This window comes from Peromyscus maniculatus, chromosome 5 (genome assembly GCF_049852395.1).
Source record: "Peromyscus maniculatus bairdii isolate BWxNUB_F1_BW_parent chromosome 5, HU_Pman_BW_mat_3.1, whole genome shotgun sequence".
In the NCBI taxonomy this organism is placed as follows: Eukaryota; Metazoa; Chordata; class Mammalia; order Rodentia; family Cricetidae; genus Peromyscus; species Peromyscus maniculatus.
In genome coordinates, this window is record NC_134856.1 from 44,816,865 (window position 1) to 44,887,092 (window position 70,228).

At 46.7% G+C, this 70,228-nt stretch overlaps 2 protein-coding genes across 4 annotated transcripts; one reads left to right on the top strand and one right to left on the bottom strand.

Annotated features, from left to right (window-relative positions):
- Positions 1-276: 276 nt before the first annotated feature.
- On the bottom strand, positions 277-7,064 carry Ldhd (lactate dehydrogenase D). Its single transcript, XM_006974087.4, has 11 exons — positions 6,908-7,064; positions 6,619-6,731; positions 6,265-6,406; positions 5,940-6,081; positions 5,654-5,813; positions 5,207-5,406; positions 4,978-5,106; positions 4,746-4,873; positions 4,060-4,150; positions 3,850-3,961; positions 277-3,762 (listed from the first exon to the last, which is right to left on the bottom strand). Exons 1-11 carry the CDS (start codon positions 6,977-6,979, stop codon positions 3,597-3,599), a joined length of 1,455 nt encoding a protein of 484 aa, XP_006974149.1. The 5' UTR covers positions 6,980-7,064; the 3' UTR covers positions 277-3,596.
- An 11,239-nt stretch (positions 7,065-18,303) lies between these two features.
- Positions 18,304-47,116, top strand: Zfp1 (ZFP1 zinc finger protein). 3 transcript variants are annotated; one of them, XM_076572174.1, is made up of 4 exons: positions 18,304-18,456; positions 34,221-34,276; positions 40,880-41,006; positions 43,508-47,116. In XM_076572174.1, exons 2-4 carry the CDS (start codon positions 34,262-34,264, stop codon positions 44,572-44,574), a joined length of 1,209 nt encoding a protein of 402 aa, XP_076428289.1. In that variant the 5' UTR covers positions 18,304-18,456; positions 34,221-34,261; the 3' UTR covers positions 44,575-47,116. The 3 variants fall into 3 exon arrangements, with proteins under 3 accessions (XP_076428289.1, XP_006974146.1, XP_076428288.1); XM_006974084.4 differs by having other exon boundaries at positions 18,305-18,456; positions 43,505-47,116; XM_076572173.1 differs by lacking the exon at positions 18,304-18,456 and adding an exon at positions 20,535-21,070 and having other exon boundaries at positions 43,505-47,116.
- Positions 47,117-70,228: the final 23,112 nt, after the last annotated feature.

The window sequence follows — 70,228 nt, forward strand, 5'->3', positions numbered from 1 at the left end:
TGGTTGGGTTTTGTTTTTTTCTGAGAAAACTTAGACTAACTAAAGGAACATGTACTGCTACCCCTGTTTTCAGGCACACTGAGAACATTTTAGCCATTGATGTTCACACGTGGCATCAGCCCATGCAGGATAGGTTTCTGTATTTATATATTAAAATACAAAAAAACAAAAAAAACTCACAAAATGTTTTAAAATGTTCAAAGCTCGGGAGAAAAGCTTTTCTTCATCAGTCAAGGTGTTTTGATATGGTATTAAAATAATGTCTAATAAAAGATGCACCGTGTGATCTTATTTTAATGAAGTGTTGTTACACAGTCAGGAAGTGGAGGGCAAAGGCCAGTTCCCTCTGTCCGCCTCCCCAGCCCAGCGCTCCTTTAGTACCTGTAGTGGCTCGGCCACGCCTGGGCAGAGGCTAGGCAATGGTGGCTCAGGTGTGTCTTTCAAGTTTATGAATTCTTAAGCATCATGGAGTAATTGTCAGTCTGCTGTCATTGCTGGTTGTGATGGAATGTTTCTGGGAAGATATTCGGGGGCAAAGATCTTGCGGTCGTCAGGTGCTGCAAGGATGTGGGCACCTCCAGGTCCCAGCCCAGCCCGTCTCTCACACAGCCTGTGTCTGCTCCCCGTCCTGCATTCTGCTTGCCTGATGCTCCATCACAGCTCAGTGCTGACTCATGGGCCTGCTTCACTGAGGCCCAGAAAGAGGCCCTGGTTTGGAGCTGTGCCAACTCACAGTCCCTGAACCAGAACCAGGCACTTGGTCTCATAAAAGTTGGCAAATTGCAGGCTGGGCAGGAAACTCAGGGCAGGGGGCGGCAGTGCATGCCTGCCCCATCTCCTAGCCAGGCTCCAGGAGTTGCATTTCAGAGCCTCCTGCCAAGCCAGCTAAGGAAAGCTCTGGAGGGAGATGGCTACATATCTCTGCCATGACCGTTTCCAGGCCTGCCCCTTGTACTGCTGCCTTGGGGCCCAGTCCCAACAGGCCCTCAAGTTTGGACTGTGCTACCATACTTGCTCTGAGGTCACCTTTCCTCAGATGCTTCCTGAAGCAACTACTCTGTGCACGGACATTTGTTGGAGGCCAGTGGACACGTGTGAGCCGAGGCAGGCAGGCGAGCTGAGAGAACTGAGTGCTTTAGAGCCCGAGTGTTGAGACCTCGGGACCTGAACTGGGAGCGCTGTTAATACCAGGAACTGGAATGTCTGTACTGGGGCACTTATTTCCTGGGAGACGGTGAGGAAACAACTCCATCCGACCTTGACTCCTTGCATGTGAAGTGGGGACAGTCATGCAGCTCTGTCGAGTGAGGGTCAGGGGTCTGCCCCCAAAGGCCTGGCACACGCACAGCAGGCTTCCCTGTCGCTTTGTCACTGCAAAGGGCACTGTTCTATTCCCAGCACCTCCAGCTTCTGCCTGGCAACTGTGTCTCCCTGTTCTATATATAATCCTACCAGCAGAGCTGGCGGGCCGGGCCCAGCCCCGAAAGACATCTCCTTGCCTGACCCCTGGGCCTGGAGACAGGCTTTGTGTGCCCACCTTGGCTGTGTGAGCCCGGCCGCTTTGGCAGCGCTGTGGCTGAGTCCGGCGGTTGAGTTGGTTGGGCCAACGCTGGGCCCCACACCGGGTGCTATTCTCGGCTCTCCAGGCGGTGCTCATCTCATCCCCAGTGACTTCCGCCCCCGCCCGGCACACCAAAGCCCTCTGTCGGCTGTCATGTCCTCCGAATTTGGACCCAGATTGCCGGTGCCTGGTGTGAGGGTGGAATAGGCTTGTCTGGGCTTCCCAGGTGGCACTTGGGTCTGTCACCTGCCATCCAGACAGCTCTCTAGAATCCTATGTTGCTCCTGCTCTGCCTTTCTGAGAGGGAAGAAGATCTAGAAGAGCCAAGGGATGGGTTCTTCCCCTTTGCGCTCAGAGCTCAGAAAGTCTGAGTGCTCCAGGAGCCCCTTTTGAAAACCCCATCTACTAGCCATTTAATAGTATTGAAGCTCATAGGAGAATGTCCTTCTTAGGAGATAGATGCTGAATTACATAGTGGAGTGATTTCAGGAAATGTATACTCTAACCCCATGTGGTTCCCCCCAAAATACACAAAGCAAATAAGGCAAAAATGTCCATTGTTGAATCCTCAACGACTGATATTTCAGTGACTAGTGTACTTGTTCTTTCAACTTTTCTGTATGTTTCGAAGTTTCTTTAATAAAAGAAATTGTGGGGAAATGGCTGTTTATTGAGTTCGTACTAGTCGCCTGTTACTGGAGGGTGTGTGGGAGCCCTGCCAGCAGAACTCAATTGGAGGGATTGTGGGAGGGGCAAGCATTTGTCTGGGGGAGAGTTCACTAAAACTCTTTCCCTGGTTGATTGAGTGATGTTTGGGTTTTTACATCCTGAAGTGGTTTGGGAGAGAACCATGAGACAGACATCACAGAGAAGGGGTCCTCAGAACTGAATTTGGACCGACAAAGTACCCGTGGCGGCCTCTGCCCTGGAGCATGGTGGGAGAAGTGGTTAGGAGCCAGGGGTACAAGAGGCTGCTGCTTCCTCTGCCCGTGGTGGCTCCTTCCCGTTTTCTTTGTTTTGTTTTTGTTTTTTTCAACCCAAAAACCTCTAAGTAGGGGAGATGGTGCTCTACAGTTGGCTGGGGCCCACAAGGGGTAAAAAGGTCTAGAAACTGGCCACCTGGCCCTGGAAGGTGGGTGGCCCAAGGCTGGGAACTGCAGGTACCAGTACAAGAGACTGCAGCTGTCCCTAAAATGCTGCTTTGGATTTGTGGTGTCACGCGCCCTCTTGTGGACTTTTGGGGAACAACTGCCACATACCTCCAGACAAGCACTCTGGCCAGGGAATCTCAAAACTGTCAGGCCCCAAAGTGGGTAAGACCCTGACTTTGAAGGTAAGAGTTAGTGGATACTGCATTATACCATGGAGAGGGGTGGTACACAGGGTTATCTCATCTCCATTTCTAATGGCCTACGTAGCAGCAGCTTGAAGAGAGTGTTCCAGCCCAATCCTGATGGGGAAGCTGTCATAAGTGACCTCCACCACAGGTGGGTCTTCTGCCTCAAGTATGCAAAAGCAGAGAGGTTGGGCCTGGCTTTCTTCCAAAGCCTGAACTCCATCCACCTCCGTCCATAGCTGCAAATAGAGTTCATATTCATGGGTGATGGGGCACAAGGAGAAGGCCTAACGATGTGGAATGGAAGGCTCCTTCCCAATGCAGAAAAGGGTTGTGCCTGTCCCTGTGTATAGGATGAATCGCAATGATGCTGGACACCAGCAGGAGAGGCCTCCACAGAGGGATCTGATCTTAGTCTTGGAGTAGACCCACACCATCTCTGCCAGCCAGGAAGAAACTCCACTGGGAAATACCCTGGGTTTTCTACTGGAGCAAAAAGCTAAGGACATCAAGGAAAGTCTCTCTCTCTCTCTGTAAGTCCATCTTCTTCACCCTCACCTTGAGCCCCAGCGACAGAGAGATACCTGGTAGGCAGAGATAGCATCAATCATTCTGTCTTGCAAAGTCAGTGGCAGGAAGGGAAGGTCCAGGACAGGGGCTCTGCATTCTGGGGACTGGGGGCCAAGTGTTTGAAGTTCCTCATAGCACTTTGCCTGGGTTCATGAGACCTCGGGGATCCAGTGTGTCTTTGAGCTGCCGCATAGTCTCCACACCCACGGAGCCCACTTCTTCTTGCAGCAGCCGCCGCTTGCCCATCCCGATGCCATGCTCTCCGGTGCATGTCCCGTGGAGAGCCAGGGCACGCCTAGGAGGTCAATTGAAGGAATTCCTCAGCGGCTCATCTCTGCCTCTGCCCTCCCCAACCCCCACCTTTCCCTGGCTCAGTCCTTACCTGCCCAGGTTTTCTGCAAAGGCCTTGACCTTTCTCTGCTCTTCCACATCATCTGGGTTGACCAGCATGATGCAGTGGAAATTACCATCACCCACATGCCCAACAATGGCTCCTGGGAACCCAGAGAACAAAGCTGATCATCTCTGGCCTCCTTGCTCAGGCCATGGCCAATCCCAATGCCTCCCAGACAGCAAATACATAGAACAGAACCTGTGAGTTGTGAGGCCTTAATCTCCTCCTTGGCCTCTACCAGGATCTCTGGCAACCGGGAGATTGGCACACACACGTCCGTAGAATAAGCCTGAATCAGAAGGCAAGCTTGTGTGGTTCTCCCTATCACCCATTACCTACCCAAAGGTAAGGGATCACTGTGGCTCAGGCTTAGGACCACCAGTCAGGGGATCTTGATGCCATAGAATGAAACATCTGTCCTCTAGCCCACTAGCCTTGGTGTGTTCATTAGCCCAGGTCTCCACTACTCCCCTAGATCCAAGCCTGGACCACATGCAGGTTCCTAGTACCCCACACTACTGAGCTGCATAATCTGCCCAGAGCCCAGCCTTCCCTTCTGGGTAGACTGCTGCCTTCCTTTCCATTTTCCTCCCAGGAGGCCTTTCCTTCATGTTTAAAATTCCTCAGCGTTCAACACTGCACCTGGAGCTAGCTCACATGAAGAATTCCCAGGTTTTGGACCTAGAATTGTTCTCCCTCTAGACTGGTCGGGAGTGCAGGGTTCAAGTGCGAGGAGCGGGGGTCTATAGTCCTGGTCTTCACGCCCACTCAGCCAGCCCTTGGTGAGCCTCAGCCTCCTCCATGCAGTCAAGTAGTGGGGTGAGGAAAGGCATTATGTATGGGCTGAACTGCAGATCCCACCTCCCCCCGAGCCCCCAGCTCACCTTCCGTCCAGGAGACAGCGCCAAGGCTGCGTACCAAGCATTGTGCCTCGCCGCCCACAGCTCGCTGCGCTTCTCAGCTTCCTTGGCCCAGGAGAAGTGAGAGCCCCCATTATCCTGAGTGATTGCCTCTGTAGTAGGAGCAGAAAGGCTGGTCCTTAGTCCTGTACCAGCACAGCCCAAGCCCTACTGCACTACCCTCCCGCTCCCCCCGACCCCCGACCCCCCAGCACACCTGTGCGCTGCAGCTGTTCGGCTAATGCCTGCTGGGAGCCATGGAACTCCAGGAAAAGGGTGGGTGCCACAGGGCAGTCCAGTTTGCTGTACCTGTTGCAGGCATCCATCATGACGTCATCCAGGAACTCTGGGACCAGGGAGAGGGCTGGTTAGGTGACGCCTTGGCGTTCTGTGCGGGCCTTTTCTGTAGAACCCACCCCCTACTGACCCAGTCGCTGCTAGCTCACCAATGCGGGCCACAGGCACTGCAGACTGGAGGATCTGAACTGTGCTGTCCACTGCAGCTTGAACACTGGGAAATGCACAGGTGGCTGCCACTGTGGCCTCAGGTGCAGGGTGCAGGCGCAGGGTGGCGGATGTAATAATGCCCAGAGTCCCCTCGGAACCCACAAAGAGTCCTGTGAGATTGTAGCCAGCCGAACTCTTCCTGGGCGCAGGGACACATAAGGTAGGTGAGTGCCCAAGACATGTGGGTGATTTCTGTCTAGAAGCCTAAAGCTAGAAGACGGGCGTGATCTCCCACAGCCCATCGTTATCAGTGTTTGGGATTTAATGGTCCAGGTAGGCCTTGCACAGGGGAGTCACTCACTGGGCCTCCAGACAGAGTTCCAGGGCCTTCGCGAGTATCCCTCACCCATCCAGGAGGCCCTGCGGCAAGGTCAGGCAGTGCTCACCTATAATGGCGACCGCGGCCTGCAGTATGAAGCAGCCTGCCGTCGGGGAGCACCACCTCCAGGTTGATGACGTTGTGGCGCATGGTCCCATAGCGCACAGCATTGGTGCCCGAGGCGCCAGTGGCCGCCATGCCACACAGAGAAGCATCGGCACCTGGGTCTAAAGGATAAAGTGCTGGAGAGGGCAACTCGGGGAAACTTTCCCTGTGGGAAAGATGTGGTCCTCTGAAATCCCCCAAACAGCCCTCCAAAGCCCTCCGGACCCTGAGGTTAGTCCCAGGCCTACCAACAGGAAACCAAAGGCCACTGTCTCGCAGGTGGGTATTGAGGGCTTTTCGGGTGACGCCAGGCTCCACCACCACAGAGAAATCTTCTGTATTCAGCTCCATGATTCGGTCCATATGGGTCAGGTTGATGCACACGCCACCCTGGTAGCAGGGATGCCGAGAAAGCTGCCCAACCTAGGTCTCTCTAGGTCAGGAGCAGCCCCTGGAACCCCATTCTGTGGCTGAGGCCCCTGGCAGTCATACCAGAGCTCTAGGATGACAGGTGGAGATAGCCATAAATGTGCTTTGTGTAATGGGACTAGACCCAGGACACCCCACTTATACCTGCACAGCACAGACTCCCCCTTCAACACCAGTGCCGGTGCCAAATGGGATGATGGGAACACCTTGGTTGTAGCACAGGGCTGCCAGTCGGCTGACCTGGTCCACATTCTGAGGCCACACCACAGCATCAGGAGGTTGACACCTGGAAGCAGGCAAGCCTCAGAAGTTTGGAAAGGTGTGGCATCCCCTCGCCCTCTCATTTCCAGGAACCTGGAGTTTTCCAAGGACCTGAGGACAGGGCCTCAGCAGATCGGGACAGAGACCATCTAAGGAGAATGCCACCGCATTCCAAACAGGTGGCAAGAGACAAGGACAGCCCAGGACCCTGGTCGCAGCAGCAGCAGCTCCTGATACCTGTGCATCGACTCATCATGCCCGTGATGCTCTCTGACGGCGGGAGCAGTGGACACATGGGGGCTCCCTACAACTGCCTTCAGAGACTCCACAAAGTCCTGGCTGAGTCCACCCTGCAGGGAAGAAACGGTACAAGGGTCATAGGAACGATAACGGGAGCCACAGCCCTGCCCTGTGGCAGGAGGCAAGAATGGGAGCTAGTCGGAGTGCAAAATGATGTCACAGAGCCTCGAGAACTTCACACCAGGCTCCCCGCCCTCCAGGACCCTGTCCACACATAGACATATACCTGTGACCCCCTGGAGCAGTAGCCCCTCCAGGGAGACAGCCTCTGGGTTGCCGCCCGAAGGAGCGTGGCCATAGTCAGACCGCAGCTAAGGTGAGAGTACTAGGAAGGGGAGGAGGCAGTGCCAGCCAGCCTCTCGCTGAGCCCAATGGCCGCACGGGGTGGAGCCTGCTTAATTAAGGTGGAGCTAGCTTAAGGTGGCCCATGCAGATCTGGAAAAAAAACAACAAAGAAACCCAGGACAGCAGCCGCTTTGGTGCCTTAAAAGTCCACCACTTCCTCTAGCCCTTCAAAAGCAAACTCTTTGTGTGGAGGCTTTAAAAGTCCCGCTGACTCCTCGGACTTCTCCATCCACACTTCCAACCTCCTCTTTGACCTCTAGGCTCTCTCTAGTTTCCCTTTTCATTCCAGAGCTCCGGCCGGGCTCATGACCTTGGCACATATACTGTACCCTGAGGAATAATGTGCCTGTGTCTGAAACAGGTATCACAAACAGGGATCAAGGTCCGAAGGCATTCAGTTAATATCAGACAACTGAGGATATGAGCCATTTCTCCATGTCTCTTGGCCTTGGTTACTTTAGAAGGGCTGGCATGGTGATTTTGTTTTTTGTTTGGTTTTGTTTTTCGAGACAGGGTTTCTCTGTCCTGGATCTCGCTCTGTAGACCAGGTGATTCCATTTTTTTGTAGGCTTTGACAGGGTGTCTTGCTACAAAGTCCAGGCTGGCCTTAAAGTCACAATCTTCCAGCCTCAGGCTCCCAAGTGCTAGGGTTAGGTTACAGGCAAGCACTTACATGTCCAATGTGACTTCAATTTTGACATTTCTCCCATCTCTGAACAGTGTTTCCCTGAAGACATCACCGATTTTCTGATGGTTTGATCTCAACACAAGGATGAGATCTGTTCTGTTTGGTCTGACCGGATCCATGTTTTGGGCAAAGGGAGCAAGGTGTTGTGGTGATTTGAATGAGCCCCATAGGCTCATGTATTTAAATTCTTCATCCCCAGTTGGTGGAACTGCTTGAGAAGGATTAGAAGGTGTGGCCTTTTTTGAGGAGGTGAGTCACACATTCCCAGTTAGTTCTCTCTACGTCTCCTTGCCTCGTGCTTGTGGATGAGATGTAAGCTCTCTGCTGCTGCACCAGTGACAAGGCTGCTGCCTGGCAACTGCCACACTCCCTGCCATTATGGTCATGGTCTTAGCCTCAGAACTATAAACCCCCAATAAACTCGTTCTTCTATGAATTGCCTGGTTGTGGCATCTCATCACAGCAATAGAAAAGTAACTAAGACAGATGCCAAGGAGTTAATGCCAATAAAAGCCTTGATGATCAATTTCAAACAACTGATGGGTATGGAAGAAGTGCCTCTTAGGTCAGGCATGCCTGGAACCCACCCTGTGGTTTGTCCTGTGGTAAGATCTTGGGATTTCAAAAATTGAGCTCAGGTGAAATTTGGTGGCTTGTACCTTTAATCCCAGCACTTAGGAAGCAGAGGCAGGAGGGTCTCTGTGAGTTCAAGGCCAGTCTGGTCTACATAGTGAGTTCCTGGACAGTCAGGTCTATGGAGAGAGAGAGAGAGAGAGAGAGAGAGAGAGAGAGAGAGAGAGAGAGAGAGAGAGAGAGAGAGAAGAGTTTCAGGCAAGCCAGGGTTACATAATGAGATCATGTCTTAAAAAAAGAGGTGGTGGGTGATGAGGGTGTGGGGAAATACCGGTTTTTAAAAAAATGCAGTCAACAAGAGCTGAAAATTAAGTGCTTATTTAAATATGTACTCCATAGGTGACCAGTGTCTGATGCTTTTTTTAATTGTTAAGAAGCACTGCTCGGAGTACACAGTAGCAGTGAACATCTTAGCTTAAAGAGGATAGCCAGGAGAGCTGGGGAATGGCTCAGCTTGATGCTGGCACCAAGCCTAGCAACCTGGGTTCCATCCCCAGGACCCACAGGGCGGAAGAAGAGGATGGACTCCCCCAAGCTGTCCTCTGACCTCCATAAGCATGCTATAGCACATACACATGCACGAGCATGCATGGGTGTGCACATGCACGCGATCTCTCTCTCTCTCTCTCTCTCTCTCTCTCAAGATTTTTTCTTTGCCTCAGTTCCCAGAATTAACATTTGAAAGTACCAGGATTTCATTTAGTTAACATCCCAGCTAGACCTAACATGTAAAAAGTTCTGTATGAGCCGGGCGGTGGTGGCGCATGCCTTTAATCCCAGCACTCGGGAGGCAGAGGCAGGCGGATCTCTGTGAGTTCGAGGCCAGCCTGGTCTACAAAGCGAGATCCAGGACAGGTTCCAAAGCTACACAGAGAAACCCTGTCTCGAAAAACCAAAAAAAAAAAAAAAAAAAGTTCTGTATGGCCGCTTGTTTCCAGTCTCAAATTCTCCAATTGACTAGAAAGTTTCCTGTGTTTTAACTAATCTTTTTTTCAAAGGAATAGAGGGAAAAATATAGACAGGGCAACAGCCACTAATACTGACATGATCCAAAAATGGTCTCCCAAATACAATCATACAAACATACAGTTTAAATTAGGCACAATGAGAATAATAATTTTAGCACACAAACTTGAAGACAGAAATGCAAAAATGAGGGACTGGAGAGCTGGCTCAGCAGTGAAGGACCCCGGTTTATTTCCCAGCACCCACATAACGGGTCACAATCAGCTTCAATTCCAGTTCCAGGGGACACAGCGCCCTCTTCTGGCCTCCACAGGCACCAGCATGCTCGTGGTGCACAACCATACATGCAAGCAAAAAAATTCATACACAGAAAATAAAAATAAATCTTTTTTTTTTTTTTAAAGAAATGCGCCCAGCGGTGGTGGCGCATGCCTTTAATCCCAGCACTTCGGGGGTGGAGGCAGGTGGATCTCTATGAGTTCGAGGCCAGCCTGGTCTACAGAGTGAGTTCCAGCACAGCCAGGACTACACAGAGAAACTCTGTCTGGAAAAAAAAAAAAAGAAAAGGAAAGAAGGAAAGGAAGGAAGGAAGGAAGGAAGGAAGGAAGGAAGGAAGGAAGGAAGGAAGGAAGGAAGGAAGGAAGGAAGGAAGGAAGGAAGGAAGGAAAAGAAAGAAAGAAAAAAGAAAGAAAGAAAGAAAGAAAGAAAGAAAGAAAGAAAGAAAGAAAGAAAGAAAGAAAGAAAGAAAGAAAGAAAGAAAAAGGAAGGAAGGAAAGAAGGAAGGAAGGAAGGAAGGAAGGAAGGAAGGAAGGAAGGAAGGAAGGAAGGAAGGAAGGAAGGAAGAAAAAAGAAAAGGAAATGCAAGATGAAGTGTCAGGAGGTTTAAAACTCAGTGATTTTCAGTAAGTCTAGAAACAGATTAAGTTTTGACTCACATACCTTAAAACCATCATGAGGGAGCAGAGCATGGTGGCACACCTTTGATACCAGCACTCCAGAGGCAGAGGCAGGCAGATGTTTGAGTTCAAGACCAGCCTGGTCTACAAAGTGGGTTTCAGGACAGCCAGGGCTACACAGAGAAACCTGGTCTCGAGAAAAACAAAAACGAACATCATGAGCATGCAAAAAGCTGATAAAAATTCCCCCGGGGGCACCAAGACAGTAGAAAACAACCTTCCGTATGGTTACACAAGTCACAGTGAAGAGCTCCCTAACACCCTCATTACTCCGTCTCAAGTGGTTGAACAGAACCCCAATTAACTCAATAGAGCCCCCCCCCCAAATTTCCAAATGGACAAGGCCTGTCATACAATGGTACAATCTCCCAAATGGTTCAACAGAACTCAAACAGTCCAGGGTTCCACAAGACAAAGCTAGTCACCAAATAGCAGTTACCAAAATGGTTCAAAATGAACCTAACTAGTTCAAAAGAGTCCCAAACCAAAAGGAAGTCAAAGCCTGGGGTGCACTGACGGGGAAGAAATTCACTAAGGGTCAATTTTTTTTTAATCCAAAACAAGTCCAAATACTCATGTCTCTGCTTTATCCAATAGAAGTAAAAAGCAGCTGAGCAGTGGTGGCACACACCTTTAATCCCGGCACTCTCGAGGCAGAGGCAGGCGGATCTCTGCGAGTTCAAGGCCAGCCTGGGCTACAGAGCTTGGCCAGGACAGCCAGTGCTACATAGAGAAATCCTGTCTTGAAAAAACAAAAACAAACAAACAAACAAAATAGAAATAAAAAGCAACTAATGCCCCCTGAAATGGGAAGATAAGGAAAAGTCCCTGGAATAAAGTGACTCCAGCAGCTGTGTGGTAGCCTTTGATCTTTCTTATTTATCTGAGGTTAATTTGTTATAAGTGGCCAACACACACACACACACACACACACACACACACACACACACACACACACACAAAGTCTATCTTCCTGGTTATGTGACTTGGAGTTGTCAGGGCCAGCACCTGAACTCTGGCATCGCCTAGCCACCCATTCCCAAGTGGCCACTTAAGCAAACAAATGATACTGAAAAAGCAGAGTGAGATTTATGAAATGTGACCACATTAGGAAGAGGAACCAGGAGGCCCAATGACTCACCCACTACCAGAACATCTTTGGGGTCCTAACATGAAGTTTAAGTTTAAGTAGAGGGTAAGAGGTATAAATAAGCTAATCATTCCTAGTTGAGGTATGGTCCCACCATCACCATTGTCTCAGTTCCAGTCTCTCCTCAAGGGGCTCTGACAAATTGTCGGTGTTGTATGACAAGCTGGGAGACAAGCTCTTCCTCTGGTTGGCACCAAAACCCCAGCCTTTTGCTCTATTCAGCTTGAGGTCCATTGTCTCAATAGCCTGGTAGCCTAAGGGAAGAACACAGTATCTGTTTATAATATCTTCATTCCTGTAAGGATGGTTACACAAATACGTCACTTTTAAATAATTATTTCAGTCGTATGATCCCTAAAGGCTCCTGTTCACCTCATAATGCAAAGTTCATTTAGCCCATCTTTAAAGTTCCCAAAGTCTTAACAGTTCCAAAATTGTTCAAAAGCCCCAACATCTTCTCTGAAGTCATGGCAATCTCTTGCTGTGAATCCATGTAAAATAAAACAAGCTACATACTTCCAATAAATAATGGCATGGAATAAACATTTCCAGTCCAGAATGAAAGGATGCAATGATAGCAAGGAAATGTTTGCTAAAGCAAGATCACAACCCAGCAGGACAAACACCAAACCTTGCAATTCCATATGTGGCATCTGGGACTCAAGACGGAACCATCTGGACTCTTAACAGCCTTGGACAGCTCTGCCCATCTAGCTCTACTGCCTGAAGTACATCTTCCCTCTGTCTTGGACAGGCTCCACTCCTGAGCCTGAAGATTTTCTCAACAGCCATCCCAAGGTCCTGGCATCTCCAACACCCAGGGGCCTCCACTGCAGTGTTAGGCTTCACTGTTCGACCTTTACGGTGGTCTTTCAGGGCCTCCCTACGGAGCATCTGACTCCACCACACAGTGAATGGCTTGGGCAGCTTTCTGGAACTTTGACACAAGCCTCTATGACCCCGTTATTCTTGCATCTTTCTATCTTCAAAACCAGTACCATACAGAAGACACGGCCAAGTTCTGTTTCCAGCTTGAGAGGTATCTTGTCCCCTGGGAACACAGTTGTGTCAGGGTGGGCAGGGATAGAAGTGACCACAAGGGAATTTGGTTAACTTCCTTCCTTCCTTCCTTCCTTCCTTCCTTCCTTCCTTCCTTCCTTCCTTCCTTCCTTCCTTTCTTTTTTCTGTTTTTTTTTTTTTTTCAAGACAGGGTTTCTCTGTGTAGTTTTGGTGCCTGTTCTGGATCTTGCTCTGAAGACCAGGCTGGCCTCAAACTCACAGAGATCTGCCTGCCTCTGCCTCCCGAGTGCTGGGATTAAAGGCGTGTGCCACCACCGTCCAGCCTCTACTTTTCTTATAGAACACATTCTGTCTGTGTGTGTGTGTGTGTTCACATGTGTATGTGTGTGTACATTCATGCATTTGTGTGGGTACATTTACATCTGTATGTGCAGTCAAGTGTGTATGTATGTGTCTTAGTCACTGTTCTATTTCTGTGAAGAGACACCCAGACAATTGTAAGAGAAAGTAGTTAATTGGGGACTTGCTTACAGTTTCAGAGGTTTAGTCCATTATAGAAATGGCAAGAAGCGTGTTGGCATGCAGGCAGATGCTGGAGCAGTAGCTGAGAACTACATCGAGAGAGAGAGAGAGAGAGAGAGAGAGAGAGAGAGAGAGAGAGAGAGAGAGAGAGAGAGAGAGACTCACTCTGGGCTTGGCTTGGGCTTTTGAAACCTCAAAGCTCACCCCTGGTGACACACTTCCTCCAACAAGGCCAAATCTCCTAATCCTTCTAATCCTATCAAAGAATTCCACTGCCTGGTGACTAAGCCTTCAAATATATGAGCCTGTGGGAGCCATTTTTATTCAAACCACCACAGTGAGCATTCATGTGTTTGCGTTCATGTGTGTAAGTGTGGGCGTGTACTTGCTCTAGCAAGCATATGGTGGAGGTCAGAGGACATTCTCCGATGTCGGTCCTCAGCTCCCACCTGGTTGAGGCAGTCTGTCTGTATACCAGGCTGGCTAGCCCAGAAGTTTTGGGGGTTCTTGTTTCTCCACCCCCCACTTCACTGTGGGAACACTGGGATCACAGACATGCCCAACAGTGTCCAGGACTACATGGGTTCTGGGGTGCAAACTCACCTCCTCATGCTTACACAGTAAGAACCTTTGACCCATTGAGCCCTCTCCCTAACCGGGAATGCCGCCGTTCTGACTTAAGAATGGCTGGTGAGGAAACAATGCCTAGTCTGGGGTTTGGGTGGTTTGTTTTTAAAAACTAAATGAAGGGAACTGTTACTTCTAGGAAAACAGCCCATGATATCTGTTGCTCAGTGATAAAATGAGCTTTCATGTTAGACAGAATTTGGGCAAAACCCTGTCCTCTTTCCCCATGCTTAACCAGTGTTGATGAGAAAACTGGAGGAATTAATATGGTGTTTGGTACTGTGTGATAAAATATATCAGCATAGCTGGGTGGTGGTGGCACATGCCTTTAATCCCAGCACTCGGGAGGCAGAGGCAGGTGGATCTCTGTGAATTCGAGACCAGCCTAGTCTACAGAGGGAGTTCCAGGATAGCTGGGACTACACAGAGAAACCCTGTCTTGAAAAACAAACAAACAAAAAAAAAAGCCAACGCAAAGAAGTATGTGATTTGATGAGTCATTTTTCAAAAGATCAAGCTATGATGGTACAAATTCACAACCGGATAAAAGACTCAGTCAAAATGCAAGACCAAAGACTTTAAATAGATATTTAATTTTAAAAACATTTTATTAGTGAATATTTAGAATTTTTTTTTTATTTGACATGTATGAGTGCTTTGTCTTCATGTATGTCTGGGCACCATGTGCATGCAATGCCCAAATATGCCAGGAGAGGGTGTCAGATTCTCTGGAACGAGAGTTACAGAAAATTGTTAGCCACCATGTAGAAGCTGGGACCTGAACTCAAGTCTTCTGGATCCTCTGTAAAATCAGTAAGTGCTCTTAACTGTTAAGCCATCTCTCTAGCCCCAAAAGATTTCATTTTAATCATTTCTATGTCTGTGTGTCTGTGTGTCTGTGCACATGAACGCAGATACCCATGGATGTCAGAAGTGGGCATCAAATATTCTGGAGCTGGAGTTACAGGGCAGTGGTGAGCCATCCAACATTAGTGCTAGATTCTCTGTAGGAGCAGCACATGAACTTAACTGATGAGCAATCTATCTATTCCAAGACGAAGGAATTTAAGTACAACAAAAAAGTTCATTACTGTGATGCTGTTTTTGTTTGGTTGTTTTGTTTTTGAGGCAAGGTCTCACTATGTAGCTCTGGATGGCTGGGAACTCACAGAGATCTGCCTACCTCTGCCTTCTCAGTACTGAGGTTAAAGGTGTGCCCCACCACACCTGGGGCTAGGATAGTGTTTAGAGAGGTGATCAAGAGGATGGCACTTGAGCAATAGAAATTAAATTTTTGCCACTATCCCATGAACAACGCACAGTATTGCTGATGCCTTGGGACATTGGCTCCACTTTCATCTGTCACTGTTCTTACAATGAAAATGTCTGCGCATGCATTTCCCCATCACTATTTCCTCTAAGCACATTACAAAGTAGCAGAGGGGTGGATGCTTGGATTTAAGTGCCATATTGCAGCACACTGAGGAGGAGACCAAGCGACCGATAGTGTCCAGTGGAGGTTAACTGACTAGAGAGCCCTGAGAGCCTAACGGGAAGGAGATGAAACTCAAGTCACATTTCAGGCAGTGGATGGAGTTCAGTTGGTAGTGTGCTCACACAGCCCTGTGTTCTACCCCCGGCACCACAGGAAACACGTATGATGGTTTTTAATTCCAGCATTCAGGAGGTGGAGGCAGGAGACTCAGATGCCCAAGGGTAGGTTTTCTTGGCTACATAGTGAGTACCCTACTCTGGGTACCAAGTTCAAGGCCTGTCTTCAATATTTGAGAGAGAATGAGGGAGAGAAAGGGAGGGGGGAGAAAGAAAGGAAAGGAAAAGGAAATGAAAGGAACAGGAAAAGCTCCTTGTCCTAAGGACTGCCATTTGGACTTCAAACTCCATTTTACCTGTAGGATGAAACAAAGTTCAGTTTCCCAAACCCTAGGGGATCTTTCCAGCGGCTGACCAACCTCCTTTTTTTTTTTTTTTTTTTTTTTTAGATTTTCTTTTTCAATTTTATTTTTTTCTTTCATTTTTCTTTATTAAGAAATTTTCTATTCACTCCACATACTATCCACAGATTCCCCCCTCCTCCTTCCTCCCACTCCCAGCCCTCTTTCCCAAGCCACCCCGCATCCCCACATCCCCCAAATCGAGGTCTCCCCTGGGGAGTCAGCAGAGCCCAGCACACTGAGCCTAGGCAGGTCCAAGCCCCTTCCCACTGCACCAAGGCTGTGCAAGGTGTCACACCACAGGGCACTGGGTTTCAGAAGCCTGCCCATAGACCAGGGACAGATCCCAATCCCCCTGCTTGGGTGCCCCCCAAACAGTTCGAGCCAAACAACTGTCTTCCCTATCCAGAGGGCCTAGTCCAGTCCCATTATTTATTATGCATATAGTTTATTATGCATATAGTATTCTGCCTGCATGTATGCCTGCAGGCCAGAAGAGGGCGCCAGATCTCATTACAGATGGTTGAGAGCCACCATGTGGTTGCTGGGAATTGAACTCAGGACCTCTGGATGAGCAGTCAGTGCTCTTAACCTCTGAGCCATCTCTCCAGCCCCCAAACTTGCTCCTTAAGCAATGGAAATGGTCTGTTATGCCCCTTAGTTCTCTAAGACATTATGGTTCTCCCTAACAACAGAACAAACAACTCCGATGAACTGGACTGAAAAGTTTACAGGAACACACAAGGAAAAACCCTCATCTTTGACACCTATGGGTGAAAAATATAACTGTAACTTGATACAGGTGTGTTTATGGTCTTGGGGCTTATAAACCCACTTCTGCCCCAGCTGGGGGCTGTCAGGAAAAGCAAGGCTCCTGAGTCCTTGTCCTTCAGCCCTGGTCAGTCAGAGACTTTGTTTATGTGGTGATTTATTAAAGTTTTTTGAACCCATAAGTGTTGTCTCTCTCCTTCCTCGTGGCTCACAACAGACCAGATATAACAAAAGGAAAAAAAGAGAGAATTGTATTTCAGCAAAAATATGTACTGTGTTTTCAAAACCTTCCTCTGTACTCCCTTATTCCTAAGGGAGAAAGTAATAGAAAATAGAGCTTTGAATTTTGCAAGTTCTTTAGAAACAGCTCGCACACTGAGTGGTGTTACCATAAATTAAGAGAGAGAGTGTGTTCAATCTTCTTTTTGTATCTTCTATTTGGTCTCAAATTATGCACAGTTTTTACAAGAATAGGGACACATTCTATTTTTGTGTAGATGTATGTGTGTGGTGCTGGGAATCAAGCTACCAAATGTCTTCACAAGCTACCAAATGTTCTACTATTGAACTACATCTCCAGCCTAAATAGGACCACACTTGACAGACTGTCATATAATTCCTGCCTTTTTTCCCTTTCATTTCTCATGAATTAGACACCTCCACCATGTGATCAATTCACATCATTTGCAGTACCTCTTTCAATTCTATTTGTGTGTAACTACAATTTATTTGATTCACATATTCAAAGATCTAGATTGTTTCCAATTTTTGAAAATATGATGCATATTCTTTTTTAGACAGTTTTATGATGTGTATGTGTGTGTGCGCTCGTGCGCGCGCCGCGCACTCACAAATGTGCCCCAGTGCGCATGAGGTCAGAGGACAACTTGTGGGAGTTGGTTCTCTTCTTCCACCTTGTGGAGGACCATTGTCCAGATCGGCCTTGACTTCTACTTCTGAGCACTGGGACTACCTCTGTCCCTCTCCTCCCCAACTCCACGCTTCAGAAACAGTTTTGTGTATACTTTACACAGAGTTAAAATTATATCGTCATTTACAAATTTTAAGGGTTGTTTTTGTTTCTTGAAACAGGGTTTTTCTGTTGTGGAACTCTCTGTAGACCAGCCGCTGCCTCCTGAGTACTGGGATTAAAGCGTGTGCCACCACTGCCCTGAAATTTTTAAGATTTTATGTGTATGAATGCTTTGCCTATGTGTATGTATGTGCACCATATACATGCAGTGTTCATAGAGGTGGTCAGTACTGAAAGTCATTAGGCATGGTACAGTTCACCTGTAATCCCATTAAGTAGGAAGCTGAAACAGGAAGATCGTAAAGTTTGAAGCCAGCCTAGACTTGGTGACAAGACCGTCTCAAACCAACATGGGCTTATTTGTGCCAGTCCTTCCAAAAATAACTGTTAAGGGCGAGAGGTTGAGGAAAATGGTGGTGGTGGTTGTGTTTTGTTTGTGGGTTGTGTGTGTGTGTGTGTGTGTGTGTGTGTGTGTGTGTGTGTGTGTGTGTTGGTGGTGGTGGTGGAGGTGGTGGTGGTGGCGGTGGTGGTGGGAAGTTGGTTGTTCTAAAACTGGGTCTCACTGTGTAGCCCTAGCTGGCCTGTAACTCTCTGTCCTAGAACTCCCAAGGATCTGCCTGCTTCTACCTCCGGGACTTGCTAGGATTAAAGGCTGCGCTACCACGCCCAGAAAGACCTGTGTTTCTTACATGGTTGAGATTCAGGTTGATATTTGCTTTAATGTACGTGTTTTGTAGCTGAAAAAGAGTTCACCGGTTACTCGTGAAATTTCTAAAACCCAGGTTTTTTAATAGCGTACAAGGAGGAAAGAGGCTGCACTCTGAGAGCAGAACACAGTCCACCCTTCGGTTAATTTGGAAAGCGTTTCCCACCCTAAAAACTTCCCAGAGTCCCTAGCAGCGTGGCTCGGGGGCGTATGGGAATTGTAGTCCTGAGACCCGCGTCACCGCTCCGAGGACTCTGGGTACGGCCGCCCGCTCTACAGCCTGCGCGCTTGCGCGGACGCACCGGCGGTCGCCCTTCCCCCACCTGCAGTCGCGAGTGGGTGACAGGGCCCCCTTCTCCACGCGCTTCGCGACCCGGAACCCTGAGTGGAGGCTAAACCTCTCCAGGTATGTCTGCAAGGCCCGAGAGGAGGGTCGTGTCCGCGCCAGGGTGGGCGCCTCGCGGGCCGTGACGACCCCCTCGGGGCCGTAGGTTCGGGCCTCCAGCCCTTCGGAGAGTTGGTCCCGGTGGGCTGCTCCTGGCGAACGCGTGCGGGGCCCCCCGCAGGAGGACGGGCGGCTCCGAGCTCCAGCCTGCCTTTGTCAGGAGACGCTCCTCGGCCGGGCACCGCGGGGCGGCCTCCCCCGCGCGGGCACGAGTCCGGAAGCCCGGCGGGCGCACTCGTGACCCTCCACGAGGGTGTGGGGGCGGGCCCCACTCGGCTGGCCACGCCCCCGCTGCCGCCCCGCGGGCTCCAGGAGCCTGCTTGCCTTCCCCAGGATGCCTGGTGTTTCCAGCTCTATGGTCACGGAATAATCGCGTTTACCCCTTATTTCCGGCTTGAGCCTCAGTGTGAACAGAATTTTTTTTTTTTTCCTTCTAAGATTGGCTTTTCTGGGTAGCTCAGGTTAACCTGGAGCTTGCCATGTAGCCCAGGTTGGCCTCAAACTCGAGATCTGTACAAGCCCGGCTTCACCTCTATTTTCTTGATTAGAGTTATGCTTTTGACTTATTTTTTTTAAAGTTTTCACACAGGTATCAGCGATGTATCAACCATACTCCCCCATATCTCCCAGTTGCATTTGTTTAACTCTCCCACCTGGTCCCACCCTTTTATTTGTATACACAATTTATGCATCTCTATAAAAATCTAGGAACCACTAGTCAGAAAAAAACATGATATTTGTCTGAGAGTAATTTGTTTAATATGATTATATCCAGTTGCATCCGTTTTCGTGCAGATGACATAACTTCGTTCTTCTTTATGGTTGAACAAAAATTCCATTGTGGGGATCGTGAGAGACTCCGTGGGTAAAAGCACCGCCCGCCGGTGCTGGACATCTGCGTTTGAGCCCAGGAACCCATTAGTAGGAGAGAACTGAGAGTTGTTCTCTGACCTCCACATGCACGTGTGTGCACGAACATGCACGCACACTCACATGAAAACGTGAAAGAGTTCCATTATGTATGTATGTCATGTTTTCTTTATCCGTTCCTCTGTTGTTGGACACCTACGTTGGTTCATAACAGCTATTTGTGAATAATGCTGCAAAAAAACCAATAATGTGCAAATGTGATATGGGGATTTTTTAGGTAAAAACCTAGTCGTGGTATAGCTGAGTCATATGGAAGATCTATCGTTTGTTTCTGGAGAAACCGCTTTTCTTTTTTTGTTTTTTCAGACAGGGTTTCTCCATGTAGTTTTGGTGCCTGTCCTAGATCTCACTGTGTAGCCCAGGCTGCCCTTGAACTCAGAGATTCACTTGGCTCTGCCTCCTAAGTGCTAGGATTAAAAGCGTGGACCAGCTGGGCGGTGGTGGCGCATGCCTTTAATCCCAGCACTCGGGAGGCAGAGGCAGAGGCAGGGGGATCTCTGTGAGTTCGAGGCCAGCCTGGTCTACAGAGCCAGTTCCAGGAAAGGCGCAAAGCTACACAGAGAAACCCTGTCTCGAAAAACCAAAAAAAAAAAAAAAAAAAAAAAGCGTGGGCCACCGCCGCCCGGCTGGAGAACTCTTTACTGACTTCCATAGTGGCTGAACTAGTCCATTCCCATTGGCAGTGTACAGGTTCCATTTGTCCACATTCTCTCCAGCATTTCCTGGTTGAAATGTAGTTCTGACTTGTGAATCTATCATGGCTGGTGGGGTTGAACACTTTTTCATTGGCCATTTGTATTTTATCTATCTATCTATCTATCTATCTATCTATCTATCTATCTATTTTTTTGTTGTTGTTCTATCTGCACGTACAACTTTATGCCAGAAGGGGACATCAGATCTCATTATAGATGGTTGTGAGCCACCTTGAGGTTGCTGGAATAGAACTCATGACCTCTGGAAGAGCAGCCAGTGGTCTTAACCTCTGAAGCCCCGTATTTTATCTTTTAAGAACCACTTGTGAGCCGGGCGGTGGTGGCACATGCCTTTAATCCCAGCACTCGGGAGGCAGAGGCAGGCGGATCTCTGAGTTCGAGGCCAGCCTGGTCTATAAATCGAGTTCCACGGGGAAAAAAAAATAAAATAAAGAGCCACTTGTGTTGACCAGATTTGTGGGAGGTGGAGATCTTGTCTCAAACACTGGTCTGTCATGACAGTATTTTCAGTATTTTATCTGGTTCAGCTGTCCAGGGTGCCCTCTTGGTGGTTTTCTGTGCCAAGTATTTCCTTTGCTGGCGCAAGAGTTGTCTTTTTAATGATACTTACAAGTGAGTGATAGCTGCGTTTGAGGTAGCATCCACGCGAATAACAAGGTAATGCCAATTCCTTTGTTTCGTAGGGAGCCTTTGGCCACTCGTAACCCTTTCTTCCAAATGGACGCATGAGCACGACCCACACGTAGAGTCAGTTTAAATATTTACTTGCTCAAGTTGTAGAAGTCCAATTAAAGCAGGAAGGATAGGAGTGTGCTCAACGAACCGTGAGCTCTGCGCTTGCAGCGGCACTTCCTGTGGCATGGGCTTCCAAGCTCTGCCTTCCAGATTCTGATTTTTCTGTTACAAGGAGAAGGGCAGCATAATTTAAGGTTTGGCAGGTTTGGGTGTTTTTGTTTTGTTTTGTTTTGTGTTTGTTGGTTTGGTTTGGTTTGGTTTTTTTTTTTCCTTTTTTTTTGGTCTTTTTTTTAACAGAGCTGAGGACCGAACCCAGCGCTCTACCACTGAGCTAAATCCCCAACCCCTGGTTTGGTTTTTTTGAGACAGGGTTTTTCTGTGTAGCCCTGGCTGTCTTGGAACTCACTCTGTAGACCAGGCTAGCCTCAAACTCAGAGATCTGCATGCCTCTGCCTCTGAGTGGTAGGATCAAAGGTGTGTGCCACCACCGCCCGGCAGTTTGGCAGTTGTTAAGGTAAGGTCAGCAGTGTCATAGCTGGTGTGATGCCGTGTTAGTGTTTAGCCAGTGGTGTACCTTTGTTTTTTGTTTTTGTTTGCTGGGTTTGGTTTTGTTTGGGGTTGTTGTTTGTTTTCTTTAAGCCAGGGTTTCTATATCGTCGCCACTGTCCTGGACCGCACTCTGTAGACCAGGACCTTCATCTTTGGGGCTGTCCTCCCGTAAGTTTGATGCTTCACCCTTAAGCCAAAAAAACTGAACCAGGTGCTTCTTAGACTTTTGGAATTGGTTTGTGGAAGTAGTATGGAAGAGTTTGGAACTTTGGGTTAGAAAAGCCCTAAAATGCTGTGAGCAGAAAGAGGCGGACCATTGTGGTCGGGGTTCAGAGGACCAGAATATCAAGAGAAACTTAAGGGATTGGAGAGATGGCTCAGCAGTCCAGAGCGCTTCCTGCTTTTGCTGAGGACACACGTTCAGTTTCTAGCAACCATGTTGGGTGGCTCACAACCACGTATAGTTTCAGCTCCAGGAATTCCAATGCCTTCTTCTGGCCTCTTCAGGCACCCACACACACGGCATACACTCAGACATAGACAGATATGCAAGAATAAAAATAAATCTGTAAGAGAAAGAATGGCAGAGAAACACAGATAGTGAAGGCCTCTGGCTAATGAGGTTTCCGAGGGAGGCAAGGACTTTTCTGAAATGACGCTGGAGGCCATTTGTGTCCTATTCTGGTAAAAAACTGGGCTGCCTTCTGTCTATATCCTGAGAATTTGATGAGGCTGAATTCAACAGTAATGGACTAATTTGTTTGGTGGAGGATGTCTGAAGATAAGATGAGGGCGGAAGAGGTGGCTTAGAGATTAAGACACTGGCTGCTAGCCGGGCAGTGGTGGCGCACGCCTTTAATCCTAGCACTTGGGAGGCAGAGGCAAGCAGATCTCTATGAGTTCGAGACCAAGGCCCACCTGGGCTACAGAGTGAGATCCAGGAAAGGCACAAAGCTACACAGAGAAACCCTGTCTCGGGGGGAGAAAAAAAGAAAAAAAAAGACACTGGCTCCTCTTCCAGAGAACCTGGGTTCAATTCCCAATGCCGTTTTCTGGATGACATTCAGACTCTATCAAGGTTACTGTTCACTGTGCTTATCTCAGTGTACTGTGAGAGACAGCAGGAAGATCGGAAGCTGGTTTGCTGGGCAAAGGAGGGAGTTGTAGGCTACAAAGCAGATGCAATTGTTAAAGAGATCAGTATCAGTTTAAGGGAGCCCTTCCTTGTGTACTGAGATAATGGGAAAATGCTCCAGGGCAAAGTCCCTCGCTGTGAAGGTTGCAGCTTGTAACAAAGGAGGAGCCTAAACTGAGGATGCCACTGCAGGAGTCCTCTGTTTGAAAACCACCACCTGGGGAGTTGTTTCCTCTGGGTAAGCTTGGAAAGCAGATGAGGCTGACACAAGAATGGCTCAAGGGAACCAAGCTATACCTCCAGCTAGAAGCAGGTGTTGGCATCATGGTAGAGGTATACTAGATGCAAGAGTAAGGGCTTCATGGAGGCTTGTGCCAAGTTTCTGGAAGGCTTCTGAGGCCAAGCAGTGTGGCCATTGTGGGAAGTTATGAAGGTTGTCAGGTCCACAGGAAATGACCAACTCCCCAAACTCCAAAAGGTTGTCCAATTAGCCAAAAATGAGCTCAACCTGAACTATAGGAGGATTTCTAATGGTTGGATAAAAGCCAGCATTCCTCAGGAACTTGTGAGACTGATTCCCATCTGCTAAAACGAGTTATTTCCCTTACCTCTGGCAGAGGGAGCAAATGGCTACCTGTGGCACCTATCAGCATATCAAAGCCCGTCGTGACACCAGGCTCCCTCAGTACCACAAGTACCCATTCTAGCATCCTAGCCTTTCTCACCCCCCAGGCTTCCCTCTTCTCATATACAGTGTTGGGAATGTTTAATGCTCAGATATGCCATTTGGGCATTTCCAGATACCCAGGCTGAGTTTTATTTGTGAATGGAGCATATTTGTTGGTTCTGTATCCGTGACCTCAGATCTTTTGTTCTCTTTATAATGGCAAAGATTTTCCCTGCCCCTGCTCTTCTCATCATCTTCTCCCACAGACAGCCCTGGTCATGTCCAGTCTGTTTCTCTTTCTCTCTGCTCTGGACACCTCCAGATACCTCTGGGTATTTTCTCTCTCTCAGACACAGTGAAACCTTTCCCCTAACAATGGAGCAGTCATGTCAGCAGTCTCTTTACTGCGTCTCCTCCGACACACAGGTGAGAGCTGAGGTGCAGTGAAGATCAGGATATTGGAGATGACAGGATTGGAGGACTCCAGTTGAAGAAAGTGGAGAGACTGCCTGTGCCGCAGCGGCAGAACTACAGGGGAGGAGTTGATTTTGGAGCCTGGATTATGAGATACCCAGGGTCCGGGGATTTCGCTATGTCTGGTGTGGGATATCTGAGGGAAAAATTCTACATACACTATGCTCTTATGTCTGTTAACTTTATTCCTCTAGACGAAATTCTATCTATTACAGCTACAGCTCCCTCAGGCATTCAGGGCAGGAATAAATGTAGACACACCAAGCTCTTTGTCCGTCTACTTTATTCCTCTGGGATAAAGTCCTGTCTACACAGCTTCAGTTCTGTACTCATGTCTAGTTCCTTTCCGTTTAATTCTCTCTATATTTATCTGCTGTCTCCTCTAAGGTCTGTCTTAATTCTCTCAACTTAGTTCTGCCCCATCCAGGTTCTCATCCATCTAGTTCCTTCCCATATAGCTCCTCTCCCATCTCCTTCTTTCTCATCTTGTTCTTCCCCATCTGGCTCTTCCTCGTCATCCATCTTGTTCCTCTAGTATTCTCTTTTAACCCTTCAACCTAGTTCTTCCCATCTAGTCCGTTCCTCTCCAGTTCTTACCCATCTAGTTCTTCTGTTCTTTTTCCTCTCTTTCTTCCTCTCCAGCTCCTTATTCTCTTTGTTCCCTCCTAGTCTCCCAGGAATCCAGTTATAAACCCAAGCAATAGCAATCCTCTCACAGAGCAAGGTCACCAGGCTTGAATTCTTATGGGGGGTCATAAAGGTAGGTAAGAATATTCCTCAGGCAGTGACCACCAGGCTTTCTTTTACAACCCAAGATGGGAGTGGTAAAGGAGGAGGTCAAGTGAGTGCTAATGACCAGTTGGTATATCAAAAAGGGGATCTGTGTGCTCATTCTACATTCCTAGAAGTGGTTAGGTAAGAAGTTAGGGGTCTGTTAGTAAGGTTGTATAAGAAAGGAGGGTCTCACCCTAAATTACACAAGAAATAAAACTATCCACTTGACCTGGGAGACAGGTGTTGTTTCGTTTGGCCTTGGATGCTTGATAGGTATTTTAGATAAATACACTGTTAGGAGTTCTTGGAAGCACACAAGAAAATCATTTCAGGAACCAGCTTATATATAATGTAAAATTTATATTATATTATTATATATTAAACATAATATATTATATATATGTAAAAGCTAAAATATCACCAAGACTTCTTAAGCCATGGCTTGACCTTTGGAGAAGTCCTTGACTTTTCCAAGTAGTAGCTTTTGTGATAGCAGCTGAATTCCATTACTTTGTCCTGTGGCTAGCAGCGCCGGATTTCATCATAAGCCTCAGATGCTAGTCATGGAGTTTGGGGATTTGGTATTTGCCTGCTGGGTTTAGGTCTTGCTTTGGCATAATCTTTTGTTGTTATTAGCCCATTCCTCCCATTTGGAATGGGAATGTTTGCCTGTGCCATTGTGTATTGGAAGTACAGAACTTGTGGGATTTTGTTGTTCATTTGTTTTTGTTTTTGTTTTTTAAGATGGTGTAGATGTAACCAATCGTCTTTTTAAAATAAGAAACACAGAGCCAATGTAAAAGAGAAAGCCGAGAGGTCAGAGCTCAGAGATAAAATCTTACCTCCTGCAGTGCTCCTAGCTTCCCCGAGAGAGAGCTACTTCCTGTTTGTCTGTGTTTAAATAGTCTTTCTGTTCTGCCTTCTCATTGGTTGTAAACCCAACCACATGACTGCCTCATCACTGCCTGTAAGTACCGCCCTCCAGGTCTTAAAGGCGTATGTCTCCAATACTGGCTGTATCCCTGAACACACAGAAATCTACCTAGCTCTTCTAACCACCACGCTCTTGCTATGGCTCTAATAGCTCGGACCCCAGGGCAACTTTATTTATTAACATAAAATTAAAATCACATTTCAGTACAAATAAAATATCACCACAAGATGGTGTTTCTCTTTGTAGCTTTGACTGCCCTAGAACTCACTCTGTAGACCAGGCTGGTCTCAAACTCACAGAGATCCACCTGCCTCTGCCTCCTGAGTGCGGGGATTAAAGGCGTGCGCCACTACACCTGGCTTGCACTTACACTTTTGAACAGTGTTGGAACTGTTGAAGAAAATGGGCACTTGTGAAGGTGGACTGAATGAATGCGTTTGTATCATGAGATGGCCATGAGCCGATAAGGACAAGAGGTGGAAAGTGTGGCTTAGAAGCAATGTTTGTCTGACGGGTTGACAAGTGGTAGATTTGTGGTAGTTAATATTGTCAACTAAATAGGATTTAGAATTACCTAGGAGACAAACCTCTGGGCATGTCTGTGAGAAAGTTTCTGATTGGTTTAATTGAGGGGGAAAGATTCACGCATGGCCAGGGATCCAGGACTAGTAGAAAGGAGGAAGCCAGTGAGTCGGCATTCATCTTGCTTTCTGATGGTGGACTCGGTGTCATCGGTTGCCTCATGCTGCTGTCACGATGGACTCTACTCAGTGTGAGCCCTACTAAACCCTTCCTTAGGTTGCTTTTGTTGGGTACTTAGTCACAGTAATTAGAGAAGCAGCCAATACACTTGCCGTGCCCAGAAAATGTTGATGTTGTCTCTCAGTTTGAAGAAAGGACAGTGTGGTGGCTGTCGACTCTACCTGCTAAGTTCAGGTTTCTGGTGTTAGTGCAAAACCAAGATTCGGCACTTGTGTGAAGGCACCAGGGCCTGGCAGGGAGGAGACCATGTGACCATCCTTCAGCCTTGGGTCATTTTGCTTAATTCCAGTTAGAAATTACGAAGAGGCCAGTACTATCATCCAAATGAGGCTTTATGGGGCTTATTGTTGGAGCTTATAGGAGAGAACGCATGGAGAGGCTCTTTGGGTTGGTCTCTGAGAAAGCAGTGAATAAAGAAAGCTCATATAGTTTGACACGTGACTTGCACAGGCATACGGCAACTGTTTCGTACAGGGTTTCTGTATGAATATTGTTTTGAGACAGCAAGCCCAGGCTAGCTCAACCTACCTAAATAGAACTTACTTTGTACTCTACTCTTGTCTGGATAGAACTTACTGTGTAGCTCAGGCTGGCCTTGAACTCAAGGCAATGATCCTGCCTCAACTGCTAGGATTGTAGGTGTGAATAACCACCCCCAGCTTTCATGATTGCACAGCCAGGTGGTCTGCTCCTATGCATGGGTCTGTTAGTGCTCAGTTCACATGGGTCTCACTGTTGGCACACCTACCAGGAAGGGTAATATGTCAGGAGCAGACAGTCTGCATGGGAAAGCTTCAGGAAAGAGAGGGTCCTTTTCGAGCTTTGAAGGGAGTAGGAATAGGGCTACACAGAGTAGGATGCATGTGCAACTAAACTAGCTTCTCATTAGAACCAAAAATACAGTCGGGAAATCAGGCCTCTCCTACTGCCTCATATGCCTTTATGATATCAGGCTTTCCTGTGGTCCTCGCCATTTGTCTCTGTCTTCTTTTATTGCATCTTTTAGCAGCATTTTATAATATTCAAATTGCATTTATTAATTTGTGTATGTATGTGGGCACTTGCATGGGGGTCAGAGGACATCTTGTGGGAGTTGGTTTTTCCTTTCCATGAACTCAGGACATTGAATATGTTAGTCAGCAGTTACCTGTGGAGCCATCTCACCAATCTTTCTAAGTTTTGTAAAGTAGTCTTCACTACTTCTGTGAAGTATTTTATTAGATATGGAATCTTTTTTTTTGTTTGTTTGTTTTTCGAGACAGGGTTTCTGTGTGTAGCTTTGCGCCTCTCCTGGGACTCACTTGGTAGTCCAGGCTGGCCTCGAACTCACAGAGATCCGCCTGGCTCTGCCTCCCGAGTGCTGGGATTAAAGGCGTGCACCACCACCACCACCACCACCACCACCACCACCACCACCACCACCACCACCACCACCACCACCACCACCACCGCCCGGCTGGAAATGGAATCTTATTTATTTATTTATTTATTTTTTGTATATTTTCTTTTGCATTTTGTAAACCTCTTTTTTCCTTCTTTTTCTTTCTTCTTCTCTCATATGGTACGTCCTGACTACAGCCTCCCTCTTTCCCCTCCTCTTCGCCCCCCCCCCCCCCACCTCCCCTTTCCCCAAATCCACTGTTTCTTAGTTTCCCTTCAGAACAGAGCAGACCTCCCGGATATATCAACCGAACATGATGCAATAAAACTAGGTATAAACCCTCATATGAAGGCTGGATGAGGCAGCCAGTAGGAGGAAAAGGACCTATGAGCAGGCAAAGAGTCAGAGACACCCCACCTCCACTGTTAGGAGTCCCACAAAAACTCCAAGCTAAAGAGCTATGGCATGTATGCAGAGGACCTAGCATAGACCCACACAGGCTCCATGATTGCCGCTTGAGTCTCTGTGACCCTATGAACCCTGCTTAGTTGATTCTATGGTTACAGAAGAAGCCGATTCAGGTTCCATATCCTCCATTGCTAGGAGGCCTTGCTAGGGTCATCCTCATCAGTTCCAGGAAGTTTTACACTGTACCAGGTTTCTACATTGCCCCCTAAATGCCCACTGATTCCAGTCTCTCCCTGTACTCCCTCCCTCTGCCTCTCCATTTCTCACCTGATTCCCCCCCCCCATCCCCTCATTCCACCTGCAAAAATCTATTTCCCCTTCCCAGGGAAATCATGAGTGTCGTCCGTGTCCGTCTGTGTGTCCCATATCTGCCCCCCCTTCTCCCCACCCCCCACCCCTTGTTACTTATCTTCTCTGGGTCTGTGGGTTGTAGTGTGATTATCATTTACTTTACAGCTAATATCCATTTATGATTGAGTACATATCGTTTGTCTTTCCAGGTCTGGGTTGCCTCGCTCAGGATGATTTTTTTTCCTAGTTCTATCCATTTGCTTGCAGATTTCATGATGTCATTTATACAGCTGAGTGTATAAATATACACTCCAGGATATAAATATACATTTTCTTTATCCATTCTTTAGTTGAGGGACATCTAAATTGTTTCCAGTTTCTGGTTATTATGAATAAAGCTGCTGTGAACATACTTGAGCAAGCGTCCTTGTGGTAGGATACCTCATCTTTTGTGTATATGCCCAAGAGTGGTATAGCTGATCTTGAGGTAGATCAATTCCCAATTTTCTGAGGACCCGCCATATTGATTTCCATAGTGGCTGGATGAATTTGCACTCCCACCATCAATTCCCCTTGATTCACACTCTCACCAGCATGAGCTATCCCTTGTGTTTTTGATCTTAGCCATTCTGACAGATATAAGATGGAATCTCAAAGTAATTTTGATTTGTATTACCATGATGGCTAAGGGATGTTGCACATTTCTTTAAATGTTTCTCAGCCATTTGAGATTCAGCTATTGAGAATTCTGTTTAGAGCTGGACTTCGTTTTTTTTTTTAATTGGATTGTTTGGTTTGTTGATGTCTAGTTTCTTGAGTTCTTTATATATTTTGGATATTAGCCCTGTGTTGAATGTGGAGTTGGTGAAACTCTTTTCCAGTCTTGTAGACTGCTGTTTTGTCCTATTGACGGTGTCCTTTGCCTTATGGAAGCTTTTCGATTTCATGAAGCACCATTTATTAATTGTCGATCTTGGTGCCTGTGCTATTAGTGTTCTGTTTAGGAAGTTGTCTCCTGTGCCAATATGTTCAAGGCTATGCCCTACTTTCTCTTCTATCAAGCTCAGTGTGTCTGGTTTTATGTTGAAGTCTTGGATCCACTTGGACTTGAGGGGTTTTTTGTTTTGTTTGGTTTTGGTTTTGGTTTTTTGAGACAGGGTTTCTCTGTGTAGCTTTGGAGCCTTTCCTGGAACTCACTCTGTAGACCAGGCTGGCCTTGAACTAACAGAGATTTGCCTGCCTCTGCCTCTTGAATGCTGGGATTAAAGGCGTGCACCACTACCACCTGACACTGGATTTGAGTTTTGTGCAGGGTGATAGATATGGATCTATTTGCATCCTTCTACATGCCAACATCCAGTTAGATCAGCAGAGGCTTTCTGGCTTCTTAATAAAAAAATCAGGTGTCCATAGGTATGTGGATTTATGTCTGGGTCTTTGATTCTATTCTATTGATAGACCTGTCTGTTTTTATGCTAATACCATGCCCTTTTTATTACTATAGCTCTGTAGTACAGATTGATACCAAGGATGGTGATAACCTCGGGAAGTTCTTTTATTGTACAGGATTATTTTAGCTATCCTGTGTTTTTTTGTTTTTCCATATGAAGTTGAGTATTGTCCTTTCAAGGTGTGTAAAGAATTGTTAGAGTTTTGATGGGGATTGCATTGAATCTGTAGATTGCTTTTGGTAGTGTTGTAAACTCACCGAAATGCAAAAACAAGGTTTATTGGAGCCTACGCAGGGAAGGATAGAGGAGGTGCCCGCCCTTCTGCAAGTTCGGTTTTTAAAGGCAAAAATCACAAGGTTACATCAGTTAGGGGTGCTAGTATGGGTACAGTTCTGATTGGCTGAAGTTTTAGGGGCTTTCCAAAATTTCTGTGTTATCTTACTTTGCAGTTTTGACTGGTTGTTGGTCAAACTTTATAGACTATCTCCGGCATTGGGGCACTCTGTGGTTAATCAATTGCTACCAGATATTCCTTCAAACATTCTGACTTTGTACTTTTGAGTTCCTGGAACCTATGTCAGCAGCTCTGAGAATTTCAAAACTCAGGCCTATTTCAAGCTGGGGTGAGGGGCTTGCCTGAGACGGGGGTGTTTTGGTTCTTCAGGTAGGATGGCCATTTTTACTATGTTAATTCTACCAATCCATGAGCATGGGAGATCTTTCCATCTTCTGATATCTTCAGTTTCTTTTTTCAAAGACTTGAAATTATTGTCATACAAGTCTTGCACTTGCTTGGTTAAAATTACCCCCAAGATTTTTTATATTGTTTGTGGCTATTGTGAAGGGTGTTGTTTCCCTGATTTCTTTCTCAATCTGTTTGTCATTGTGTATAGGAGGACTACTGATTTTTTTTGTTGTTGTTGTTGTTTTTTTGTTTTTTTTTTTGTTTTTTCGAGACAGGGTTTCTCTGTGTAGCTTTGCACCTTTCCTGGAGCTCACTTGGTAGCCCAGGCTGGCCTAGCTCTGCCTCCCGAGTGCTGGGATTAAAGGTGTGCGCCACCACACCTGGCTCAATTTTTTTGTTTTGTTTTGTTTTTCTAGACAGGGTTTCTCAGTGTAACAGTCCTGGCTGTCCTGGAACTTTTTTTTTTTTTTTTAAGATTTATTTATGTATATAGTGCCCTGCCTGCAAGCCAGAAGAGGACACCAGATCCCATTATAGATGGCTGTGAGCCATCATGTGGTTACTGGGAATTGAACTCAGGACCTCTGGAAGAAAGTCAGTGCCCTTAACCTCTGAGCCATCCCTCCAGCCCTCTGGAACTCTTTGTAGACCAGGCTGGCCTCAAGCTCACTAAAATCTGCCTGCCTCTGCCTCCCAGGTTCTGAGATTAAAGGCATGCTACCACTTCTTCCTTCCAGTTTGTATCCCTTTCATCTCCTTCAGTTGTCTTACTGTTTTAGCTAGAACTTCAAGTACTATACTGATTAGATATGGAGAGGGTGGACAGCCTTATCTTGTTCCTGATTTAAGTGGAATTGCTTTGAGTTTCTCTCCATTTAATTTGATGTTGGCTATAGGATTGGTGTAAATTGCCTTTATTATGTTTAGGTGTGTCCCTTGTATCCCTGATTTCTCCAAGACTTTTATCATGAAGGGATGTTGAATTTTGTCAAAGACTTTTCCAGCATCTAATGAAATGATCATGTGGGTTTTTTTTCCTTTTAATTTATTTATATGGTAGATTACATTGACAAATTTTCTTATGTTCAACCATCCCTACATCTCTGGGATGAAGCCTACTTGATCATGGTGGATGATCTTTTTGATATGTTCTTGGATTTGGTTTTTGAGTATTTTATTGAGTATTTTTGCATCTATGTTCATAGGGAAAATTGGTCTGTGATTCTCTTTGTTGAATCTTTGTGTGGTTTGGATATCAGGGTGACTGTGGCCTCATAAAATGAGTTTGGCAATGTTTCTTCTATTTCTATTTCATGGAATAATTTTATTGGCATTAGCTCTTCTTTGAAAGTCTGGTAAAATTCTACACTAAAATCATCTGGCCCTGGGCTTTTTTGGGGGGTTGGGAGACTTATAATGACTGCTTATATTTCCTTAGAGATTATAGGACTGACTATTTAAATTACCTATCTGATCTTGATTTAATGTTGTTAAATGGTAATCAAGAAAACTACCCATTTCTTTTAGATTTTTCCAGTTTTGTACAGGTTTTTTTTTTTTTTTTTTTTTTTTTTTTTTTAAAAACTTTATTTTGTGTGCATTGTGTGATGGTATCAGATCCCCTGGAACTGGAATTACGGACAGTTGTGAGCTGCCATATGGGTGCTGGGAATTGAAGGATAGCCAGTGCTTTTGTTGTTATTGTTTTGTTTTGTTTTTTTCGAGACAGGGTTTCTCTGTGTAGCTTTGGTGCTTTTCCTGGAACTCGCTCTGTAGCCCAGGCTGGCCTCAAACTGTCGGAAATCTGCCTGTCTCTGCCTTCCGAGTGCTGGGATTAAAGGCGTGCGCCCCAACCGCCCGGCGCCAGCTAGTGCTCTTAACCACTGACTCTCTCTCCAGCCCTGAGTACAGGTTTTTACACTATGACCTAATGGTTCTTTGGATTTCCTTGTTGTCTGTTGTTATGTCCTCCTTTTTTGTTTCTGATCTTGTTAATTTGGACTTTCTCCATCTTTTAATTTGGATAGGGTTTGTCTATCTTGTTGGTTTTCTCAAATACCAACTCTTTGTTTCATTGATCCTATTATTCTCTGTTTCTATTTTATTGATTCAGCCCTCAGTTTAATATTTCTTGCCATCTGCTCCTCTTGGAGTGTTTGCTCCTCCCTGAGAGCTCTCAGGTGTGCTGGTAAGTTGCTGGTATGAGATCGCACCAATCTTTTTAGGTAGGCACTTAGTGCTGTGAACTTTCCTCTTAGCACTGCTTTCATTGTGTCCCGTAAGTTTGGGTATGAGATGCAGTAATTTTCATTGAATTCTAAGAAGTCTTTAATTTCTTTACTTCTGGTTTGACCCAGTAGTCATCTGGTAAAGAGGTGTTCAGTTTCCGTGAGTTTGTAGGCTTTCTGTTGGTGTCATTGATCTCTCCGCTTCCCAGCTTTGGTCTCAGTGCAGGCTCCACAGTTTGAAACTTACTGATTTTCCGCTCTTACCGTTACTGTTTCCATCCTTACGCTTGCTTTGGGTCAATGCACCCAAGGTTTGGGTGGGAATGGGGGTAGGGATGACCTAAGGTCATTAATTGTAAACATTTTAAAGCACATGAGGTATTGAATCTCATTCCTGTCATCCCAGCACTTGGGAGCCTGAGGCAGGAGGATCATGAATTTGAGGTCAGCCTGGGCTAGATGATAAGACTCTATCTCAAAAACTAAAGCGAGTGGTTTAGTAACTAAAGTTACTCTTTCTCAGATATTTAAATGCTGTTTTCACTGCTGTTTAATTCCTTTGCAGGAGGCTTTTAAGGATCTAACCAAGCCTCGTGCATGCTAAGAATTTCTGCCCTTTTTCCGGTTAGTGTTTTGTTACAGTGGCAGATGCCTGAGAGAAGCAGCTCACAGGGAAAGGTTTACTGTGGATCCTGGCTTCAGGCAACAGTCCCGCCATCCCATCTCTTTAAATCGAGGGTGACATTGAACACCGAGGCAGTGGGGCACATGGCAGAGGTTGCTCACCTCCGCTTACTTCCTGGCAACCCGGAAGACAGGAAGGAGCTGGAGACAAGGTTTATCTCCCAGGGCATGCCCTGGCAAGCTGCTCCCTCTAAGCGCCCCCTTCTGTTTTCTACTAATGGCACCATGGAGTCCACCGGGGGTCCATAGATCCACTGAGTCCATCCATAGATGAAGGGGAGCCCTCATGGCTCAGTCACTTGTCAGTGATGGAACTGGGCAGCTGGGGACTCACCTCATAGCCAGACCATAACAGCCACTGTTCCTTTTTATTTTGTTTTGTTTTTCAAGACAGTTTCTCTATGTAGTTTTGGCTGTCCTGGAACTCCCTTTGCAGACCAGGCTAGCCTCAAACTCACAGAGATCCACCTGTCTCTGCCTCCAAAGTGCTGGGATCAAAGGCGTGAGCCACCACCTGGAATTGTCTTTCTTCTAGTTTCCATCTTTGTTGAAGTTTCTTCTTTGTTATTCGTGTTTACCTTTACAGTAAAGCCTGTAGTGTGGGAATCATAGTGGCTTTAAATTCCTTATCTGACAGCCTTAGGAGTTGGGCCTTCTGTTTTGTCTCTTGATGGTGAGATTCTTATTCTTGCCCTTTTGTGTGTGTGTGTGTCTCATCATGTTTGGTTGAAAGTAGATATTGCCAGCATGCTTTTTCTGAAGAGGGGGTGGTATTTTGGGGGCTATGTAGTGGTCTCTAAACAGAACATTCTGGGTACCAGTCAGATCCATCATAACAAGCTTCTTTTTCTCTTCTTCCAGGTGTGCCTTTGTGCTTTGTGCCTTTACCCCAACCACAGAAGATGATGAGGTCCCAGGTGAGTCAACTGCATATTACTCACTTGGTTTTTCATTTCGCTTTTGGAGTGTTATGTTTATAGGAAATGAAGTAGGAAGCATGACGAGTTAGATCTGGGCCAGAAAGATGGCTCCGTGGATGAGAGGACATGCACAGGCATGAAGACCTGAATTTGGATCATGGTGGGGTTGCCCCACCCCAGTTTCTCTAGCATATGAGGGGTAGAGAAAGGATTGCTGGAGCTTTCTGAAAGCCTAGCCCCAGGTTCAGTGAAACAACCCCATCCTTCCTTGCCATTTTGGGGGGGTCTCTTCTGTTTTGAGGGAGTAGCAGAAAAGGTCTAGGCAAAAAGCATAGGCAACTCTGAAATTCAGTATGTATTTAGAATAGTGGTTCTCAATCTCCTAATGGTCGACCTTTAATACAGTTCCTCATGTTGTGGTGACCTCCAACCATAAAATTATTTTCATTGCTACTTCATAACTGTAATTTTGCTAATGTTATGAATTGTAATGTAAATATCTGTTTTCTGATGGTTTTAGGTGACCTATGAAAGGGCCATTCAACCCCAAAGGAGTGTGACTCACAGTTGAGAACCTCTGGTTTAAATGCTGGCCCTCAGATTCTGATCTGCCTCTTTGCCAAGGATTGGAATGGCAGGCATGTGACACAGTGCCCAGTTTCTGCAGTGCTGGGGATGGAACCTAGGTTTTTGTTTTTTTGTTTTTTTTTAAAGATTTATTATGTATACAGTGAGTGTTCTGTCTGCAGGCCAGAAGAGGGAGCCAGATCTCATTGTAGATGGTTGTGAGCTACCATGTGGTTGCTGGGAATTGAACTCAGGACCTCTGGAAGAACAGCCAGTGCTCTTAACCTCTGAGCCATCTCTCCAGCCCCTCGAACCTAGGTTTTGTACATGCTGGGCAAACATTTTGTCTGCTGAGCTGCATTTCCAGTCCAGTATTAGTCAGTTCTTAAAGGACATCTTGATTGCTTCCAAGTTTTGACAATTAATATGCAGGTTTTTGTGGGAGCATAGGTTTTCACCTCATTTGGGTGAATACCAAGGATTGCTGGACCTATTGTAAAAACATGACTCATTTTGTAAGAAACAGTTAAACTGTCTTCCAAGTGAAGTGCATTCCCACCATGAGTGAATGAAAACAGGCTTCCACATCCTCACCAGTATTTGGCATGGCTAGTATTCTAGATTTGATCATTTTAATGAATTATATAACCGTACCATGGTTTTTGTTTTTTTGTTTCAAGACAGGGTTTCTCTGTGTAACAACTCTGGCTGTCCCGGGACTCTTTGTAGACCAGGCTGACCTCAAACTCACAGAAATCTGCCTGCCTCTGTCTCCTGGGGGTCAAAGTTGTGTGACACCTCCACCCAGCTTAGCAGTACCTTGTTTTAATATTCAGTTCTCTGACACTCTCCCCACCTTTGTGTATATGAAGTGACCAAATTTATTGCTTAATTTTTAATCAAGAGATTTGTTGTCTTGTTTTAAGCTGTCCCAGAGCTCGCTTGATGAACCGGGCTGGTTTCAAACTCAGCAGAGATCCTTCTGCCTCCCGAGTGCTTATGACTAGAGGTGTGTTAATTTCCTTAAGTAAGGACACCACATCTGGTACAGCAGCTGCAATCGGAATCACTACTTGATTGAGTTTTCAATAGTCAACTGTCATTCTCCACAATCCATCTGTCTTCTTCATTGGCCAGACAGGAGAATTGAAGGGAACCAACCACCCCTGCATCTTTCAAGTCCTTGAACACGGCACTCATTTGCACTTCTTCCAGAGATGCAAAACTTTTTGATTTACTATTTTTCTTGGCAATCTAAAGGCTTCTGTTTAGCCATTCACCCATAATAGCCCTCACTCGACAGGTCAGGAACCAATCTGAGAATTCTGTCAACTTCTAAGTATGTCTATCTCAATTATACATTCCAGGACTGGGAAAAATAACCACAGGGTGAATTTGGGGACTCAGTGGACCTACTGTGAGTTGGACTTCAACCAAAACTCCATTAGTTACCTGGCCTCCATAAGCCCCTACTTTAACTGGAGGGCCACACTGTTTCTTGGGATCTCCTGGAATCATAGTCAGTTCAGAACCAGTATCCAACAGACCTGGAAAGTCTGATTGTTATCTATCCCCCCAGAGTACAGTTACCCTTGTAAAAGGCTAGAGGTCCCTCTGAGGAAGGACTAGAGGAAGACTAACAGTAAAACTCTTTGGTATGTTATCAAGGTCTTCCCTCGGGGGAACCTGGCCAGCCCTTCATTCAAGCCGTTCAGGGTCTGCAAACTGTCTCAAGTCTGGAAATTGGTTCATATTCCCTTTTGCCATGATACAATGTAGCCTTTCTTTCATTTGAAAATTTTTCTGCTTATATAGCTCCAAAAAGTATAAATAAATAAATAAAATGCAAATAAATGAAAATCACGTTGCCAGTGCTGGCCATTACAGGTCAGGCCATTATGGATGTTGCTTTGTCTATGCTGCCCATTACAATAACTACAGTCATTTGACGTGCTGTTGTCTGGCCCCTGCTACTTGGGGGCCGATAAACCCATTGCATTTAATTCCCCCAACTGAGCAGGAACACCCCCAACCCTAAGGTCTGGCCCAGGGGAGGGGCAACAACAAGCTCTTTGGATGTGCTGGTGCCCTGACACTGTGTTGTGTCTTAGACTCTACTCAGAGGGCCCATATCAGTAAACTCAGCCTGACCCAGTTTCATGTTCCACCATTATCCCACACCCTTCAAATCCATTCCCACTCAGTCCCCAGGCTTCTGCTTGAATGAATGAGCAGACTCATTCAGCTCTTGAGCAGTTTTGTGCACCTCGTTGTGGACTACACTTTCTGTCTTCCCTCTAGGATCCATCTTAGCTTTTAGTCTGGTTAATGGTCTAAAGGCAACTAACTGTAGGTGGGTCCTTATTTTTTCACGAGTTGTCAAAGGTTGTATATACAGAGTCACAGCTGTTGCCTCTCACAATTGGTGAATCAGGATAATCAAATGCATTTGTCTCGAGTTTGTAGAATAGTTCACACCATGGGCTTTCAGTATTCTCTGAGCTTAGGTGTTGGCAAATTGGAAAGCTTATTCTAGGTGCTTAAAAAATTCAGCCAGGCCGGACGGTGGTGGCTCACGCCTTTAATCTTGAGTGAGTGAGAGCAAGCAGGCATTTCATGTCCTTTATCTAGGCTGCCAGCAGAAGGTGTGGTCCAGATTAAAGGTGGATCTTCCCACCTCAGAAGAACCAGATTCAAAGTGGGTCTTCCCACCTAAAACGATTTAATTAAGAAGAAAAAAAAAATTCCTCACAGGTGTACCTAGCCATTTGGGTTTTACTTAATTCCAGATGTAGTCAGGTTGACAACCAAGGATGGCCATCACAGGGTGTTTTGTATACATGCATATCTTCATAGATTATACATGAATTAGTAATTAACTCTGAATTACCAAGAATGCATTGGTGTCACACTAAGAAATAAAAGCACTTCCTCTTGGAATCATTTAACCAAGAGTGAGTTCAGTTGTGAATTTTCTACATCATGCTCCCGGTGTCTTCTGTCCTCGGTCTCATGAGTGTGAAACTGTCTGTCCCTTTGTGTGTCTGTCTGTTAGGGTGTCCGTATGTGCAGTATGTGTTTATATGTGAGTGGTGTCTGTCTGTTAGGGTGTCCGTATGTGCAGTATGTGTTTATATGTGAGTGGTGTCTGTCCCTAACAAAGGGCTTTGCTCTGTAGTTATTGAACAGCATAGAAAGCATCACATGGGGAAGGAATGGGACACTTTACAGAAATCTTGAACAGTTTTACAAGGGATTAAGTCCCTGGTTTCAGCTGATCCCAACTGACCCAGATAACAAACATTGTTTATTAACCAGTAACTATAAATGGATGCTTTCAACCTTTATGATAGAGTTTAGGAAGTTGCTTTCAACTTCTGTATTTACTGCTTCCAGCAATTGATACTCATCCATTACTCTGGGTCAGAGGCATGGAAAAATACAAAAGATTGCAGCTACGCATTAGCTTAGGTTGTAAATCCAAGGCACCTAAGATCAGTTGTCACATTGTTCTTTTAAAGGCAGGTTAAATAAGCGGTTTGAGTACACAGTAGGTTGGTGGTGTAAGTGACCTTAAGATGTATTATTAACTTGGGCTGTGAGGTCCAGCAAAAGTTCCAGTCTCTTAGAATGTACGAGATACACATACATCTGTGCACCACCTATGTGCCTGGTGCCCTTGGAGGCCAGAAGAGGGTATTTGATTCCCTGGGACTGGAGTTACAGATGTTGGGAGCTGCGATGTGAGTGCCGGGGATCCAGGTCTTCTGGAAGAGCAGCCTGTGCTCTTAACCATCTCTGCAGCTCCTGTGCTTTATAAATACTTTTTTCCAGATGTGTTCTCCCCCCCACCCAACAAGGTTTCTCTGTGTGTGGTTTTGGTGCCTGTCCTGGATCTCACTCAAACTCAGAGATCCTCCTGGCTCTGCCGCCCCAGTGCTGGGATTAAAGGCGTGCGCCGCTGCCCAGCCAGAAGTGTTTTTCAAAGATGTCCTTAGTTTGTCTTTTATCTTAATATTTTTTATTTTTTACTATTATCACTTAGTGGCTTGTATAGCGTTGGGTGTTTTGTTTGGGTTTTTTGTTTTGTTTTGTTTTGGAGATAGGATCTTGCTGTGTAGCCCTTGTTGGCTTGGAAACTGTGTGTGTAACAGCTCTGGCCATCCTGGAACTCACTTTGTAGACCAGGCTGGCCTCGAATTCACAGAGCCCCTTTCTCTGCCTAACAGGGCTAGGCATGCTGCACCACCAGGCTCCTCATTCTGTTTTTTAGAAAAATGTTTGAGGGGTATGGTGCCCATGTCCTTAGCCCCAGGACTCAGGAGGCAGAGGCAGGCAGGGCTTTGTAAATTCAGCTCCAGATAGTGCTACATAATGAGACAGTCTCAGAAACCCTGTTTCTTTTGTGTGTGCTACAGCATGTGTTTTGGTTTTGGGAGTTGGTTCTCTTCCATCGTGTGGGCTCCAGGGATTGAACTCAGGTTGTCAAGGCTAGTGACAGGTTTACCACTGTGTCGTATTGCTAGCCCTCTGTCTTTTCTAATTCTTTGTGGAATAGCAACGTGCATAATGAAGGACTAGGGAAGGATGTAGCTCAGTTGGTGGAGTGCTTGCCTTGTATCCCTGAGGCCTTGGACTTGGTCCCTAGTACCCCCACCCAGAAAAAAAGACACGCACAGTGTGATTGCTGTGTCCACACCTGGGTTGAGAAATGCACTACCTGCTCCCCACGATGTCATCTCAGCTGAACCCTCTAGCAGTAGATTTAAGTTTTTAGTTACATTTTTGTGTGCATAGGGTGGGGGTTGGTGTCTGGTGGCATAGTATACATGTGGAAGTCAGAGGTCAGTTTTCTCCACCTTATGGTGGAGAACAACTCAGATCTTCAGGCTTGAGTAAGTACCTTCACCAAGGAGCCATCTCGTTGGCCTTTTCTTTGTGTTCAGATTACAGTAGCCAGTGTCAGGTGACAGGAAACAATGCTTGCATTGCTGGTGGCATGTAAAGGACAGTCTTCTGTGAGCAGCAGCGTGGCGCTCCTTAGCAGTGCTTCTCTAAGCCGTGCTTATTCAGTTTGCTCTAAGATGAGCCACGAAAATCCCTGGGCCTTGGTCCAGCTATAGCTTTCCTGAAAGTTCACAGAGGCCTCATTTGGGGCAGTCATGGGCAAGGTCATGAGAACCATTAGCAAACACAGGCCTTGACACGGTTGGTGCATCTGACCGGGCCAAAGTGTGCATCCGGTGTTGAGTGTTTGCTGGGCCTGTGATTGGAAGGAGAAGAAGGCTCAGTGTTGTCTGCTTGGTTTACCACTTGACTGACAGCCCTCAGGAATTGGTTTTTAAAGCAGAGAGGTCTGTAAGATGGAGGGTCCTCACTGACTCAAGCAGCATGGTGGGCTCCCCACAACCTGAGGAACTGGGTTAAAGGGTCTCAGCATTAGGAAGGCTGAGAGCCACTGCTCTGTGGGCTGTGTAGTCCTGACTGTCCTGGAAAACTGTGTAGACCAGGATGGCCTCAGACTCACAGAGATCCACCTGCCTCTGCTTCCCGAGTGCTGGGATTCAAGATGTGCACCTGCCTTTGGTGCATTTCAGTGGTTCCTTGAAAAGGGTGAAAAATAGACTTTCCAGTGTTTTTGAAACTGGAAAAAAAACCTTGTGTTTTTGAAAGGCCTTCACTTTCCCTTGCTATTTGATGCAGACCTCTGCATCCGTGTGGATTGGCCTCTTTCTAGCTTGTATTTTTGAGGCTATGTCTCACTGTGTAGCCCTGGCTGGCTTGAAACTTGTTATGTAGACCAGGCTGGCCTCAAACTAAGATCTGCCTGCCTCTGCCTCCCAAATGCTGGGGTTCATTACACCCCTGCCCCTGTCCTAACTAAAGGTCTTCACTGCTCAGAGCTGTGACAAACCACTGAACAAGTAGCACACTTCATGGTGAGTGGCTTACAGTGTGGCAAGAGTACGTTTTCAGATATCCTGTCTGTGTCTCCCAAAGCCAATCACTTTAGAACAAACTGTGTCATTTCAGGGGTCGGTTTCATTCACTGATGTAACTGTGGACTTCACCCAGGAGGAGTGGGAACAACTGGACCCCTCTCAGAGGATTCTCTACATGGATGTGATGCTGGAGAACTACAGCAACTTACTTTCAGTGGGTAAGGACAGCTTTGGGAAATGGATCTTTAACCTGGGATGACAGGAGTCTAGTTAGAACAGTCAGTTCAGAATTCACTATGGGAGCTGTGAGTCGGAAATAAAGAGCTAGTCTGGTAGAAGTGATGTCCTAGTGTTTGAACAGTTTGAACACCTTTGAGATTTTTTTTTTTTTAAGACAGGGTCTCACTTATATGGCCTTGGCTTGCCTTGAACTCAGAGATTACCTGCCTCTAAACTCTCCTGCCCCAGTGCTGGGCTAAAGGTGTGTGCTGTGAGATAATTTTGTTGTTTTTTGTTTTTCACTTTTGTTATTCAAGACAGGGTTTCTCGTGTAACAGTGCTGGCTGTCCTAGATCTCGCTCTGTAGACCAGGCTGGCCTCGAACTCACAGAGATCCACCTACCTCTGCCTCCCGAGTGCTGAGAATAAAGGTGTGTGCCACGATGCCCAGTTAACTGCAGGATCTTGCTGTCTCCTTGAGAGGTGTCTTCAGAGACTTGTATTGTGATTGTCTCTGCAGGCCTGTGAGAAATGCTCACTTTAAAGTTATTTCCTGGGGCTGGAGAGTTGACTTAGTGGTCAACAGTGTCTACTGTATGCTCTTGCAGGTGCTTGCTTCCCTTCCCAGCCTGACGTCCTGAGTTTGATCCCTAGGGCCCATGTTGGTGGAGGGAGAGAACCAGTCAGAGATGGTTGTCCTCTGACCTCCACTCACATGCCATGGTAATGCGTGCATGTGCACTCACACATACACAAATAAGTAAAAATTATAAGTTGGGTAGAGTGTTGCACACTTTTAATCCCAACACACGGAAGAGGCAGAGGCAGGTAGAGCTCTGTGAGTTCAAGGCCAGCCTGGTTTACATGGAGAGTTCCAGACTAGCCAGGGCTACATAATGAAATGCTGTCTTCAGAAAAAGGGTGTGGTGGTGGGCTGCAGAGATACTTCAGTGATTGAGAATGCTGGCTGTGCCTCCACAGAGTGTGTGTTTTATTCCTAGCATTTCCATGGAGGCTGACAGCCTTCTGTAAGTCCAGGGTCAGAGGATCTGGTGCTGTCTTCTGGCCTCTGTGGGCACTGCAAACATAGCACGCAGGTGAAACACCCATACACATAAAATAAAAGTAAATGGATCTTTTAAAAAAGATTTATTTTATGTATGGGTGTTTTGCCTGCCCGTATGTCTGTGTACCATGTGTGTGGCTGGTGCCATCAGGCTAGAAAAGAGCATTGGAATCTCCTGGGACTGGAGTCACAGATAGTAGTTGTGAGCCACCATGTGGGTGCTGGGAATTGAACCTGGGTCCTCTGGAAGAACAGCCAGTGCTCATAATCTCCGAACCATCTCTCCAGTCCCACTAAAAATTGTTTTTAGTAAGTTATTTTGGGGTTGGGAAGAGTGTACAAGCGGAGCCCCAGAGCCCACAGCAGTGCTGGATGATAGCCTCCCTGTGAGTCCATCCTCGGAAGGCAGGAAGACTAACCGCATCTGGGTTTGGTTGCCAGCTGTGACTTCCGTTCCTGGGAATCTGACGCCGTCCTCCTGGCATCCGTGGGTACTGAGCACACTTGGTGCACAGCCATACGTACAAGCGAAATGCCCACACGCACTGAAAAAACACGTTACTTTGGGCCCAGTTGTGACACATGCCTGCAATAAAGAGGATTGCTGCAAGTTTGAGGCCAGCCTGCTCTACATAGTGAAACCCAGTCTCAAGCCGGGTGACGAATAGTATAGGTGAGCAGAGTAAACCAGCGCTAGCCTACCACTGTCACCTAGAACTAAGTGTCAGCCACCAGCAGCTCTTCTCCTGAGTCTGGTCACTTCCCACCCACATGTTTTCTTGGTCTCCAGGCTAACTGTCATTGTCCTTGAGGGAACTATGAAATCTTCATCACTGAATTGCTATCTTTCCCATGTCATTTTATGCCAACCTTTATTTTTGTTTGTGATCATGGGGAGGAAGAATCGTGTTGAAACAGATTCTTCCTGTATAGCCCAGACAGGCCTTAAATAAAGTCAGGCTGGTCTTCTTACCTCGGCATCCTGAGTGTCAGGATTATGGACATGAGCCACAACATCCAGCTTTGACCTTCATTTTTATTGTTTTTTTTTTCTGCCCACTTGTTTGTTTTGTTTGGGTTTCTCTGTGTAGCCCTGGCTGTCCTGGAACTCACTTTGTAGACCAGACTGGCCTCAAATTCACCTGCCTTTTCCATCCGATTCCTGGAATCAAAGGCGTGCAACACCACTGCCAGGCTTTTTTCTGCTCAGTTTAAGGTCGTTTTGTCATCAGGAAATACTACCCCTCCAACATATATTTATTTTCCTTTCAAAGCTTAAGAGATGAAGAAAGTTTGCATTGGGGATTGTGTTTTAATGCTGAAAGACTGGGTCTGAAAGCAGAGTCAGCTCTGTAATGGGAGCACTTGTAGGGATTTCCCACTCTAACTAAGAAGGCTTAAGACAGTGCCTTTCACTGTGTTTTGTCCTAGAAGTGTGGAAGGCCGATGACCAGGTGGACAAGGACCCCACAGACCCAGGGGAGCAGGGGAGGCCACTTAGGACTCTCAAGAACCAACCACCAACTGAAGAAAGAGGCAGTCTTTTTGGAAAGACTTTAAATCTGAACACAGACTTTGTTTCGTTAACACAAGTTCCTTATAAACATGATTTATATGAAAAAACTTTGAAACATAATTCAGACCTACTTAGTAGTAGAAGCTGTATAAGAAGGAAGAGTGAGGAGTGCAATGGATTTGGGAACCCACTTCTGTATCTGAAGCAAGAGAAGCCCCATGCTGGAGTGGAGTACTCAGAATACAATGGGAATGGAAAGTCTCTCAGCCATAAAGAAGTCATCTTTAAACATCAGAAAATCAAGAACTTAGTTCAGCCTTTTGTCTGTAATTACTGTGACAAGGCCTTCTCCTTCAAGTCGCTCCTCATTAGCCATAAGAGGATACACACAGGAGAAAAACCCTATGAATGTAATGTGTGTAAGAAAACCTTCTCCCATAAGGCAAACCTCATCAAACATCAGAGAATTCATACCGGAGAGAAACCCTTTGAATGCCCTGAGTGTGGAAAAGCCTTCACCCACCAGTCAAACCTTATTGTGCACCAGAGAGCACATATGGAGAAAAAGCCGTATGAATGCAATGAGTGTGGAAAGACATTTGCTCAGAAGTTTGAACTCACTACACACCAGAGAATCCACACAGGAGAGCGACCCTATGAGTGTAATGAATGTGCAAAAACCTTCTTTAAGAAATCAAACCTCATTATACATCAGAAAATTCACACAGGGGAAAAACGCTATGAGTGCAGTGAATGTGGAAAATCATTTATCCAGAACTCACAACTCATCATCCATATGAGAACTCATACTGGGGAAAAACCCTATGAATGTACTGAATGTGGCAAAACTTTCAGCCAGAGATCAACTCTTAGATTGCATTTGAGAATCCACACAGGAGAAAAACCCTATGAGTGTGCTGAATGTGGGAAAGCCTTCAGCAGAAAGTCTCGACTCAGTGTCCATCAGAGGGTTCACACAGGATAGGTCCGGAGGCTACAGTCAGACTGCACCATGAAAAAGGGTCAAACCAGAATTCTTCAATGAAGGAGAAGCCTTCAGGAAGATACCGAAGGAACTTGGGAAATTGTTTTGAAATGCAAGCTAACTACAAACTTAAGAAAAAAGGATAGCGTAAGAATATTATACTGAAAGTTAGTATCCATATGTGTGTATTTCAGTACCTGTATCTCCAGATCCAGTTGTAAATAGACATGCCCAGCTCCATTTCCATGAGCCTTTTTGACTTTTTGTGCTGCTGGGATTCAAACCTAGGATCTTGCCTGTGCTAGCCAAGTTTTTTACCACTGATCTACATCCCCAGTCCACAGTGACCTTTTTAAAATCTTGAATGAATTGAATATTCTAGGAGGAAAAATTAAGCTTATATAGACAGTACCTTAGACCTTTGTATTTAAGGATATGCCACACAACAAATTGTTTTAAATCTGTTTAAGTTAATAGCTACTGGGAATTTGAAGTGCTCATCCATGAAATTGCATCACAGCAAACAAGGTTTCCCATACTCAGCATCACACATGTGTCTCAGCACCTTTCCAACCCAGTGTGCATCCAGAGGGGAATGTGATGGACCCTGAAGTCACGTGTGCCTGTCTCCCTCGGCAGCCGCTTCCTAAGTCTGTGTGGCCATTGTACACGAGCTGCCTGGTCACTGAAGGAAAAGCAGTATTGTTGGTTCTAACCTGCTCCTGGGTTTGGAGTTTTTCTAGAGCGTTATTTATATAAATATGCAAAGGTCTGAGGTAATTGAGATCTAAAGAGTGAGAGAGGCAGCTGTGAACTCTGACTTGGTATCCATGCCGACCAGAGTTGTGCTGTGCAGAGAACATCCTCCTATCATGCTCTTGTTCTTTCTCCCTGAGACGTTTACACACAAGTGCATGTCTATTTCCAGAATACTGTGTACCCTGGAAAGCTATTTTTGTATCTCTTGTCTTCCTCTTAATGCTTTATGAATTGTCCTACAAAAAAAAATATGGGTAGGGTTCCTGTGTAGCTCACGAATGTTACATTTCAGAGACTTTAAAGAAAAAAGAACTGTCCAAAGCTGTGTTTTGTTGCTTTCTATAGTTCCCATGTGCATAATCCACTTTAGATATTGTTTTTGCTGTGTCCTTTAAAGGAGGTCTTTTTGCTTTCTCCTCATATAACACTTTCCTTTGGAATCTGGCTTAGCTTTAACTGTCACCTTGAGTTTTGGTGTTCACAGCACTTTATAAGTATCATATTTACTTTTCTATTGCAATGACAAAACACCATGACCAAGGCAGCTTAGAAGAAAGCATTTAGTTTGAGACTCACAGTTCCATAGTGTTAGAGTCCCATGACCGTCATAAGAGGAGGAGGCGTGGCAGCAGGCAGGCATGATGAAGCAATGCTTAGAGCTCACATCTTGAGACACAGGCAGAGGAGAGCAAGCTAACTAGGAGTGCTGTGGCCTTTTGAGGTCACCTCCAGTGACACGCTCATCTTTACCAAACAGTTCCACCAACCGGAGACCAAATAGTCAAACCTATGAGCCTATAGGGGCCATTCTCATTCAAACTCCACAGTAAGTGAGACTTCAGTGGTCTCCTTATGTTGGCAGCTGACGTTTACAAAGTTAGGGTTTTTTTGTTTTGTGTTTTGTTTTTTGTTTTTTGGCCAGGTGTGCTATATGCCTTTAATCCCAAAATTCGGGAGGCAGAAGCAGGTAGATCTGAGTTTGAGACCATTCTGGTCTACATATTGAGACTCTGTCTGAAAACAAACTATGTTTTTATATAACTGAAAGATGATCATTTGAAGCTTGATTTCAGATCACAAGTTCAGATTTTTTCATTATGCATTAGAATTATAAATGGAAACCACAACTGGATTTTTATTTTTAATATTTTATGTGTATGGGTGTTTTGCCTGTATGTATTGTCTGTGCACCATGTGCATGCAGTGCCCATGGAGGCCTGAAGAGCGTGTTGGATCCCCTGGAACTGGAGTTACAGACAGTTGTGAGCCACCCTATGGGTGCTGGGAATTGAACCCTGGTCCTCTGGAAGAGCAGCCAGTGCTCTCAACTGCTGGGCTCTCTCCAGCCCTTTGGATTTTTATTTTTGAAGATAGTTGATTCTGTCTTTTGACATTAAGAAATACACACACACAATCTCTCCTCATACCAGGAAATTCATTCCTGGCAATCTGAAGATAAAAAAAAAAAAAATCATTTAAAAATGAGTGAATAAGCCAGGCATGTTGGCACACTCCTTTAATCCCAGCACTCAGGAGGCGGAGGCAGGTGGATCTCTGTGAGTCTGAGGTCAACCTGGTCTACAAAGAGTTCAGGACAGCCAGGGCTATTACACAGAGAAACCCTGTCTCAAGAGAAAAATAAATAAATTACAGTAAAAATATGCTATGGTTGAATGAATTTTTATTGAAAAATGTGTAGGAGTAAACTTCCAGATCAGATGAGAAACTGAGAATATGCCAGTTTGTTTCTGCTTCTTTCAAATAAAGATCTAGCAACCTTACATCCATGTTTGTCTCTCTGTCCCTCCCCAGCACTGGGATTACAGGAAGGTGCCCAGCTTTTCGTGTGGTGCGGGCGATCACACTTGGTCTTTATGCTTTCAAGACTAGCGCCTTGCTAAGCCATAGCCCTAGTCCCAGCGTATTTTCTTTATGACATCTTTTTTTAGATCTGTCTTGATCTTTCAACCCTGCGCCTTTGACTTGTCAATCTGGGCACATTCTGATGGCCCGGATGGAATGCTCTCCTTGCCTGCCTTGGCCTCTCTTCATTCTGGTGTTTGTAGTTACCAGCTAGGAGTCACCAATAATGGTGTGGATGTCCTATTAAGGAGGGAGGGGGAGGAAAAAAAACCTAAGCTCTTCTTGGTGTTGTTTAGCCAAGAGCAAGTCCAGATCTGCATGCTCTGCCTCACTCAGTGTCCTCTGTCCTCCCTGTGGTCGGAGTCTGAGTCTGTGCCTGTAACTGTGTCTGTCCATGTGTGCGGGCCCTCACACTTTTCTCTGTAGTATAAACATCACATCATCACGTGGGGAATGGACGAGGGATACTTTACAGGAACTCTTGAACAGTTGTATAAGGGATTAAGTCACTCCAGCTAACCCAGACCTCAAACATCCTTGTTTATAAAGCAATAGCTCAATGTGGTGTGTGACATTTATCATGGATGTCCATTTTATAGGATTGCATTTAACTTCTGTTTTGATGCTTTCAGCAAATGATTATTAGAGCATACATGCATTACTCTGTCAGGGGCGTGGAATACATAAGTTCAGGTCACGGCTGTGCATTAGCTCAGGTTGCAAAGGGAATGTAAATGGAAAATCCAAAGCAAGTAAATACATTGTTCTCTCAAAGGCAGATTAAACAAAGAGGGTAAATGCACAGTAGGAAAGCAGTCTTAATTCTTTTTTTCTTTTTTCCTTTGTTTTTGTTTTTTGAGACATTTCTCTGGCACTGGCTGTCCTGAAACTCATTCTGTAGACCAGGCTGGCCTCAAACTCTGCCTGCCTCTGCCTCTGGAGTGCTGGGACTAAAGGCATGCACAACCACCGCCCAGTTCAAGGTGTGTTATTACCTCAAGGTCCAGCAAGTTATTGGCTCTTAGAGTATAAGATATTTTTATCATAATCCATTTTCGAACAACTGAATGTCCTTGTAAGACTCTGAGTCTAGATCATTGTCCGCCAGAGTACAGCTGAGGCTTCCTTTGTGGAAAGCCCTACTTCCTGTTTACATGTTGGTGACACATAAAGACCTGCTGTACTCTAAGGCTGGGGACTGCTATTCTTCTGGAAGCCCCTCACTCTCACCATGGACCCCCTGAGGTGACTGCATTTGTAGTGAGGACTCTCTTCCCTCCTCCCCTCTCCTCTTCCCCCATCCCAGCTTTTCCTACTGTCCTTCAGAGTGCAAGGTTGCAGGGCCAGTGTGGCCTTAGTGTTTGTGTGTGCTCTTTCCCTCCTGGCCAGACCTCCTGCTCTAAGGAACCTACAGAAAAAGGCTTTCACTTTCCCAGGACATTCAGCCCCATCTTCCCTCAGGGCCAGTTCAAAACCAGTTTCCCCTTGTAAGTGGTTCCCTTGACTTTGGGCCGGTGTGACTAAACTAGGTAGAACTGTCTCCAGAAGTAAAGAGGGTGTTTGTTTTCCAGAGCACCCCAGCTTAGAGCATGCCTCAGTCAAGTTAGTGTTGAGACAACATGGGAGGTTCACTGCTCTCCAGTGCTGCCTTGGGGGTGACTGTCACACTCTGGTAAGGCCTACCTCTATTTCAGTCTGACTCATGCCTGGGGTGTGTTCTCAAGAACTGGCCCCAGCCGGGCGGTGGTGGCGCACGCCTTTAATCCCAGCACTCAGAAGGCAGAGCCAGGCGGATCTCTGTGAGTTCGAGGCCAGCCTGGGCTACCAAGTGAGTTCCAGGAAAAGTGCAAAGCTACACAAGAGAAACCCTGTCTCAAAAACCAAAAAAAAAAAAAAAAAAAAAAAAACTGGCCCCAGTTTGACCCCCAGATTCTGAAAAGGCAGTGGGGAGCAGGGAGTGGGTTCTTATTTTCCCTCATAACAAAGTTGGGCTCATGTCCACTCCCAGATCAAGAATGCTGACTACCTCACATGGCTACATCCTGTGATTGGAAACTTCTTGTCATAATTTAGGAAGGGACTCAGACCTCTTACTCTTAACCCAAGCCTTCGTGACCTTGTTGACAGGTCTGTCATGTCCCCAACTAGATTCTCTCACACTAGCCCCTCTCCCCTGACTGTCCTTGATGGATGACCCTTCCTGAATACTCAAGCTCCTGTTGGATCTGGTCTCTGCCAGCCTCCACCTCCCCTAACAATCCTGCTCCCTCCCCCTTCCTCTGGTGACTTTCTCTCCACCTGCAGAAGTCTCCAGCTGCTCTTCCTTACCAGGTGTCACGGTGGTGTCACAGTTCAACTGCCAGCGTGACACAAACCTAGTCATCCAGGAAGAGGGAACCTCAGCTGAAGGGCTGTCCGGGTCAGATTGGCCTGTGGCCCTGTCTGTGAGGCATTTTCTTAATTGCTGATCTATAAAAGAGGCTCAGTCCACTGTGGGTGTTGCCATCCCGAGGCGGGTGAGCCTGAGCCGAAGAAAGAAAGGGAGCAACCCGGAGGGAGAACAAGCCTAGGCAGTACCCTCCTGTAGCTAGAGTTTTCCTGCCTTGCCCACAGTCAGGACAAATCTTTGTCACCCGCCAGTCCCACAGCCGCTCAGACCCAACCAAGTAAACACAGAGACTTATATTGCTTACAAACTGTATGGCCGTGGCAGGCTTCTTGCTAACTGTTCTTATAGCTTAAATTAATCCATTTCCATAAATCTATGCCTTGCCACGTGGCTGGTGGCTTACCGGCATCTTCACATGCTGCTGGTCATGGCGGCAGCTGCAGTGTCTCTCTGCCTCAGCCTTCCGCTTCCCAGAATTCTCCTCTCTCCTTGTCCCACCTACTTCCTGCCTGGCCACTGGCCAATCAGTGTTTTATTTATTGACCAATCAGAGCAACAGATTTGACATACAGACCATCCCACAGCACCCTCCGTTTATGCTTCTGTTCCTGCCTCCAGGTTCCTGCTTGAGCGCCCGCCTGACTTCCCTCAGTGGTGGGTTGTGAGCTGGAAGTGTCAGCCAAATAAACCCTCTCCTCTTCAAGTTGCTTTTGGTTGTGGTGTTTATTTATTACAACAATAGAAACAAAAAAATCTTGATAAGCATTTTCCCTCACACACTCCATCCAGAACTTCATACAGAGAACTCAGAGAATATTAAAAGGCATCCTTTCTCCCTCAGAAAAACATCCTTCCCCTTACAAGTTGCTAATGAGGACCTTCACACCATCTGAGTCCACATCCTCTCCCTTAGTCTGCCCTGTCCCAAACGCACAGTCTAAACGACCACCATCCGGCTGGAATCCCTCAGCTTCACTGTGGCTTTTGATCTAACCTGGCAAGACACACATATCTTTGTAACCACTTTCTGCACACACAAGGAAATGTCTGTTCGATGGTCTTCAGTTCTGGGCTAAGGAAGTTCATGTTCGTAACCCAGTTATGGACAGGACAGGCCCCATTACTGTGTTTAATATAGAGAGCCACACTGGTCCTGTCTGGCCACTGGCATAGGAAACAACGAGGGAGGGACCTGTTCAGACTATACGATAACCTGTTCATTACATGGGATAACTACAGACAATCGAGAGTTTCCAAGAAGCCTACACTCCTTAAATCTAGGCTAGTGGGGGCTGGAGAGATGGCTCAGAGGTTAAGAGCACTGATTGCTCTTCCAGAGGTCCTGAGTTCAATTCCCAGCACCCACATGGTGGCTCACAACCATCTGTAACGAGATCTGGCTCCCTCTTCTGTGTATATAATAAATAAATAAATCTTTAAAAAAATGGATAATAATAAAAAAAAAAATCTAGGCTAGTTAGAGCCATGCACAAGTACATGAATCTGCATCCCAAGAGTCAGGAATAAGCTGTCCCAGCTCTATGTTTTATAAACCAAACAAGCTCCCTCTCCAAACAGTAGACAAAAGCTTCCTAAACTAGACTCAGGACCCAAGGCTCTCCTCACTTTTTAAACTCGGTTTTCACAGTCTTTAATATCCAAGAGGAGACCTTTCAGATCAGAAAGGATCCAACTGCACGGTGGGCCCTGTACATGGCTGCAGCTGCTTCCTGTGCCCTACCCATCCCAGGAAAGCCGAGTGTCTGGACGAAGCCAGCCTTAGGTCTGAGGACTCTTCCCTGTCATCCTTGTCAGCTAGGAGCACCCAAAGCCTGGGCTGCAGGCCTCTCCTGGGGCTATGTCTGGTCTGCAAAGTGGAGGCGCAGGAAGCCAGAATGTCCCTCACTGTGTGCAGGCCAGCTCCATCCGTCCATGTCACACTCGGGTCGAACCCAAAGCAGTACAAGTCACCTGCCTTTGTCCCTCTCTGTAAGGAGCTGGGTGAGGAAAGAGGCCCATCTGATCTTGAGACTGACGGGGCCTTGAGGCTATTACAGCTCTCCATTTCTATGAATGAACCTCAGGTGACTCCAGATGTGACGGGCCAGCATTACATCCCTTAGTGGTGGAATGACTTTTTCCACAGTGACTCTCCTTCCCAGTCTAGCCCAGTCCCCAGACTACCTCACTGGTATTGCTGGCAAGCCCCAAGGAACCCCCTTTACACTCCTCTTAGCCTGATGATCTTATGCTAATCAAATACCTTTTCATTCATTTTTCTGGTCCTACCTTGCTGCCTTTTCCTTTCCTGGGGACATCATGCCTAAGCTTCTACAGCCGAGGCTTTCTGAAACTTCAAGTCTCTCGTGACATTTCTGACACCAGGTCTATCCTTTAATGGCCTGTAATGGCTGTCTAGGGCCTCAAAGGCCCTCTTACAACATTAAAGGCATGCGCCACCATGCCCGGCTGCTCGCTAAGTTCTTGCCCAAAGTCTGGGGTACTTCCATTTCTACATACCCTGTCACACTGCCCTGAAGAACCCCATCATTCTCTAAAGATGCCTGCTGGGCTCTTCTGTACAACCCAGCAGTCCAGTGGATCTTATGAGATGGTCCATGGCCTGATGGTCCCGACCCATCCCATACCTTTGCATCTTTACATGCTTGCTTTTGTCTTCCCATTCACGCAAACTCTCAGTACCCCTTCGCTTTTGAGGGCAGAACCCTCCATCCAGTTACTCGGCAGCCTATCTGGACCGTCTTTCCTCAGGGCTGCCTGCATAGCCCCTGCCTCCTTGGACAAACCTGGCTTACCCCTGGGGGTAGCCTCCTTCCGTATCCAGATAACTCCAGCCAAACCCACTTCAGGTCAAAGCACCGTCCAAGCTTTAAAAACGTGCCTCATAAAGCTGGGTGTAGTGGCACATGCCTTTAATCTTAGCACTTGGGAGGCAGAGGCAAACAGATCTCAAAAAAATTATATAGAGATATGTTTTAAATATATATATTTTTAAATATATACAAATTATACACACACACACACACATAATATATTTAGTGTTGGGGATTCTACTGCTGTGAAGAGACACCATGACCATGGCAACTCCTATAAAGGAAAACATTTAATTAGGGCTGGTTTACAGTTTCAGAAGTTTAGTCCATTATCATCATGGTAGGACATGACAGTGTGCTACTGCAGAAGGAGCTAAAAGTTCTACATCTTGATCTGCAGGCATCAGAAGTCTGTCCCACTGGGCATGGCTTGAGCGCATTTCCACAGTGACTTCCTCCAACAAGGCCACATCACCTAATAGTGACACTCCATATGGCCAAGCATTCAAACACACGAGTCTATGGGGCCATACCTATTCAAACAACCATATGGGATATATGATTATATACAATTATATGTTATATGTTAATATACATTATATATACACACATATATAGTAAAAAAACAAATCCCTAATTGAACCATATTAAATTATCAAATGGTTTTTTTTTTAATGCCAAACTATATACACAACAAGAGTCATTTTACATATAAAGATGAAAATCAGGTAAGTGGATGAGAATATTCTACACAGCCAGCGGCTGGGAAGGCATGATTCATCTTAAACTCGAAGACAGTGTTGTCCAACATAGAGGGATCCGAAGGATGACAGACTGAGGGGTCATTTGAACAGACAAGCCTATAACAAAGTTCAGCAGGAAGAGAGCACACCACAGGTAGCAAATCCCAAGCAGGACTGGAGACTGGAACACTCTCCCAGAAACTGATACACCCGCACAACAATGCACTAGAGAAAAGAGCAACAGTTTTTATCCAAGGTTTATTCAAACTGAGAATGCATCAGGCACATCTAAAAGATTTAAGACTAGCCGGGCAGTGGCGGTGGCACACTCCTTTAATCCCAGCACTCTGGAGGCAGAGCCAGGCAGATCTCTGTGAGTTCGAGGGCAGCCTGGTCTACAGAGTGAGTTCCAGGACAGGCTCCAAAGCTACATAGAGAAACCCTGTCTCGAAAAACCAAAAAAAAAAAAAAAAAAAAAAAAAAAAAAAAAAAAAAAAAAAAGGCTTAAGACAGACAGGGCTGGAGAGATGGCTCAGTGGTTAAGAACATCCGCTGCTCTTACAGAGGAGTCTGGTTCTCGGCTCCCATGTCACATAGCTCACAATCACATGTAGCTCCAGCTCCAAGGGACCTGATCCCCCTTGTGGACACTGTGGGTACCTGCACCCCATGTGCATGCACACATACATACACACAATTGAAATGCGACTTGAGGTGCAGTGCCCATCCCCATCCCCATTATTTTCTAGTCTAGGGTCTGGGAGCCTGGAGAGCTAGCATTGCTAAGAGCCTCAGCTGCGTCTGTGGTGGTGGGTTTGCACCCGCCCTAATTAAGCCCATTACTTTGTAGGACACCACAAGAAACAGTTCCTGCCTTATAGTGTCCACCCTCTAGTTTGGAGTGGACTTCATAGGCAGGAGATCGCAGTGGAGCGGGGAAGACTGACTGCCTATGCCATATAGAGGAGGGAGTGCCCAGGTCTGGTTGAAGCAAAGCAGACAAACGGGAGGTGCCACAGATTTCTGTTGCTACAAGGTCTTACAGTGTTGTCGAGACCAGCCTTGAAGTCACCATACCTCTCTCCGCATCCGCTTCCCAAGCACACATTTTGTTATTGCTTGTTTTATTTAGATACAGGGTTTCGCTGTGCAACCCTGGTTAGCCTGGAACTCACTGTGTTGGCCTGGCTGGCCTGGAACTCACAGAGATCCACTTGTTTCTGCCTCCCAAGTTGCTGGATGGGATTAAAGGCATTCATCGTATAATTTAAAAAGTATTGTTGTTTTTGAGACAGGTGTGTGTGTGTGTGTGTGTGTGTGTGTGTGTGTGTGTGTGTGTGTGTGTGTGTTTAGCCCTGGCTGTCCTGGAACTCACTCTGTAGGCCAGGCTGGCCTTAAACTCACAGAGATCCATCTGCCTCTGCCTTCCAAGTGCTGGGATCAAAAGTGTGCACCACTATTGCCTGGCTTAAAAAGATTTTTTTTTCTGGAGCTGAGGACCGAACCCAGGGCCTTGCGCTTGCTAGGCAGGCACTCTACCACTGAGCTAAATCCCCAACCCCTAAAAAAGATTTTTAATGGTCCATTTTTAGTATGAAGTGTTCTTAAGAGTAGCTCTATGGGAAATAAGATCCTCGACACTATAACACACCCCAGAGACTGTCGAAAGCAGAGCTGTTTTTAATACACTGTTGCTGGGATCTTTCTGGAATCTTACATCAGTGAGAGCGGAAGAGAGAGATCACCAGTTGACCAAAGCCAGGACAACTTCTGAAAGGCCTGGTATCGGGTCCAATCCAATTTGTATTTTAAAACCATAAGGTGGGGTGAGCTAGCGAGTGAGACTGATCAGGTTGTTAAGGGCAACAAATCATTGTTTGTCCAGGTCATTCTGTCCCAGGTAGCAAGTGACGTCATGCTTGGCAACAGGAAGTACAAGCGGTGCTTTAGTAAATCTAAATAAATCAGTATCTAATTGGTCTCTTCTACCTTATTTGACTTTAACACTGTCCTGCAGTGTGGGATGCCTGCCTGCTGATTTGGTACAAAACGGTGTTTTTTTAAATCTCCTGATTTCTAGAAATGTTTGTCCTCTCTTCCCATAGGCCTGGACTTAGTCTCCCAAAACCCATCCTATTGGTTTAGGATGCAAAGCTTTATCTAGTGAGTAATTTGAAGCTGGCAGCTACCCTGTTTTTCAGTTCTATTCTTGGTCAGCAGCAGGCTGCCTATGACTTTCCAACTCTGAGTTCGAGACAAGCTGGTGTCGGCTGTCAACTAGGAAAGAGAGAGGCCTAGTGCCTCCTGCTTGTGACTCTGATGAACTCAGATGGGTCTTTGTGAGTTCAAGGCCAGCCTGGCCTACAGAGCGGGTTCCAGGACAGCCAGGACTACACACACACACACACACACACACACACACACACACACACACACACACACACACCTGTCTCAAAAACAACAGCAATGCTTTTAAAATTATATTTTATTAGTGGGGAGAGGGAGGGTGGGTGTGTGGGTGGGTGTGGGTGTGTGTGTGTGTGTGTGCGTGTGCCGTGGTGCACACGTGGAGGTCAGAGGACAGCTCTGTAGAGCCTGCTCTCTCCTCCACTTTACATGGGCTCCTAGGATCGAGAACAGATCACCAGCTTGCACGGCACCTCGCTGGCCTCTGCTTCACTGTGACTTAATGACGGCCCCGTCCATCCTGCCATAGCATTGCCAGGCTCTTCCAAGCATCGCCATAACCCCACCTCTCCTGCCGTGGTGCTTATGGTGACTACCCACATCGGTGCGTTGGCTCGGGCCCCATGTACCCTCTGTAGCAGCCACTTCCTGGACTGCAGCGGCTCTCACCGTCACCCTGTGACCGACAGTTATTGAGGAGCCTCTTAGCCTCGGAGGCGCCTCTCATGAGCAAATCCCTTAGTGCTTTGGTGACTGCATGCACCTTCATGGCGTTTCCATGGGACATGTGTCCACCTCAGAGTCTCCAGCCCCTCTTCCATGATGGGCAATAATTCTAATGTTTCTGCCTTGCCTAGTGTGTTCCATTGCCTTTTCCGTGCTTCAAGGAACCATCTGGAAGCATGTTTGCACCACCCCCTAGGGGCCTGAGTGTCAAACGGCATGGCCTAGAATAGCATTCTCCAATGGATAAACTCTCTCTTGTGTGTCAGGCGCTGTCCTAGTGCCGAGGCTCAGTCAGCTGCTCCTGACACTGGTCAGAGCCTGCAGCTCCCTGGGGACATAGTCTCTCAGCCCTCCTTCTAGGTCTAAACACCAGCACAGCTTGGAACTAGGTGCACACAGATGCAGAGCCTTGGGTGTCTGGAGAAGAAGTGAGTGTAGCCTCTGAGAGGGAAAAGGGGCCCCGCTTCTCACCGCTCTGAACTCAAGGACCCTGAGGGTTGAGGCTTCAGGCTGCATCAGCCCAGAAGTCTGTGTATCGCATGTGCCTTGGGCCCTATCTTGGGCATGGTAAGCCATCCAAGCCTGTGGGGAGAAGACAGACCAGGAACCAGCTCTCCTGTGACCAAGTGCAATCCTGAGATCAAAGTCAGCTCACCAGGCCCATGCAAGCACCTCTACCCTCTCAACTGCCCTCACACTTCATCCTTAATTGTTAAATTTTTTTGTGTATGGTGTTTTGACTCCATGCAAATCTGTGCCCATGTGCATGAAGTACCCTTGGAGGTCAGAAGAGGGTGTTGGATACCCTGGAACTGGAGTTACAGATGTTTGTAAGTTGATAGGTGGGTGCCAGGAACTGAACCCTGGATCCTCTGCCAGAGCAGCGGATCTCTCTGAGCCTTCTCTCCAGCCTCACGCATCATTTTGTCATTTTAAATTGTCTGTTGATTACGCTCAGCTTCTTGACGTTTCCAAAGCCTTTTTGTGTCTTTAGCAACAACCACACAATTTCACCACCCTCATAGTTACCCCGTCCCCCATATTTCTCAAATTCCTGATACTTAGAACCTGCTAATGAGTTCTAATCCACCAGAGTGCTATCCTCACGGGGCATAGGACCAGAGTCTGTAACCCTAGCACTCTGGAGGCTGAGGCAGGAAGCCGTTCTGAGAACGTCCTATGGCAGAGACCCCCATCTCAAAAAACAAAGCAAACAAAATAAAAACCTATCGTGGTTCAGCAATGGGAGCGCTGATGAGCTCACTGCTACCTTGTGTTTGGGCTACCAACGCGTCCCCCACAAACAGCGAGGGTTTCTGGAGTCAGCCAAGCTCACGAGCCCATCTTACCATCTTTGTGTAGTCCGCTCCAGAGACTCACAACCACAGTTGGAATTTCAAAGGAAGCAGCCTGAGACACTCAGGAATCATACCAGGGCAGTCTGAAGCTCCAAACTGGAAAAGGGAGGGAGGGTGGGAGGGAGAGAGAGGGTGGAAGCCGAAGCCGAGACAGGCAAAGAGAAACTAGACAGGCTTCGGTATTGTCCGCGGTTGAGTCTGAGAAGCTGAGAGACCCGGGACTTTAAACTCTGTACGGACCGATCACCGGAAGCTGGATGAGCAGAAAGGAGGTGGGATCCCACCCAAGACCAGGCCCTTCAGCTGAGTGTGTTCCCAAATACAACGGCCAGCTGAAGGCTCTCTGCCACAAAAATGCAGCTAAGCCTGCATCCTGGAGTCCCGGAGGGGAGCAGCCGTGTGCAGCAGCCACCGTGAGCACGGGTACAGGTGCTGTATGGCTGAGCCGCGCCTGCTGGCGGCGGCATGGAGCTCAGCTGGTAAAAAGCAAGATCACTCAGGAGAGAGACACAGGGAGCAGAGCCTGTCTAACGTGGGCAGACTCGACATGGGCACGTCAGTCAGAGCAGCCCCTGATTGGTTCCTTTTCTGGTTGGTTTTTTGAGAGAGGGTCTCTCTCTATAGCCCTGGCTGTCCTGGAACTTACTATTTAGACCAGGTTGGCCTCAAACTCATAGAAATCCACCTGCCTCTGCCTCCCAAATGCTGGATTAAAGGTGTGCACCACCACATCCAGTACTTGTAGTTTTTTGCCCCCTGGTTGTTAAGTATATTTGGATTAATTTGGGTATATGAACCTGGTTTTTCTTTCCCTTTTTTTTTCTTTCTTGTTTTGAGACAGTTTCACGGTGTAGCTCAAGCTAGGTTGGGACGCATTGCACAGCCTCGGCTGATCTGGAGTTCAGAAGAGGGCATCACATCTCCTGGAGCCAGAGTTACAGTCGTGAGTCTCCATGGGCGTGCTCAAGGGAATTGAACCCGCTGTGGTGAAAGCAGTGTGCTGAGCCGTCTCCAGCCCCGGGCTACCCTTGAACTCAAGGCAGTCCTCTCTGCCTCAGTTTCTCTAGTGCTGGGATTGCACACATGAGACCCACACCCAGCTTGAATCTGCCTTTTGATTGTAAATATTTTAATATTTAAATATATAACAAGTGTATTTGATGAAAATTTAGCATGTAAAGCCAGATGGAGGTGGCATGCACCTCCCAGAACTTTCGAGGCAGACACAGGCAGATCTCTGTGAGTTCAAGGCCAACCTGATCTATAGAATGTGTTCTGGAACAGCCAGGACTGTTACACCGAGAAATCTTGTCTCGAAAAACAAAAGAAAGAAAGAAAGAAAGAAAGAAAGAAAGAAAGAAAGAAAGAAAGAAGGAAGGAAGGAAGGAAGGAAGGAAGGAAGGAAGGAAGGAAGGAAGGAAGGAAGGAAAGAAAATTTAGCATATAGAGATGTAAATGTAAATTCTCATGAGACACTATAATAGTCATAATTTTAAAAATAAAATGAAAATTGTTTAATGTTAAATGATAATACTTGAATATATTGGAATAAATACATTATTAAAATTAATTTATCTATTTCTTTTTGGTAAGGCACAGAGCTGGGTTAGAAAATGGCTGTGCAATTTTCACACTGACCACCAGGTGGCAACGCTATCTCAGAACTGCTGAGTTCAGACTCGCCAGAGGCACATTGGGACTTGGCAGGAGGAAAATGGACCTGGGTTTGTGTTTGCCGTTCTGTTTTTATATTAATTACACCTCACATTTATTTGTATATAAGAAGCTCTCGAACAAGATATGTGTCCTTCACTCTTGGGTCCAAGAACTCTCCTCTATAGAGCTGCTGGGACTTTTTTAAATAAAATATATATTTTTAAGACTCCTTCGGCCGGGCGGTGGTGGTGCACACCTTTAATCTCAGCACTTGGGAGGCAGAGGCAGGCGGATCTCTGTGAGTTCAAGGCCAGCCAAGGACTGTTACACAGAGAGACCCTATCTTGAAAAACCAAAAATAAATAAATAAATAAATAAATAAATAAATAAAAAAGATTGAACTCCTTTTTGTTTGCTTGTTTGTGACAAGGTTATACTATATAGCCCTGGCTGTCCTGGAACTCACTCTGTAGACCAGGCTGGCCTCAAACTCACAGAGATCCACCTGACTCTGCCTACCCAGTGCTGGCATTAAAGGCATGCACCACTACATCTGTTGAAGTTTTTTTAAAGTGTACGTGCCAGGCGGTGGTAGCGCATGCCTTTAGTCCCAGCACTCGGGTGGCAAAGGCAGGCAGATCTCTTTGAGTTTGAGGCCATCCTGGTCTACAGAGGGAGATCCAGGACAGACACCAAAACTACACAGAAAAACCCTGTCTTGAGAAAAAAAAAAAAGTGTATATGTGTGTAGGTGAGTATGTGTATGTGAGTGTAGGTGCTGGAGAAACCAGAAGAGGGCGTCCTGTCCCTTGGAGCTGAAGTTACAGGCAGCTGGGAGCCACCCAATGTGGGTGCTAGGATCTGGACTCAGGTCCTCTGCAAGAACAATAAATTCTCTTAACTGCTGAGCTATCTCCCCAGCCTCAGCCTGAGGCTAAAGGGCATTAAATTTCTCTGTTTTGTTGGGACTAGAACTCAGCCAGGACCTCACACATGCTAGGCAGGTGAGAAAGCAAGACAAACTCCGTTTTTCCTAACAGCACTGAGATAGAAGCAGAACCAAGTTCCAGAGACACAGACACCCAGCTAAGACTCTGGCCAAGGAGATCCCCCCACCCCACCCCTGTCCCAGTGTGGGTAGGTTGCTGGCCCAGAAATAGTTATGAAGCTAAAACAGAGGCTTAATCCATCAAAGTCTCCAATGGTACTGGGAGAGTCTCCAAATGTACTTTGTCTTCTGTAGTTCTTCTCTCGGCTGAATGTTCCTGTTAACTGAAGTATGACCCTGAAATGCAAAGGCTGGTACCCCCTAACTTGCGGTTTTTCCCTTTAAAAACCCTTCACTCGTCAGGCAGTGGTAGTCATGAGACACTATAATAGTCATCTCAGCACTGGGGAGGCAGAGGCAGGTGGATCTCTGTGAGTTCAAGGCCAGCCTGGGCTACAGAGCGAGATCCTGGACAGGCAGGGCTACACAGAGAAACCCTGTCTCGAAAAACCAAAAAGAAAGTAACAAACAAAAACCCCTTCACTCTGAGAGCTCAGGGCCATCCTCCTTCACTTGGCTAGCCAGTGTGTTGGATGCAGACCAAGTCTGGGCTTGCTTATTTTAATAAACCCCTTTGTACGTGCATTGGATATTGGCTCTGTGGTGGTCTTGCTTGGGGGTCTCAAGACACGGGCACAACACAGGCACCCCACCACTGAGCTGCATCTCCTACCTCCTGGTCCTGGATCTTAACTAATTAATTAATCATGGTTTTGAGACAGGAACTCACTATCACAGCTCATGATTAGTCTAGAAGTCTGTATATAGAGCAGACTGGCCTTGAACTCACAGAGAGCCGTTTGCTTCCTGAGTGTTGGGATTAAGGGTGTGCCCTGGCCTGGTGGCAATCTTTGAAGTTCCCTATTTTCAGTTTTGCTCTTCTTCTTAGCCTTTCTCCTTTTGACTTCTTTGCACAAATTCCACCCCAATCACGTCCTTAATAATTCAGTTGTCCTGGCAGCCTTAGCCTCAACTCCATACCATCAGAACATCCAGTATTCTACAAGGCAGAGAAAAAAATACTATGAAGAACCATGAGAAATATAGAAAGGAGCCCAGCCCCATGCCCACCAACAGGCCAGGCTAGTGTGGCTATGCTATGGCTGACTCACCCAGAATGACCAGGGGAGACACAGAGAAAACCGAGAGGAAGCAGAGATGGACCGGGAGCAGGAGTCCCAGCTGAGGCCAGGGGCAGAGGCTGAGGAGGCTGTGGGAGGATGAAACAGGAAGGGCCAGAACCTGCTGTTTTCCCCCACTCTGCCACTGTGGGCAAGAGGTGCCAGCCCAGGCCTGCCTGCAGCAGCTCCTCCATTCCTCGGGGTGCAGGGGTCAGGCGCAAGTGAGGGGCCAAGGATGACGGGAAGATCTCCTTGTTCCCATCCCACCCCTCCCAGTCTTCTCTAGATGCCACTCAGAGACATCCTTGGGGGAGGGGAAGTATTTCCCTGGTGTTCTGGGGTGTGGGGCTTTTCAAAGGACTCACCTCACTCTCTCTGTGTGATCTTGGGACTTTGATTTCTTCTCTCAGCACTAGTAGAATAAAGTAACAAGAAAAGAAAATACTCAAAAAGAAAACCCACTCATTGTGATTACAGATTCCATTAGAAACAGGAACATCAGGGCATGTGGACAAGATTCAAAACAAGCAAAATAAACACAGTAAACAAAAGAAGATGTTAGCAATATCAAATAAAAAAAAATAAAGAGCTGGGTGGTGGTGGTGGTGGCGGCGGCGGCGGCGGCGGCGGCGGCGGCGGCGGCGGCGGCGGCGGCGGCGGCAGTGGCCGCCGCCTTTAATCCCTGCACTCAGGAGGCAGAGCCAGGCAAATCTCTGTGAGTTGGAGGCCAGCCTGGTCTACAAAGTGAGTTCCAGGAAAGGCGCAGAACTACACAGAGAAACCCTGTCTTGAAAAACCAAAAAAAAAAAAAAAAAAAAAAAAATTAAAGAATCCAGTAGAAATGGTATCCAAACTAGAGTTATTGACAAGGGAATGGTAAGTAGCTCAGCCCTGTAATCCTAGCACTCAGAAGGCTGAAGCAGGAGGATTGCCATAAATTTGAATACAGAAGTGATTCCATAGTGAGTTTCAGGGCCTAAATTACAGAGTGAAATTTTGTCTCAAAACAGACAAACAAGCCGGGCGGTGGTGCATAGCTTTAATCCCAGCACTCAGGAGGCAGAGGCAGGCGGATCTCTGTTAGAGGCCAGCCTGGTCTACAGAGTGAGTTCCAGGACAGGCAGGGCTACACAGAGAAACCCTGTCTCGGAAAACAAACAAACAAACAACAAAAACAATCTGCTGTGATTGTAGTAACAGCATAGATGAGCTTAATAATAAAACCAGGGCTGGAGAGATGGCTCAGAGGTTAAGAGCACTGACTGCCCTTCCAGAGATCCTGAATTCAGTTCCCAGCAACCACATGGTGTCTTACAATCACCCATAACGAGATCTAGTGCCCTCTTCTGGTCTACAAGGACACATGCAGACAGAGCACTATATACATTAAAAATAAAGAAATAAATAAATAAAACCAATGCATCAAAGAAATTAGTAAATTAGGTCAGGTTAAGGAACATTCTCAGAAGCAGGAAAGAGAAACAAAAAAACTCAAAGACGTGTGATGTGAAAGATAACCAGGACAAATGCAGTATCTAGTCCAGGAAGCATACATAAAATCAAACGGGATATAACTATCCATCTGAAGAAACAATGGAGCTAAATCCTCAGAGTGCAGAAATCTGACCCAGAGGAGAAGAGGGGCTGGCATCCTGTAAACCTGCAGGTCCAGTTTTCAGGGCCTGAGGCAGAAGGACAAGTGACTAGGAGGCTGAGACCAGCCTGGGCAACCCAGTGAGATCCCATCTCAAAATCAAAACCACAGATTTGAGCTGGCGGATGCTCTGGCGCTGTGTCCTCGGTCACGGGAGACAGCGTCAGGCTGGAGGGTCGCAGCTGTGGTGTGAAAGTCCAACAGTGTCTGCCACAGGCTGGGAGGAGGGGGTTGATAGGGCAGCTCTGGGGCTCCTGGTGCTGTGAGTGTGTGCCCATGTTAGGAGAACCCGTCAAACTGCACACTTCTGAGTTGTGAGCTTTGTTCTCCATCAAAAAGTGCACGGGGCAGGGGGGGGGGGCTGCGCAGGAGTGGGGAGATTGCTCAGTGCTAAGAGGCTTGCTGTGAAAGCAAGAGGACTCAAGTGCAAATCTTCAGGACCCAAGCACAAGTCAGGTGTGACTGTATGTGCCTGGAATCCCAGCTTTGGGGGACGGGGCTCCCGGGAGCTTGCTGGCCAGTCACCCTATCAGAAACAGCAAGCTTCAGTTCAGCGAGAGGTCATGTCTCAAACAAAATGAGGTGGAGAGTGACGGAGGATAACACCAGAAAAGCGTCCTTGTCACACACACTCACACACACACACACACACACACACACACACACACACACACGCACACACACACACACACAGAGAGATGAAGCACAGTTGGTAGAATATGAGGTTTAGTCCTCACCATCCCATTAGCTGGGCGTTCATCAATGACTTGGGAAAGCGATATTCTATCACAAGAAAGGGCAACTACAGAGCAAATGTTCCTCGGGGTATAGATGAAAACACTACCCGAGTGAATCCAATAGCGGATTAAAAGGATGCTCTACCATGAGCACGTGGGATTTGTCCCAAGTGGGCAGAGAGTGGTTTGACATGAGAAAATCAGTCAGTGTAATGTACCATGTCAAGAAAATGAAGGAAGAGATCACATGACCATCTCAGTTGATGCAGAAAGGGCCTTGGACAAAATTCAACTTCATTTCATTATCAAAGGCACTCAGAAAAGTAAGACCGGGAGAAAACTTCCTTAACATGGTAAAGAGGCCTCATAAAGAATGCCGCAGATTGTATCATATTCAGAGCCAGGTGAGGTAGCTCACACCTGTGTTCACAGCACTGGGGAAGTGGAGGCAGGAGAACCAGAAGTTGAGGGGCATCCTCAGCTACACGGGCAGTTCGAGACTAGCCTGGGACACATGAGTGTGTGTCTCAAGAGAGAAAAGAAAGGTCCAGAAAAACAGCTCGGTGGTTAAGACCACTGGCTGTTCCTCTAGAGGACCTGGGTTCGACTCCCAGCACCCACATGGCAGCTCACAACCATCTGTAACTCAAGTTCCAAGGAATCTGATTCTTCTGTTTTCTGGGGGCACCAGGTATACATGCAGGCAATGTACTCATGGACATAAAATAAAACCTTTAAAAACTCTACAAACAAAACAAAACTAGCCGGGCGGTGGTGGCGCACACCTTTAATCCAGCACTCGGGAGGCAGAGCCAGGTGGATCTCTGTGAGTTTGAGGCCAGCCTGGTCTACAAAGTGAGTTCCAGGCACCAAAACTACACAGAGAAACCCTGTCTTGAAAAAAAAAAACAAAGAGAAAAAAACAAACAAACAGAAAAAACTAGCTTGACTCAATGAGGTAGCACCAGATGTCCAAACTCTCAAGAGAAATATCTACAAGGCATGAAGAGATAACATGTTTTCATGTTTTCCCCTTTTCCGTGTGTGTGTGTGTGTGTGTGTGTGTGTGTGTGTGTGTGTATACATGCGTGAGCATGCATATGTGCATGTGTGTATGGACATGTGGAGGCCCACAGATGATGTTGGAAATTCTATTCCATCATTCTTCTCCCACCTTGTTCGTTGAGGCAGGGTCTCTCCGTCAAACCTAGGCAGAAGGATGTCAGAGCCCAGGCCGTTGAGACCAGCCTGGGCACAGCTTACTCTAGGGCTCCTGTCTGCTTTCCAAGACTGGAAGTACAGGTGGGCCCCCTCCGACACCTGACATTTATGTGGGTTCTGGAGATCCAGAATGCAGTCCTCATACTTGAAAGGCAAGTGCTTTAACCACTGAGCCATCCTCCAGCCTTGAAAAGACTCAAACAGAAACCCTGACATGGACAGTTCCGCAGGCCCAAAGCTGCAGACTCTCCACGACACAGGGCAACAGCAGGGTATCCAAAAGGAGTCCCAGCCAGGGCCCAGCATCGGTGTGCAGCAGAGACCAGAGGCCTCGAACCAGACCAAGGACTCTGCAACAAATACTTGCAAATAAAGACACATGGATAAAAGGGTTTATCACTGTGTCATATTACAGCATCCATGATGAGATTGATTTTTCTTGTTTTGCTTTCTTCTTAAATTTTAATTTTATTTTATTTTGAGGGGGAGCTTGCAAAGGGACAGAGAAATGAATAGGATGGAGATGTGTGATGTGAAAGACACAAAGAATAAATAAAAAAGAAAGTTTAAAAAATACACAGATGCCGGGCGGTGGTGGCGCACGCCTTTAATCCCAGCACTCGGGAGGCAGAGCCAGGCGGATCTCTGTGAGTTTGAGGCCAGCCTGGGCTACAGAGTGAGTTCCAGGAAAGGCGCAAAGCTACACAGAGAAACCCTGTCTCGAAAAACAAACAACAACAACCAAAAAAAAAAAAAAAAAAAAAAAAAAAAAAAAAAAAATACACAGAGTCACACACATAAAAATAAAAAATACAATATGTTTTCACAGAAAAAAAAGAAAGACACCTTGATGTGGAAAACTATAAAACTAAAGCTAAGGACACAATGGATGGGTTTAGGTTGGATAGATAAAGAAAAAGTACAGTCTGAGGGGGGGGGGCAGTCCTCTCACCATGCTGGAGGCTGGAAGTTCATCGCGGAGTTCACCGCACTGAGATCACGGTGTCAGAGGCCCGAGGGAGGCAGTGTCTTCCATGCTTACCCCCTCAGCCGCCTTTTGTCCGGCAGAGCATCACAGCAGCCTCTGCTCCTCTGTCAGGACTCGTCTCCGGGTGTCTCTCAGCTCCTCTCAGGAGCCTGTGGTTGGATTTAGGACTCATGCCAAGATCTGTGATGTAGTCACAGCTGCGTGTCGTCAAACCTGGGGACCGGATGGTAGCTCAGTTGGTAGTGTTTGCCTAATACCCATGAAGCCCTGGGCTCCATCCCTAGTGCCACATACATCCAGCATCGTGGTACAAGCCTGTCCTGGGAAGGCAGGTGAAGCAGATGTTCAAGGTCAGGCTGAAGAGGCGACTCAGAGGTACAGACTGCTTGCTGCCCTTGCAGAGGAATTGAGTTTGGTTCCCAGCACCCACATCCAACGGCTAACCACTGCCTAGAACTCCAGTTCTGGGGGATTTGAGGCCCTCTTCTGGTCTCCACTAGTACCCATGCTCACTTGCCCCTGGTCTCCTCACTTCCATAGATAACATATATATTTAAATTCATAAAATATATATTTAAATTCAGGGCCTTTGTTTTAGTTAGGGTTTCAAAATATTGTTATGAAGAAAGACCATGACCATGGCAACTCTTACAAAGAAAACATTTAATTGGGGGGGCTCAATTACAGTTTCAGAGGTTCAGTCCATTATCATCATGGTGGGACATGGTGGCCTGCAGGCAGATGTGATGCTGGAGGAGTAGCTGAGAGTCCTACATCTTGCAGGCAACAGGAAGTCAACTGAGACACTGGGTGGTATCCTGAGCATAGGAAACCTCAAAGCCCGCCCCCACAGTGATACATTTCCTCCAACAAGGCCATGCCCACTCCAACAAAGCCACACCCCCTAATAGTGCCACTCCCTGTGAGATTATGGGGGCCAATTACATTCAAACTACCACAGTCACCCTCAGCTACATAGAAAGTTTGAAGGCAATTTGGGATACATCCAAGACTCTGTCTCAAAAACAAACAACAAAATAGACCATTTTTAAAAATAGCATTTATGGGTTCCAGACACAAGGATAAAATGTCCCTAGTGGCCAAAATTTAGCTCGTTATAATATGTGTAAGTAGAGTCCTAAGGCAGCAGAGGGCCACAGAGTCACCGGGCAGACAGCACACATAGCATTTGGAAAGAGAATGGCTGAGAACATTTCTGAAACAGAGTTTTAAAAGCTAGTAACTTTTTGGATGTTTTAAATTCTGGGGGTTTTTATTGTTGTTGTTTGTTTGTTTTTTTGGTTTTTGAGACAGGGTTTCTCTGTAACAGTCCTGGCTGTCCTGGAACTCTCTTTGTAGACCAGGCTGGTCTGCACAGTGAGTTCCCGGCTAGTCAGAACTACATAGTAAGAGAGACCATGTCTTCAAAAAACAAAACAGCAAAACAAGTACAGGGAGGGCTGAGGACAGAGCTCAGTAGGAGAGTGCTCACCCAGCAGGCGGCCGGCCTTAGGTTCAGTTCCCAGTACAGACAGACAGGTAGATAGAAGACCATCAGGAGAAGGCCGAAAGATAGATAGGCAGATTTAACTGTGCAACAGATCAACCAGGTCCGGATCCTTTCCTGGCAAAGAGTGACCTGGCCTCAGGTTGCCTATAGTCTTAGCTCTAATGAATGCTCAGGTTGACTCTGCTGATGGATGCTTGGGTTGCCTCTGTTATCTTTGCCCTGGGATGTCTGACCTGTGGAGGCCCACTAAGGTTCCTAGTGAGATCGGAGCTTGCTTTACCCAGGAGAGCTGCCTTAGAGGATTGCTTGACTATGTGTGGTTACCAGGTGTTTGGAAGGGTCTACACTTGGCTGTACTAGGAGGAGGTCTTTGCTTCACCCCTTGGCATTCCTACAAAAATCCCTTTAGAAGAGACAGGAGGGACCGATGGATAAGGATCCAGGCCCTCCCGAGCTATCCTGTGTTTCTATCTGTCTCTCTCCACTCTATCCTTCTATCTAAATATTTCTCACTTCTCCCCCATCAAGAGTAACCTGGGGAAAAAGTGGGAGCTGGTCCCCCACACAGACCACTCAAGAAATAAGGGAAACCAGGGGGAAGAGAAGCACATTCTTGAAAACACACTAAGGCAAAAAACATCCTTCAAAATTATGAGTGACTTGTATTGCGAATGGTAGCACACGTCTTCAATCCCAGCACTTGGGAAGCAGAGACAGGCAAATCTCTGTGAGTTCGAGGCCAGCCTGGTCTACAGAGAAACCTTGTCTTAAAAATAAAGAATAAACCAGAGCTGGGCGGTGGTGGCGCACGCCTTTAATCCCAGCACTTGGGAGGCAGAGGCAGGCGGATCTCTGTGAGTTCGAGGCCAGCCTGGTCTCCAAAGTGAGTTCCAGGAAAGGCGCAAAGCAACACAGAGAAACCCTGTCTCGAAAAACCAAAAAAAAAAAAAAAAAAAAAGAATAAACCAAAATTATGAGTGACTACTGAAAATTAAAATAAAAGGCTGTGTGTACTGGCTCACACCTGTAACCCCCCAGCACTTGGGAGGCAAAAGGCAGGGGGATTACAACTTCAAAAATAGCTGGGTGTAGCTAGAGTTTTCCTGCCTTGCCCACAGTCAGGACAAATCTCTGTCACCCGCCAGTCCCACAGCCGCTCAGACCCAACCAAGTAAACACAGAGACTTATATTGCTTACAAACTCTATGGCCGTGGCAGGCTTCTTGCTAACTGTTCTTATAGCTTAAATTAATCCTTTTCCATAAATCTATACCTGCCACGTGGCTCGTGGCTTACCAGCACCTTTACATTCTGCTTGTCCTGGTGGCAGCTGGCAGTGACCCCTTCTGCCTTCCTGTTCTTTCTTTTCTCCTCTCTGTTAGTCTCGCCTATACTTCCTGCCTAGCCACTGGCCAATCAGTGTTTTATTTATTGACCAATCAGAGCAACTTGACATACAGACCATCCCACAGCAGCAAAATAGGAGGACTATGAAGTGACTCCTATTTTGTTTTGTTTAATCCAAGATGGGAGGTTGGTATCATGTCATATAGCAAGGAAAGACTGTATCAAAGTATCCAAAGTACCCACTGAAGATGCTCCCTCCCACTGGCCAAGGTGGGAATATTTAAGGTTCAGGAATTATGAGAATGGGTCAAAAGCCTCAGCTTGTCTAAAGGCACACATGCAATCTCTAACTGGTCACTGATGCGGGAGATTGGGCTGGAGAGATGACCCGGCAGTTAAGAGCACTGGCTGCTCTTTCCAAGTTCAGTTCCCAGCACTCACATGGCAGCTCATAACTGTCTGTAACTCCAGGGGATCTGACACTCTCATCTGGCCTCTGCGGACATGCATGCACATAATGCACAGACATACAAGCGAAAGACCCATACACATAACACAGAATCGAAATATTAAGTACATGTAATTATTATAGATTATATATATACACACACATATATAAAGTGGGCAGAGAGATGGGCCATTGACTCACTCTCTGCCCACTCTGATGACCTGAGTTCCATTCCCAGGTCCCACATGATAGAAGGAGAGAACCAACCCCAGCAAATCGTCCCCTGATTTCCGCATGCCCACGAATGCACACACATGCAGCCATTAAATGAGCGTGGTAACTTCTATAATTGGCAAAGAAAAGATGACTAAAAATTAGTAAAGGAGTAACTGTTTACCCAGTGTGTTCTGTGTGAACGGTACCACAGGGCCTTAGTGACAGAGAGGGGAGCATCTCTCGTGAAGAATAAATGAGAATGAAATGGTAAGATCGAGACACCAGTTTGTAAGTCTCCAGTAAAGGCATTGCATTGTTAATGAGGTCAGGCACCCTCAGAAGAGGAGACACAGCAGTCCTGACCCAGGGCGGGGCTGCTCCATCTGCAACCTGACAAAGAGACCAAAGCCAGGGGGATCCGGGCTCTAAACTCCCCAAAGGTAGGAAATACTATGTGGACCATGAAGTGACAATATGGGAGTCAGGAGTGGTGGCACATGCCTTTAAAATCCCAGCACTAAGGAGGCAGACACAGGTGGATCTCTGAGTTCGAAGCCAGCCTGGTCCACAGAGTGAGTTCCAGGACAGCCAAGGCAGAAGGAGGAAAGGATGAAAGGAAGGAAGGAAGGAAGGAAGGAAGGAAGGAAGGAAGGAAGGAAGGAAGGAAGGAAGGAAGGAAGGAAGGAAGGAAGGAATCTGACAGGATGGTAGTTAACATCCAGGGCCAGGAGCTCACATCGAGTCCGGGGAAGATGCAGGGATGGAGTCTGAAAAGGAAGGGTGCTGTGAGGATGTGTATTCTTGAGCAGTGAGGAGCAGGGGCCTAAAGGCAGAAAGAGTCTCCAGCAC

Bases quoted from the DNA above. Each gene is read 5' to 3' on its own strand.
- Ldhd (XM_006974087.4), bottom strand. From the start codon at position 6,979: ATGGCCACGCTCCTTCGGGCGGCAACCCAGAGGCTGTCTCCCTGGAGG. The intron at 6,407-6,618 runs GTATCAGGAGCT...GCCTGCTTCCAG, and splicing joins CATGATGAGTCGATGCACAG to GTGTCAACCTCCTGATGCTG. The intron at 5,814-5,939 runs GTAGGCCTGGGA...TTTATCCTTTAG, and splicing joins TGGCCTTTGGTTTCCTGTTG to ACCCAGGTGCCGATGCTTCT.
- Zfp1 (XM_006974084.4), top strand. The intron at 41,007-43,504 runs GTAAGGACAGCT...GTTTTGTCCTAG, and splicing joins CAGCAACTTACTTTCAGTGG to AAGTGTGGAAGGCCGATGAC.